The 72,089-nt window shown below is 35.3% G+C and overlaps 4 protein-coding genes and 1 pseudogene across 5 annotated transcripts; 2 read left to right on the top strand and 3 right to left on the bottom strand.

Annotated features, from left to right (window-relative positions):
- Positions 1-17,929: 17,929 nt before the first annotated feature.
- LOC118029138 (wall-associated receptor kinase-like 22) lies at positions 17,930-21,729 on the bottom strand. Its single transcript, XM_035032950.2, has 3 exons — positions 20,560-21,729; positions 20,288-20,401; positions 17,930-19,257 (listed from the first exon to the last, which is right to left on the bottom strand). The coding sequence occupies exons 1-3, from the start codon at positions 21,443-21,445 to the stop codon at positions 18,062-18,064; spliced, it is 2,196 nt and encodes a 731-aa protein (XP_034888841.1). The 5' UTR covers positions 21,446-21,729; the 3' UTR covers positions 17,930-18,061.
- An 18,713-nt stretch (positions 21,730-40,442) lies between these two features.
- Positions 40,443-41,321, top strand: LOC118029129 (probable CCR4-associated factor 1 homolog 11). The gene has a single exon (XM_035032944.1). It carries the CDS (start codon positions 40,443-40,445, stop codon positions 41,319-41,321), a length of 879 nt encoding a protein of 292 aa, XP_034888835.1.
- A 484-nt stretch (positions 41,322-41,805) lies between these two features.
- On the bottom strand, positions 41,806-43,841 carry LOC118029128 (wall-associated receptor kinase-like 3; annotated as a pseudogene).
- A 396-nt stretch (positions 43,842-44,237) lies between these two features.
- LOC118029137 (wall-associated receptor kinase-like 9) lies at positions 44,238-45,437 on the bottom strand. Its single transcript, XM_035032949.2, is given in 1 exon segment — positions 44,238-45,437. A coding segment is annotated over 1 exon segment (1,200 nt).
- A 1,379-nt stretch (positions 45,438-46,816) lies between these two features.
- LOC118029136 (uncharacterized) lies at positions 46,817-51,746 on the top strand. 2 transcript variants are annotated; one of them, XM_073407930.1, is made up of 3 exons: positions 46,817-48,795; positions 48,904-49,888; positions 50,477-51,746. In XM_073407930.1, the coding sequence occupies exons 1-3, from the start codon at positions 47,745-47,747 to the stop codon at positions 50,511-50,513; spliced, it is 2,073 nt and encodes a 690-aa protein (XP_073264031.1). In that variant the 5' UTR covers positions 46,817-47,744; the 3' UTR covers positions 50,514-51,746. The 2 variants fall into 2 exon arrangements, with proteins under 2 accessions (XP_073264031.1, XP_034888839.1); XM_035032948.2 differs by having other exon boundaries at positions 46,817-49,888; positions 50,477-51,745.
- Positions 51,747-72,089: the final 20,343 nt, after the last annotated feature.

Raw genomic sequence — 72,089 nt, 5'->3', positions numbered from 1 at the left:
CCCTTAAAAAAAAAAAAAAATATATTATATATATATATATATATATATATACTATATATATATATATATATATGAAAGTAAAATAACAACATTTTTTAGAGTTTTCAGAAATTTTTTATAAATATTTTATAGATATATAACATATACACACACATATATAATATAATAATATAATATAATTATATATATTAATTATTAAGGGGCTGGGCCGGCCCCAACTGACTGGGCCGGGCTCAGCCCCACAAGTCAGTGGGCCGGATCGACCCAAGAAAAAAAACTTTTGGTCTGGGCCGAACCCGGCCCAGACCGCCGGGTTGGGCCAGAATCCTTCTGGCCCACATACATGTTTCTGGGCCAGAAACAGTCTGGCCCAGAAGATAAAACAAAAAAGGGGGGAAATTAATTTCCCCCCCGTCCCCTGCATGCAGAACAATTCTGCATGCAGGAGACGAAACCTAAGAAGACGAAGAAGAAAAGAAAAACAATGCAGGGGGGGGGAAGATCGTACCTGGCGGGGCTGGAGACGGTGGTTTGCTGGCGGGGCTACGGTGGCGTGGCTCGTGGACGGCAGCTCTGGGCGGCGTTGCTGCTGATTCTAACAGTGAAAAATTCTTCTTCCTCCCTTCTCCTTCGTTTTTTTTTTTTCGTTCTCAGTGGCTGCTATTCTCGGTTCGGTTTTGGTTTTGTTTCGGTTTACTTCTTCTCGGTTTTTTCTGCTCTTCTCTCTCTTCAGGTCGCTCTCTCTCTCTTTCTCTCTTCGGTCTTTCACGGTTTTTTTTCTCTCTTTTTCTCTTCGGTTTTTCTTCTTTATTTATAGGGGCAGCACAGGTGGGGGGCAATGGTTAGTGCGCCTTCAATCACGCATGGCTGGTCGGCTCTTTCGGTGGTGGTGGGGGCGAGGAGAGAGACGCGGGAGAATTTTCGAATTTTTCGTCTCTGTTGCTGCTAAACCGGGGGGAGGAAGATGATGAACAGTGTCGTTCAAAACGACACCGTTCTGCTTTCCTTTTTTTTTTTGTATATGAAACGGCGTCGTTTTGAATAAAACGCGCCGTTTCATTTAAATGGCCAAACTTCAAATCAGTCCTCCAAATTCGGTCCCCGCCCTTCTTGTTGGCCGCCTTTTTCACTTGGTCCTTGGCCTTGATTTATGCAATTGAGCCCCTAAATTGATCAATAAACTTCCAATTTCTTCAATTAAGCCCCTGAAACGATTCCAAACAAGCCCCCTCTATCTTTGCGCCTTCTCCAAATTGGTCCCTGGTTTCGGATTTTCACAATTAAGTTCCCTAATTGGCCCTTAAACTTCAATATTTATGCAATTGAGCCCCTGATTTGACCCAATAAATTCCTAAAAAAAATATTTTTGGCCCCAGAACTTAAATTTCTCCAAATTAAAGCCCAAATTGACTTAAAAATTAATTTTTCTTGCAATCAAATCTTCTATAAATTCAAATTAAAAATCCAATTAAGTCCATAAAAAATCCAATTAAGTCCATTAAAAAATCCCCATTAAGTCCATAAAAATCCAAAATTTGGGCTTTTCTCCTCAAAATTCAAATTTTCCTTCTCAATAGGGCTTTCATACTCCAAGAATATACTTGTCAAAAATTCAATCCTTGTATTTTTAAATTCCTTGACCAAGTTTCTGACTATTTTCCGAGCGTTTCTGCCTCCTGTTATTTTTCTAACCTCTTTTGGCTATTTATTTTATTTTTCATGGGACCCAAAAATGGGTTACAACAGATGCCCCCCTCTTTATAATACTTACGGAGCATGGGTTTTGCGCAGTAAGTTTTATAAAGACAAACCCAAAACGGAACTCCCGAAACTGCTCTGGTCGAAGCTTGATTGATCTGAGACTTTGTCTTTTATAACAATCCTCCTTAGCCCCAAAAACCATGATCTAAACTTAGTCATCTCGAGATCCTTATCCAGCGATCCTCTGAATTCTTATTTTAGTTTGATCAACATGGAAATCCATCCGAGATCCTATCTAGTAATCTCCTTTAACCTGGAATCCCATCTGGCGATTCCTTTACTTATAATCAATACAAAAAATGTGTATGTGGTGTCATTATGATGGGTGACCTGCCCGAGTGGAAAAGAGAAAGAGTGGTCTCATTCTTTGGGTGACCTACCCAGGGGAAAGAATGGCCTCATTATTATGGGTGACCTACCCAGGTAAAAAAAATAGAGAATGGTCTCATTCTTATGGGTGACCTACCCAGAAAATATGGTCTCATTGTGATGGGTGACCTACCCAGAAAAAGGAAGAGTGGTCTCATTCTTTGGGTGACCTACCCAGGGGAAGGAATGGCCTCATTCTTATGGGTGACCTACCCAGATAAACAAAAAAATGGAGAATGGTCTCATTCTTATGGGTGACCTACCCAGAAAATATGGTCTCATTGTGATGGGTGACCTGCCCGAGGAAAAAGGAAGAGTGGTCTCATTCTTTGGGTGACCTACCGAGGGCAAGGAATGGCCTCATTCTTATGGGTGACCTACCCAGATAAACAAAAAAATGGAGAATGGTCTCATTCTTATGGGTGACCTACCCAAAAAAGTATGGTCTCATTGTGATGGGTGACCTACCCAAGAAAAAAATGTGAAGTGCGGTCTCATTGTAATGGGTGACCTACCTAGATAAAAATATGGAAACAAAATGGTCGCGTTGTAATGGGTGACCTACCCAGAAAAATGTTGGTGAGGGCTCAAAGGCGCACTCGAAAAGAGGTAGGGTTTAGAAAACGCACTACCCAAAAAGTGAGGGCTCAAACAGCGCACTCGAAAAGAGGTAGGGTTAGAAAACGCACTTCCTGAGAAATGATGATGAAATCCCGATCTGACAAATGTTGAAAGCAATATATTATGGTTAATATGCATGTATGTTTTTGTTACCTATCTTGGAAACATAGGTCCCCCTTTCGTCGTAAACCTCTTTGCTCTTGTTTCAAGCTTTTCTCATGAACCGAAATATCCTTCATGTCCTTTTAGCATATATGTATATATAGATGGCAATGCAATCGTATACATTAGACTTTTGGAAATAAAAAATAAAATAAAAAAAATGATTAAGTATAGGTAAGTGATAGCTCACATATAAAGAGCAGCAAGTCATCGCAAACAAGCTTTCTAAAGCCTGTTGATATTGTTTTCGTTTTTTTTTTTATCTTTTAATTTTTTTTTAAACTTCTGAAAAAAATAGTGGTTTTCAAAAGTCACAAGTCTTAATGTCGAGTTCAAAGCCTCAAAAATCGAGTCAAGACAGCATACGTATATAGCTTTAAGATGCTGGGTCAAGGTTAGGTCCTAACTATTTGAGATCGAGTTAGTGGCACCGAGTTTCAAGTCTAGGGATCAGTTCCAATAACTCCAAGTACATTTTCTAAATAAAAAATGAAAATAGAAACAGAATTGATATCGAAGAACCCTAAGCAAGTAAAAGAAAAAAGTATCTATGCTGATATAGTCAACGAAAAAACTCATGATCTACGTACTTGTGACCCAAGGCTGATGAATATTGCCTTGGCAATATTCTAAATGTGAATGAATGACAAACCTCAAAGATTTTAAATATTCTATTTGAGCGAATGACTCAAGATGCCAAGACTTTTCTTGAAATTGACAGGGATACAATTAAATTGATTGTTAAAATCAAAATTGCAATTAAGAACTCGATTAAACATATCACAAATTGAGGACTAATTTGTACTTTCACATAAGTTTAGCGCCGTTTTCATTTAAATGAAATGACACGCTTTGTCTAAAATAGCGTCGGTTTCATACACTGTTAAAAAAAAGAAGAAGCAAAAAAATGGTGTTGTTTTGAACAGCACTATAGCCTTTCTTCTTCCCCTGGACGCGCAGAAAACAGGGGAAGAAGAAGGTTTTGTTCCCCTATTTTCACCGACATCTCTCCTCTCCCTCTCTCTCCTAAAACTAAAAAAAGACACCGACCCAGTACCCCACTTGCCTGAATAATGATCGGTGCCTACCACGGACGAAAAAAAAAACAGAGTGGACAAGCCCAACTGGCACTCGTCCACCCTGCCCTCTCCCCTGACCGGACAGAGGCATGGCATTTTCACCTCCCTTCTCTACTTATAAATACAAAGGCAGAGAAGAGGCACATGGGGAGAGGCTCAAGAGACTGGAAAAAAAAAAAAAGACAGACGAGTGGAGGAGGGAGAGGACCAAAAGGAAAGAAAAAAAAAAAAAAGAGGGAAAATGGTCTGAAGATCGAAAGAAAAAAGAAGAGAAAAGTAGAGGCAAAAGAAAAAAATGAGCAGAAAGAGAAGAGAGAGAAAGAAAGAAAAATGAAGGGAGGGAGACAGAGTAGAGAAGAGAGAAAAGAGGAGGGAAAAAAAAAAGAGAAGAGAAGAAAAACCGAAAGAAGGCAGGGAGAGAAAGAACATAAAAATAAAGAAGAAGAGAGACAAAGGAGAAGAGAAAAAAATAAGAGCAGAAAACAGGGGAGAAGAAGAAGAAGAACCACCACCCCTGTTGCCTCCGCTGCCGCCAACAATCATCAACGTCACCGCCGCTTCAGGTTGTTGCGCCTCCCTCTTCCCTGTTTGTTATGCCTTACTTGCATTTGCATGCAGAACGTGAATAAATCACGTTCTGCAGCAAATGTAGAGGTGGCTGGTTACTGTGCTCAACCAGCTTAATTAGTGATGGGCTAGAACATTAGTCCAGCCCATAGTATATGGGTCGGGTCAGGCCTAGTCCAGAATGGTTGGGCCAGGTCCGACCCAGGTTTTTTTTTAAGAAAATTAAAAAATATTTTTCAGAATTTTACAAATTTTCCCATGTATGTTTTTTATGTTATTTTGATTAATATTGGTTAATATTTTTGTGTTGCTAAAAATATGAATATGGTATTAAAAAACCTAGTTTTCGTCAAAAACTTCCAAAATACAAAAAAAGTTGAAGAATGAAAAAATATTTTTGTGCATATGACCAAGTGTCTCAAAGCTAAAAAAAAATCATATTGTGTTTGTTATACACCAGAAAAAAATGTTTTAGCATGCATTTTGGCTTTAATAACCAGTTTATTAAAATCAAGAAAACATTGGCCAAAATTGCAAAAACAACAAAAATTTTATTTTGTTTGTCTTTTAGTATCTGGGGTATGACATTACACATAATATGTGTTCCAGATATTAAAATATTTTTTTGGACGCTAGAACGGTTAGGTTCTACCCCATTAAGATAAAAACTTCCTTATAAAGGAGGGCTTTTCTTGAACCTTAAACAAACCAACAATTAGAAAACACAATAAGACCTTAGATTTTATCAGACATTCAAACAATGCAGCTTACCTTAGGTAGGGCGTACTTGGAGTGCTAATACTTTTTCTTTACGCAACTTCTCTTTATACCCGATCTTTGAGACCAGTTAGGATTTCTAGTAACCATAATACTAGGTAACAACTTCCAGTCCATATTTTACTGATAAGAGACAAGAATTCCTTGTCTCACCACACATTAGGGCGCGTTACCGACGGATTTACCGATGGATAATTTAATATTAATATTTTTTAATTATTCCGTCGGAAATTCCGTCGGTAATATTTAATTTAAATTTTCAATTTCGTAAAAAGTTTTTCAGAAACCGCCAAAACTTACCGATGATTTTTCAATCCGTCGGTGATTCCGTCTGTAATATTTAAATGAAAATTTTAAATCAATTGAATTTTTTCAGAAAACCGCCAAAACACACCGACGAATTTTCAATCTGTCGGTGATTTTGTCCGTAAAGTAAAACAATTAACAGCGCAATTGGAAGATGAACAGTTCTGGAGCTCTCTGGAAAATACCGACGGAATTTTCCGTCGGTAATTCCCTTTGTAATTGACAAGATGAACAGTGTTCACATTTTACCGACGGATTTACTAGCGGAACAGACGCGTCGGTAAATTTTTTTTATTACCGACGGATTTACCAACGGATTTACAGACGGGAATTTCCGTCGGTAAATCCGTCGGTAATTATTTAAAAACATTTTTAAAAAAATTCATTTTTATAAAATTATAAAGTAATTAAATTAACATAAATCAACATTGTATAATATATACTCAAAATGCTTGGAAAAAAGAATAAGAAAAATCAACTCAAAAAAATAAAACAAAAAAAATTAATTCAACTAAAAAAATTCATATGAAAAAAATGAAGTTGCAATTGCTAAAAATTTAAAAATCCTATAAATAAATCAACTAAAAATTGATCTCATATGAAAAAAAAAAATCTCACAACAACATTTATACAATTATTATAAACAAAATCAATTAAAATTAAATTAAAAAAAATATAGTGAAAAAAAATCATGAAAAAATAAGAAAAAAGAAAAATCTTACCTTAATATACTTGCAAATGAAGCTAAGGAAAAAAAAAATTCGTAAAGCATATTAATTAAAAAAAAACTAAGAGGATAAAAGAAGAAAGAAGAAGAAGACATACCCGAGCATGGAGGAAAAGAGAAGGAGATGAGGAGAGAAAAGAAGAGAAAGAAATAGATATTGATGTTTTTACATATAGTGAAGAAGAAAGAAGAAGAAGAAGAAGAAGTAGAAGTAGAAGTAGTAGTAGAAGAAGAAGAAGAAGAAGAAGAAGCAGTAGAAGAAGAAAAAGAAATAATGAGTCTGTCTCTTGTGAAATAAGCGGATTCAGGTTTTTTATTAGGGCGCGTTACCGACGGATTTACCGATGGATAATTTAATATTAATATTTTTTAATTATTCCGTCAGAAATTCCGTCGGTAATATTTAATTTAAATTTTCAATTTCGTAAAAAGTTTTCAGAAACCGCCAAAACTTACCGATGATTTTTCAATCTGTCGGTGATTCCGTCTGTAATATTTAAATAAAAATTTTAAATCAATTGAATTTTTTCAGAAAACCGCCAAAACACACCGACGAATTTTCAATCCGTCGGTGATTTTGTCCGTAAAGTAAAACAATTAACAGCGCAATTGGAAGATGAACAGTTCTGGAGCTCTCTGGAAAATACCGACGGAATTTTCCGTCGGTAATTCCCTTTGTAATTGACATGATGAACAGTGTTCACATTTTACCGACGGATTTATTGGCGGAACAGACGCGTCAAATCACAGAATTCCCTTCTAATCTTGGCTATAGATTGACAACCTAAGCCATTGAAATAGCTCAACTTGCATTAGATCTTCAAATCACAACAGCGACAACGATGAATCAAATCACAACAGCGTCAACGATGAACAGCAGCAAACCAGTACATCTGCGCGAAGTCTGGGCAGACAACCTCGTATATGAGTTTTTTCTAATCAAGGAAGCGATCTCTCGCTTCCCCTTGGTTGCTTTGGACACAGAATTCCCTGGTACTCTCTTTCAATTAAATCGTGACAAAAGCTCGCTGTCTCATGCCACTCCCTATGAAAACTACTGTCTCATGAAGTGGAATGTTGATCTCTTGAAAATAATTCAACTTGGGATGACTCTTTCTGATTCACATGGAAATCTTCCAAGTTTCGGAACAGAATTCCACTATGCGTGGCAGTTTAATTTCCGGGATTTCAATATCGAGCACGATCATCACAATGAAGAGTCTATTGGGTTACTTGAACGCCAAGGTATTGATTTGAAGAAGAACAGAGAGAAGGGTATTGATTCCTCAGATTTTGGAAGGCTGATTTTGAGTTCTGGACTTGTTTCCAATAATTCTTCAATAACTTGGATTACTTTTCATGGTGCTTATGATTTTGGATTCTTGATCAAGATTTTAACTAGGCGAGAGTTGCCAAGTGATATGCGGTCTTTTTTGGGGATGATGAGGCTCTTCTTTGGGGTTGGAGTTTATGATACAAAATTCATGATGGGATGCATTAGGAGGTTCAAAAATGAAAAAGATTAAAATTTGACAGTATATATTTTACTGACAAGAGCTCTGGAGACAAGGAAAATTTAATTTTTTAAAGAAAAGAAAGAAAAGTTCAAAATCAGATGTTTATAAACTCAATTAAATTTTATTCAAGGTTTAATTGAATTTATAGAGAGTTTGATTGCAAGAAAAATTGATTTTTAAGTCAATTTAAGATTTTATTGGAAGAAATTAAAGTTCTAGGGTCCAATTATAGTTTTGAAATAGTTGATTTGGCCAAATTAGGAGTTTAATTGTATAATTATTAAAGTTTGATGGTCAATTAGGGATTTAATTGAAACAATCTAAGACCAAGGACTAAACTAGAAAAGGCGTTAACATTAGGGGATCCGGTTAGAATTTTGGCGGGGAATTAATTACAAAACTGCAAGCAATTCAATGGCTGAATCGAAAGAAACCAAGCGGCGCCGTTTCCACCATGTCATCGTCTGCAACAGCTGGTGCTCTGTGATAATTAAAGAAGGAGACGTTGGCAGCGATAATGGAGCCGTTTCCAAATCCAGAAGGGAGCGTATCGCGGCTGACAAACCTCACCACCGTGATGCACGCTGGCCTACCAAAAACACTCTCATCCTCTGGCTATAAAAGCCAGAAGAAGAACCAAACGCAGGGGACGGGAGGAGAGAGGGAGAGCAGACAGACAAGAGAGTTTATATTAAAGAGAAAGTAAGAGGGAAACAGAGAGGAGAACGTAAGAAATAGGAGAGAGAGCGGAGAAATATTGAGAAAACAAAAGGGAGAGCAGACGAATCGAACCGAACGGAATCCTGTATAACGAGATGATGCATGTTTAATATGTAAAAGAAGAAAAGAAAACGTGATGAAATCAACGCTGCAATCTCTGTTTTTTTTTTTTTTCTTCTTTTTATTTTGCTACTGTAAGCAGGATGATGAACAGTGCGAAGGTAAATTAATTGCCTTCGCACTGTTCATGCACGCGTAAAAAATATTACGCGTGCATGGGGGAGATGGGCTGGTCACTGGCATGGGCCAGTGACCTGGCTGGGCTGGCCAGGCCCAGCCCAGCTGCGAAAGTTAGTTGGGTCCAGCCCAGCCACATGGGCCGGGCTGGGCCCAGTCCCAAAAAAATAAAAAATAAAATACAAGTTTATTAAAGTCGATTTGTAATGACACGATTACGTTCTATTGTGAAGGTGCTTATGCTTGCTTTCTCATGACAGCCATTTTAAAATTACATGCAATCTAAATCATTTACAACGTAAAACATTTTTTGAAATGCTTAGTCGTTTGTCGATTGTGATTTTAGATTCCATAGACATTTTAGTAACTTTTGTGCATTCCATAGATTGGTTCTCTTTTCAGGAATTTTTGGTCTCTCCGGTGATATATTTGCTATAATCTGTTTGTCATCCGGTTGGCTCACCTGTGCATGTGGACATATCTTGAACAGGTTCTTACATGACAAGGTTAAGCCTCATGTTGTGCATCGGGATATTCGTGCTAGTAGTGTTCTGCTGGATGAAGAGTTCGGAGCCCATTTAATGGGGGTTGGTCTTTCCAAGTTTATGCCATGGGAAGTGATGCATGAGAGAACAATGATGGCAGGTGGCACATATGGGTACCTTGCTCCAGAATTTGTTTACAGAAATGAAATGACTACAAAGAGTGATGTCTACAGCTTTGGGGTGCTGCTTTTTGTTTTCTACTGTATTTTAATCAACATCGATTTGTATTTTTATACTGTAAAGATACAAGTTTAGTGTTAAAATACCCGTTTTTCGACAAAATTTTGTTTTTATGCATACGGCCAAGTCTCTCAAAAAATAAATCATATTGTATTTTCATAAATACACACACACACACAAAAAAATAAAAATTCAAAAATATGTATTAACATGCATTTTGGCTTTAATAACCAGTTTATTAAAGTCACGAGAACTAGGCCAATATTTCAAAAATTTCAAAAAAATTATTTTGTTTTCTTTTAATATCTGGGTTTACGACCTTATACGTAAGACGTAATCCGGATATTAAAATTCTTTTGTTGACGCTAGAATTACTCGATAAGATAAGGATCTCCTTATCGAGAAGGACTTTTCTTAAACCATAGATGAACCAACAATTAGAAAACACGACCAGACCTTAGATTTTATCAGACAATTAAAAAATGCAGCCTACCTTAGGTAGGGTGTATTTGGGGTGCTAAAACCTTCCCTTTACGCAACCAGTCCCCGTACCCGATCTCTGACCAGTTATGGTTCCAAGTGACCAAAATACTAGGTGGCGACTCCCACTCCAATTTTTCCACTAATAAAAGACAAGAATTCCTTGTCTCCCCACATTTTCCGTATGAGATAGATTTGAAGGGTGGATGTTTTCGTCATGACACCGCACACGTGCGACATCTACCATCAAAAGAATAAAATGAGTGGCTAAACTTCTCCTATCTTCCGGCCTTTCATAAGAAATTGGTTTTTACCCACTCAAGAGCTCTGCAAGAACAACACCAAAACTGTAGACGTCACTTTTCCGGTAAAATGTCTAGATTGGAAGTACTCTAGGTCCAAGTATCCAAAAGTACCTTAAACATGAGTGGTTAGATGAGTTTGATTAATGGCGATCGATCTTGAAGTTCCGAAATCTGATACTTTTGCTCTAAACTTCTCATCTAACATTATATTTGTAGACTTGATATCACGGTGATAAACCGGAATGGATGCTGCGGAATGAAGATAAGAAAGTGCCCTAGCAACTTGAGTAGCAATCCTTAGTCGCATTTCTTATGAAAACTCGAACCCCTCCTTCTGGTCATGAATATACTCAAAGAGATTTCCATTGGGAATGAATTCATAGACTAGCAGAGGAACCTCCGTCTCTAAACAACAACCTAGCAACTTACCACATTTCTGTGATTGAGTTGTGAAAGGATGACGACCTCATTGATAAATTCTTCCAACTTTTCTTCATCCACTATTTTGCATCGTGAAATAGAGCCACCATGGCCCTTTAGTAGGTGGCCCTAACATTCATTAACCTAAATATCATAACTTTGTAGGAAAATGTTCCCTATGATGTTGCAAATGTTGTCTTCTTCTTATCCTATTGTGCCATTTTCATCTGATTGTAGTTCGAAAATCCATCCATAAATGAATATATATATGGATCAATCAATACATCTATTTATGGTAGAGGAAAATTATCATTAGAGCTAGCTCGGTTTAAGTCCCTAAAGTCCAAACACTGATTTTATCTTCCTTTTTAGGCACGACAACTGTGTTGGACACCCATTGTGGATACTTGACTATTTTTAGAAAATCGACGTTCCACTGGTTTTCAATTTCTGCCTTTATTCGGATTGGTTCTTCTCAACCTTTGTTTAACTGATTTGCATCCTTTTACTAGTGGTACCATATACAAATCAAGCCTATCATTGTAGGACCAGGTAAAAACATCTACATAATCTCGGAGTAGTGCAATCAACTCTTCTCTTTCTTTAGGGGTGATCAAAGTCCCTATCTTCAACTCTCTCTTGATTTCTTCATTGCCTACATCTATGGTTTCAAGTTCCTCTCTAGCGTGTTTCCAAGCTTGTTCATGTTGTCCTATTAATTTTATGAATTCCCTAATGTTATTTTCATCCAATTCTTCCTCTTCTACATCTACTATATATTCTTTGAAGTTTGGCAATTCATTCTCAGTGTAAAGTGCAGGTATTGTTTTAGAAGATTTGCTTTCAAGATTCCTGAAAGTGGAAAGTGATGTGTAAATGCATTGTAAAAACATAAAGATGAACTTTTAAAAATGCATGATCTCACTAAAAGGAAAAGTTTGGCTAAAAAAACAAGGATAAAATCCAATTGACATTTGGAACCTCGATTTAAAAAAGTGAAAAAGGTAAACAACATAATATCATGATCAAACAAGCATTGTTGATTAAATTTTGAACACCAATAGAGCTTCTTGGGTCTCCCACTTCTGGAACATCTCTCCCTTGGCTAGCTTTTGAATGAAGGTCTTGAGATTCAAGATGCTTTGAGCTTAGGCTTGTTTGGATGCAAAAAGATATTATGGAGCATACATCCTAAGGATAGGTTCTAGTTCCTTTATGTGAGACATAGGGTAGGTTTACTACTTGGTCTCTAAAGAGGGTCTCTTGATGTCCCAGTGATCACCCTCGTAAAGGCAATATGGGGGTTCAGCAGATAGTGGAATGACATGTGTACCAATTACTATTGGTTTAAACACTCAGCAAAGAGTTGGGGTTTACACAAACTTAAACCCTGACTCAAGTCATAAGGCAAGCTGCTAATCCCCCATTTAACTTAAAGTTTAATGTATGTGCCCTCAAAAAGATAATAATAATAAAATGATGCATGACTATACCATGTATGACAGAATGTAAAGATGCATGCTAAAGCTTTTAAACAAAGTAAATCATTCATAGCAATCAGAGAACAACAAATACATAACATAAATGAACAAATTATCAAGCCTAGTCCAAAGGTCCCTAGTGGAGTCGCCATCCTGTCGCCCCCTCGAGGCGGAGCGCGGCAACCCTCAATTCATTTCAGGTTTTTTTTTTGTTTATTTGTGCATAAAGGAGTCGCTACCTAGTATTATGATCACTAGGAACCCTAATCAGTCTTTCAGAGATGCTAAGGCAAGGGATTGGTTGCATAAAGGGAAGGTATTAGCACCTCTAGTACGCCCTACCTAAAGTAAGTTGCATGGTGTTTGGTTTGCCCTATAATTGCTATGGTGTTGGTGTTCTCTTAAATAAGTTTCCTAGGATAGGTTTGCTATGATGAATGGATTTGGGTTCAAAGTCTAAAAGCAAAAACCCTTGGCCGATATGGATCATACCTTTAGATATGTCTACACAGTGCCTAGGAGAGCCAATGCAGATCTCTTGAAATCTGTGTTTGATTCAGACTAAATTTACTAAGATAGAAATCCAAGGAGATTCCATCTGCTTTAAAAGCTCATTTTTCCCTTAATATTTCAAGAGTTTTGCGACTTGTAAATCGCAAGGAGGGATAAAAAAATTAGAAATCTAAGGAAATTCAAGGCGCTTTAAAAGCCTATTTTTGCCTTAGTGTTTCATACTCTCACGACTTGTAAACGGGGGAGTCAGAAATTAAAATATCCTCAATTATAATCAAGGCTTCTTTCAAGGATGTGTGGTGACTTATTATTCCTAGAATTGTTTTTTGGATATTAACCACTTGGGGTTTCTTTATCCAAATATTAACAACGAATAATAAGAAGTTATTCCCAATAATATTTTGGATATTCTTCCCTTTTAGGATTTTTTTTATCCAAATATTAACAGTAAATAATAGATGAATTCCCCCCAAAATAAGATTTTTGTATTTTTTTGGAATATTGGCCAATACCCTTTGGAGTTTTACAAACATGTTTATACAAGAAAATAATTTTTGTTGTGTTTAAGAAATCCATGTGAAAACACATTTTCAAAACTTCAAATGTTTGCTTTTTTTAATAAAAAAAAACATTTAAAACATGTTAGGGTATTGGCCGTATGCAACACACAAAAACATTTTTTATATTTTCTTTGTCAAAAATACAAACATTACAGTTAATCACAATTAAAATCAACAAACCACATATTAGTCAAATTCTTAAGGCTTTAATAAATCAGTTATTAAATCCCAAAAAATATGTAAGAACATGTTCTTATATTTTCATGGGAAATACAACATGATTTTATTTGTCCCTAAAATACTTGATCATATGCAAATTAACACATTAATTTTTTTGTCTTTTTGATTTTATAATTCAATAACATACATAAACAAAAATACAAACACACACACATCCCTTTTTATTATGTTTTTTTTTCTCATACACCCATATGTACATGTTAAATAAATAACATAAATTAAACAAAACCACTAACAATAATTTAAATCCATATTCCAACATGTAAAAATTACAAAATAGACCCTAAAAAAATCCAAGAATTGCAGGGGAGGCCATCTGTACTGCAGGAACAGTGGCGACGCGTCTTCTCCACGTGCGGCCGTCACTGGTGGCGCGTGGGTTCACGCGCCGCCGGAAAAAAAACGACAGGGGAGATCTGCAACGACTTCCTCCCCTCTTCACTGCCCTCGCCGGCGGTGAAGATCATTGTTGTTGTAACCCATTTTTGGGTCCCCGCATAAAAAAATAATAATACAAAAAATACAAAAAATTCAATAAATAAATAAGAATAATAATAAAAAATAATATATTAAAAAAATATTTTAGTGAAAAGAGGATGCCAGAGTACAAAAAAAAGTGGTAAAAAATTGGTTAAGGAGGTTCAGAAATGCAAATATTGAAATTTGACAGCATATCATTGATCGGTGAGAGCCCTATTGATTAAGAAAATTTTATTTGAGGAAGAAAAGTACAAAATCAGATGGTTATGGACTCAATTGAATTTATTGATGGTTTAATTAAATTTATTGAGGGTTTGAATGCAAGAAATATTGATTCTAAAGTCAATTTAGGTTTTAATTAGAAGAAATTAAAGTGCTGGGGTCAAATTATAATTTTTTTAGAGTTGATTTTGTCAAATCGAGGGCTTAATTGCATACATATTGAAGTTTGATGGCCAATCGAGGACTTAATTGAAGAAATCTAAGACCAAGGACCAAGATGAAAAACGCACGTAAATTTAAATGAAACGGCACGTTTTAAGCAAAAACGCGTAAAACGACATCATTTCATGCATTTCCAAAACCAAAAAAAAAGAGAGAGAGAAAGAGACGAAATGGTGCTGTTTTGAGGCGTCACTGTTTCTTCTTCTTCTTTCCCTGGACATGCAGCAAGGGAAGATAAGTTTTTTGTTTTCTTCCTCTCCCTCTCACGTGCTCTGTTAGAACCAAAATCGGACGCCACCCGCCTCATGATGAGATGATAGAGAAGTCGTGCCCTGCAAGCGACGCCTCCATTGGCCACCTCGGCCGGTGCCGTGGCAGTGCAGGAGGCACGTGCGCCCCATGCATGGGCAGTAATGGGATGGGGCAGTGTCGACCTCGCTCCCCCTGCCCCTATAAATACTAACTCGAAAGGAAAAAAGGGGAGGAGAAAAAAAAGGGAGGAGACTGAGAGAGAGAGAGACATACAGTTTTTTGAGAGAGAAAGAAAAAAAAAGAGAAGGGGACCGAGAGAGAAACACAGAAGGATTTTTTTGAGAGAAAAGGGACTAGGACAGAGGAGAGAAGGGGAAGCCAGCGAAGAAGCGGGGAAGAACGGGAAGTGACAGAGGAAGAAATAAACGGAGAACAACCACAGCTGCCACCATGCCTCCTCTCCACCGCCGCAGCATACCACCTGACCATCGTTGATTGCCACGAAGAAATAGAGGAGAGGGCTGAGAAGATAAACAGAGGAGACAGAAAAGAAGGAAGGAAAACCGCCGCCGCTGCCACCACCACCTTCCACCACCGCTGACGACCGCAACCGTGCTTTCCCCCTCTAGGTAACTTTCTCCCCTCCCCGACTGTTTTTTTATTTGTTCATTTTCATTTGCATGCAGAACGTGAGCAATTCATGTTCTGCAGCAAATGAAACTTAATTATCTAGTTACTGTTATGTGCACAGTAACTAGCTATTTAAGTTTGTCTGGTTATTGTGCTGCACATAGTAACCAACCCTTTTGTCTTTTGGGTTGGAACATCAGCCCAGCCTGCGCGACTGGGCTGAGTCCATCCTTGTAGCTGGGCCAATACAGGCCCAGCCCATGCAATTGGGTCGGGTCCGGCCCAGTTCATTTTAAAGCTGGAACATCAACCTAGTCCACGCGGCTAGGTTGAGTCCAGCCTTGTAGCTGGGTCAATATAGGCCTGCCCCCACAATTGGGTTGGGTCCAGCTTAGTTCATTTCAATTTTTTTGTTTCAAAATTTTTTTTTTCAAAGAAATTGCGATTTCCCTGCTTATTTGTTTTATGCCATTTTGATTAATATTGGTCTGTATTTTTATATCATAAAGATACAAATTCAGTATTAAAATAACCGGGTTTTTTTTAAATATATTTTTATTTTCATGCGTACGACCTAGTCTCTCAAAGCTAAAAAAGAAAAAGAAATCATATGGTATTTTCATACAACAAAGAAAACTTCAATATATATATATATATATAATATATATATATATATATATAGAGCATGTATTTTGGCTTTAATAATCAGTTTATTAAAGTCACGAGAACTCGACCAATATTTCAAAAAAAAATCAAAAAATATTTTGTTTTGTTTTAATATATGGGATTATAAATTTATACGTAAAACATATTCTCTATATTAAAAAGGTAGTTCTTTTATAGACATTAGAACAGTTAGGTTTTACCCCATAAGATAAGAACCTCCTTACCGAAGAGGGCTTTTCTTGAACCATAGACGGACCAACATGATAAGACCTTAGATTTTTTATCAGACAATAAAACAATGCAGCTTACCTTAGGTAGAGCGTATTTGGGGTGCTAATACCTTCCCTTTACGCAACCAGTCTTTGTACCCGATCTCTGAGACCAGTTAGGATTCCTAGTGACCAGAATACTAGGTTGCGACTCCCATTCCATTTTTTCACCGTTAAGAGACAAAGAATTCTTTGTCTCCCCATACTTCCTAGAATACATAGAAATACCACACTTGATGATGAGAGGTGGTGGGTGATCGCCGTGACGCCACACACATGCGACAGAATGAGGACTCCACTGGGGACCTTGTGGACTAAGCATCAAGTCTATAAAATATTTTCAGCGTCGTCTTCTTTCTTTTTTTTTGCTTTAACTTTTTAATCCAAGTTCCTCGATTTTATGCTTATATTTTCCCCCTTGAGTAGCTCTATATTCTGATTTGTTTTGCATTAATTCAAGTTTGCATTCATAGGCACTCGACTTTTTTTTTGCTAAACTAATGGAAATCCAATTAAAGATATTCTTGACAAATTGATAATGATGACTTAAAATTAAAGACTAATAGATTTTGAATTTATGTGTTTTATGTAAATTAAGCAGCTAAAGCCTAGCCTATGTATCTGTTCTCTCTAATTTAGTACTTTTTATAGTTTTGAAATTTAAGAAAGAGAAAAATAAAATGAAAAGAAATTTAATTTATTTACATGTTACTAAATTAGTGTATTGTATTATCTCAAGATAAAAAAAGATGGATATGGTTGGGCCGGGATAGAAGAGACATGTTTCGTTTCTTTCTTGTATCAATCTCAACTGAGATTTTGTTTTTTTTACCACGAAAATCCAGCCATTCTCTCAAACCAAGGATAAAAAAATAAAACAAATGAAATTTAGGATTAAAACTGAATTTCATAAATTGTTAAGGATTGAAAGCTTATAATTTTAAAAGTTAGGGGACTAAAATATATGTTTTGCCCCAATTTTAGCAAAACATCTTTTTTTATTGTGTTTTTCATTTTAGTTATCTTTGAATCTTGCATTCCTTAATAAATATGTGCAATTAAAAAAAGAAGAAGAGGGATTAAAAAAATCATCACACTAATCCACAATGATTTGTTTCTTGATGACTAATGGTGTGGGAAATAATATTTTTTCTATACCTTTTAGAATATTACTTAATATACCTTTCATTACCGTTGTTTCCACTAAATATACAATTGGAATCCTTCACATAAGGAATTATTTGTTAATTCACAAATGATCAAGTGTTCTTTGACCTGATTTGAGGTCTAATTTTTAAAAAATACATATTATTGGATCCTTGATCAATTTTTTTTATAAATGATATTATTTCATTTTTTGTTTTTTTTTTTAAGAATACTTGGTGTTGATCTTGCCGAGTTAGATTGAACTTGACAGGATTAATATATATTTTTTTTTGTTTAAATTAAAGCCTGAGCCAAAATAGACCAAATTTAAAATCTATGACTGAATCTAAAATATAATCTTTCAACTTTCGGATTTAGAGCAACTTTTGTTGGGAGTACTGGGGTGAGATTGAGAAAATCAAAGGAGTGATAAAATCACAAGGAGAGATCATAAATAGTACAACCACAAGGCACAAAATACTAATTATTATACATGTTATTTTATTAGTTTAGGAACGTCTGATGAAGGGAAATACAACGAGAAAATTATAAAATTGTCTAAAACTCATGCAAATCAAATGAACATAAATGTCGTGGATGTCCTTAATCACCATGTTTCGTGAGAAATCAATGGCTGGACATCCAAAGATGGAGCCGTGCCATTTCTAAAATCGCCAATTGTTACCGAAGTAGGATGCCAATTGCCATCACGGATGTTTTCAAGTTCTTTACTACTTTGTTGGGCAGGAAGAGCTCCTTTTGACAGCCGAATCTGCTCCAACTCTATCGCGACTTCCCTCATTGTTGGCCGCTTCCTTCCATTCAAGTTCAAGCATCTTCTTGCAAGATTAGCGACTGCGACAACTTCTTCTTCACGGTCCTGCCCCATAAGTCGTTCATCAAGAATATCAAGTATCTTGTTCTCTTCCATCAAAAGAATAAAATGAGTGGCTAAACCTCTCCTCTCTTCCGACCTTTCATAAGAAATTGGTTTTTGCCCACTCAAGAGCTCTGCAAGAACAACACCAAAACTGTAGACGTCACTTTTTCCGGTAAACTGGCTAGATTGGAAGTACTCTGGGTCCAAGTATCCAAAAGTGCCTTGAACATGAGTGGTTAGATGAGTTTGATCAATGGCGATCGATCTTGAAGTTCCGAAATCTGATACTTTTGCTCTGAACTTCTCATTTAACATTATATTTGTAGACTTGATATCACGGTGATAAACCGGAATGGATGCTGCGGAATGAAGATAAGAAAGTGCCCTAGCAACTTCAGTAGCAATCCTTAGTCGCATTTCCCATGAAAACTCGAACTCCTCCTTCTGGTCATGAATATACTCAAAGAGATTTCCATTGGGAATGAATTCATAGACTAGCAGAGGAACCTCCGTCTCTAAACAACAACCTAGCAACTTGACCACATTTCTATGATTTACTTGTGAAAGGATGACGACCTCATTGATAAATTCTTCCAACTTTTCTTCATCCACCATTTTGGATTTTTTGACAGCAACGATCATTCCATCTGCTAGCATTCCTTTATAAACAGTTCCTTGGCCACCTTGACCAAGTATTCTATTATCATTAAAACGATCGGTTGCCTTTTCCAGCTCCTTGGAAGTAAATATTTTTGTTTTCTGAATGCTTCCATCACTTGAGGATAATTGTTGCTGCAGCAATAAACCACCATTTCGTTTGAAGAACTTCTTCTTCAGTTCAATGTTCTTCCGTTTTCTTACAAGTTTATATAACCGCCAAATACCAACAAGCAGCAGCAACAATCCAGTGGCCGCACCTAGAACTGCCATTGCTCGCAAGGGAAAAAAATAAATTGTTAGATACATACATATTACTATTGAACAACAATCCATGTCAACAAGGAAGTTAAATCTTTTTTTGGGTTATTTTAAATTCTGCCCCATATATATATATATATATATATATATATATATATATATATATTTTAAATTCTTATATTCTTATATGTTATTGTATATTCATATTTGTTTCCTCATATATCCTTTCACTAATTTGAACAAAAAAGCCACAACAACCTCCAAAAGAAAATTTAATTTTAAAAAGCCTAAAAACAATATTTACAAAACATAAAAAACATTAAAAAAATTGAAAAGTAAAAAAAAAATTCCTTGAATAATATATATATAAAAAATTCATGTCAACAAAATAAGTTTCACACGATATGGATTTTTCAAAAAATTTATTAGTTACCATTTTTTTTTTTAAATATCTATGGTCTATTTAAAATGTTTAATTTGGTACTCTCCAGGTCTTTTCATTTCTAGGTTATTTTTTAAAAAAAAAATTTAAATTTTTTTCTATTTTATTTGATTTTCATGTCTTGTCAAGTTTTCAAAAATTATTTTTTTTAACTTTGATTATTTTAAGACTTAATTTTTATGTTGGAGGTCTTAGGGGTATTTTCATCCAAACAGTAGCAAAAGAGTATATAAGAGAAAATATCTATGTATCCGTGCATAGCGAAGACTGAAAATCTCTTAAAATGAATTTTTTTAAAAAAAAATAACACATGGAAGAATAAATCCAATACATAAGGATAAATAAATCAATTAGCCTAAGTTTTTTAATTAACATACCACTTTTCTTTTTATTCCCACAAATAAAATCAATATTGTTTTTTACAAATAGTTTTTTTCTTCTTGAAGTGCAAATGGAGAACTTTCCAAGTCAAACATACCGAATCGATTAGTATTTAAAATTTTCCCACAAATAAAATCAATATTCAAACATGCCCAATGTTTCAGGTTCCTATAAATTACGAAGGAAAAAAGAATTAAGAGACAGGAAATTACTCAAGAAAGTGATCTTAGCTTTGTCAAGCTCGCACTTGAACCGCCCCGGCACATTCACACATTTTGTCATCCCCGAACACAAATTTACCTTTTGAATTTTGCACTCATCGATATCTGATTCAGGAAATCCAATGAGTGAGTATATTCTTGTGATTGGAGCCATTCAAAAGTACTAGAATGATATGCTTCAACTCTATTCTAAAGCTTCAGTACTCCATTATTTTTTCTTTTAAAAAATAGATTAAATCACATTAAGCGTGTTCGGATCATACCAGTGCATCCATCAGGAAGATACGGATTGCCATCATAGCCCCAGCTGCACCTACAAGTAGTTGAATTAAAATACAATGTTTCTGTCCTCAAACCCCACCTACCAGAACTTAAGTTCATTGAAATACAATACATTGCATCAGAATTCTTTGCATCAGAATACAATGTTACGCCTTCAGTACCATAATACATAAACCAACGCAGGATAACTGGAACATATTGCATAGAATGCACCTCCTCGGGACTTGATATATTGTTCCAGAACCATTCTTCCTCTACTATAAAAGCTACCTTGCATTGATTTCTGCCTTGATCATTAGGGTCCTCTGCGGTCCCCAAACTCGCGTTGAACACCTGGAGACTCAAGGGAATTGTGGTCTGGCAGCAATTGTTACCAGAACAGTAACTATTTTCTTTACCTTCTGTACTAGAACCGCAAGTTGACGTGCACCCAACAATTTCTGGCTGAATTCCGTTCAATGAAGCACGATTGTCGCAGCCCATTGCGATGAAGCTATTTGAGGAAGAGAAGGCGAAAGGACTTGCAGTCATATCAATGGATATGTTGGCACCTCTATCAGAACAGCCGGAGGAAATTATTGGACTGTTTACTCGTACCGTACTGTCCTCAAATAAAATCTCCAAGACCTCCATGTTGATGCTGCTTAAGAAAGCCCTGCTGGGAGAATCCGCAGTTGCTTCTTTGCAATCAACTGAGAACCACTCATTCTTGAAACAACCTGTTCCTATTCCAAATGGAAAAGGGATGCTAATGTTTCCACAAGTGTCTTTACAATTAGGCTTCGCCATAATTAGTGCTGATACAGTTGCTATTTCAGGGACTAGAAATAGCAGGAAAAAAATTAGAGAGACACTACGAGGAATCATGCCTTCCCTTCTATTGCAGATTTAGATGCTGCTGGAGATCAATAATGGAAGGGGAGAGAGAGAGAGAGGGGAAAGATCTTTCTTTGCTCCCTATATTTGTAAGGAAAAAAAAAATACTAATTGAGACAGAGAAGACTTCCTTAAGAGAGTACACACAATGAAAAGTTCTCAAATCATTTGAAGCAAATTGAATGAAAAGTTCTCTCTCAATCTATCTATATATATAATATGGTCGCCTTCCATATTTTTAATTCGAGTATTCGTAGGATTTAGAGCTAGGATGTTTCTTCCCAACTTCCAAGCTTTGATTAATAATGTATAAATTCCACAAGACTATAAATTAAGATTCTCAAATTGAGTGATGGTGACTTTCGTCTAACCAATTCAAAGACGAGAAGTCCAAAACTAAAGAGAATAGCGTGTAGACGACGATGCTATGAATAAAACAGGGGAAGTACAGGACAATTACTTAATAATTGTACAGATTTTTTTTATAGAAAATCTATATCATGGAGAAACTTAAACGAAATTTCCAACGTGAAATCTCAAACTTAGGTTATTGGACTGAGTGTTTCTGTGTGGACCCTAATCCTCCTATTTTTCTCACCTCCTTTATTACAGCAGAAGTTGACATCGAACGACATTATTCTATGACAAAATTAATTTAAAAACTATTGACTTGCAAAATCAGCATAATTCACACCCTCATGATAAAGCATATTACATGTTTATATGTTTAATTCACATCAAAATAGTAACAACAGAAACAACAGAGACAACAGGAAAAGAAAAACAGAGACACACATGTGTTTAATTTATAGCGATTCAGCAAACTTTATTTTTATTATACAATAACAGTAACAACAGGAAAAATAATCCCATTACTCCATTGTTATGCCTTCTTAAATCACCATGTTTCTTAAATCAACTTATTTTTCTAATTGATTTTTTTTCTCAATTTCATCCTTCAATATTATATTAATTGAGAATTGAGCTTAATAATTTATTTATTTATTTGCTTTCTAAAAGGCTATCAAGATCTCATGATTTGGGTTGAAGATTTGGCAAGTTAATATGAGTTAATCCAAGTAAATCCGAGCCGATTCAAGTAAATCCAAGTAGATTCAATACGTTGTCATCTCAAAAAAATTTAAAAAGATATCGTCTTGATTTGTTTTAGTCAAACTATATTTTTTACCGGTTGTTCGAGTTATATTTAGACTTGTAAAGTTAACTATGTCACATCGGGTTAACCTCCACATCACGTTTTTTTATTTAAAAAATATGTTAACAACACTTGAATATTTTCTTTTAAGTTCAACAAAAATTTATCTAATAAATCTCCGTCATTAAGTCTATTCAGTTAGTCTTTATCATCATGATCGACTATGAATTGAATCATTAAATCTCCATTATAACAGCCAACTTTAAATTTATCCAGTAAGTCTCCATCATTATAGCTCACTTAAAAATTGTATAAAAAGTCTCCATCATAACAATGAACTTTAATTTACTCAACAAGTTTTTGTTATTAAGATGAACTCTAAATTTATTTAATAAGTCTGTCATTATAACCGACTTTAAAATTATTCAAAATTTCCCATGAAACACTTTGAAGCTCATGACACACATACAAACATACACACATATATGAATCATTAAAGGAGTCGTTTAAATAACAATTCTTCAATTTTTAGAAGTAAGATGGTGGCATATACCTGACATTCCATTAGTGTGAGTTCCTTCAACTAAGATAGAAGTAATAAAGGAGTCGTTAAAGTGATTTGGGATACTAATTGGAGACGTTTCCTTTAAAATCAAGAATGATGCGGTTGATCATTGAAATACTTCAATTTATAAAAGTAAGATGGTGGCATATACTAATTGAAATTCTCATCATTCCCCACATCATTTTAAAATCTCAAAATCACATAATTTAATCAAGTTTCCACATTTACCCAAAATCCCTACCATGTCTGCCCGCTTATGGTCCCAAATTTTAAAAAATTAGTTTTTAATATGTTTAATTTAATCCTTAGCCACGTTATCTAACCCAAAATTAACCAATAACTACACTATGTCACCTTTCCAAATACAAACACACACTAACCCTAAATTTCTAAATTTAGGGTTTTTCAACCCCTATAAAAATTAACAAAAGTAAGTGCATTTAGAGTAACAGAAACATCTTGCCACAATCAATTAACCCAATTTGTTAATCCCTTTGCAAGAAACCCCAAGATGTTCTTTAGTACATGTCAAATCTTCTTCTTGTTCTTTAGTTTTATATCTTTGTTTTGTTATCCTTAAACTCCTACAACACAACTTTTTAATTCCAACAAAAAACACTAACATCAACTGAGTTACAATTTTTTATTTCCAATTCTTTCAAGTTTCTTTATTATTATTTTTTTACCGTTAATTTTTTTTCTTGTTTGGCTGCTACAGAAAGAAGAGAAGAAAGATTGTAAATCCATTGTTTAGAAGTCGAAAAAAAAAAAATTTCAGAATCATAGGAATTTAATACTTGAAGAAGGAGGTTATCGTTTTGAAATCGAATTCCTATTCCAAATGGAAAAGGGCTGCTAATATTTCCACAAGTTTCTGTAGGATTTGGAGTTGGGATGTTTCTTCCCAACTTCCCAAGCTTTGATTAATAATGTATAAATTCCACAAGACTATAAATTAAGATTCTCAAATTGAGTGATGGTGACTTTCGTCTAACCAATTCAAAGACGAGGAGTCCAAAACTAAAGAGAATAGCGTGTAGACGACGATGCTATGAATAAAACAGGGGAAGTACAGGACAATTACTTAATAATTTAACTATTGTATTATCATAGAATTTTAAATAATCTAAGAGGAAGCTACAATTTTTTTCTTCTGTTTTACTTTTCAGCAAAAAATAATTATAACTCTTAAATTAAAACTTATATATTTCAAGTTTTGTCCGTTGATTAAATCATTTTTATATAGAAATTCTATATCATGGAGAAACTTAACCGAAATTTCCAACGTGAAATCTCAAACTTAAGTTATTGAACTGAGTGTTTCTGTGTGGACCCTAATCCTCCTATTTTTCTCTCCTCCTTTATGACAGCAGAAATTGACATCGAACGACATTATTCTTTGACAAGGCAATGACTTGCAAAATCAGCATAATTTACACCCTCATGATAAATTAAGCATATTGCATGTTTATTTGTTTAATTCACATCAAAATAGTAACAGGGGAAAAGAAAAACAGAGACAGGCACACATGTGTTTAATTTATAGCGATTCAGCAAACTTTAGTTTTATTAATTATACAATAACAGTAACAACAGGAAAAATAATCCCATTACTCCATTGTTATGCCTTCTTAAATCACCATGTTTTAATATTTATCAGTGGTTCACATGACATGATGGAGTCCTGCCACTGTCAAATTCAAGCATCTTTTTGCAATATGAGCTACAAGATAACTTCTTCGTTTTGATAGCACCCTTAACTCTAACATCAAGAATATCAAAGAGTTTATTATCTTCTAATCTTCCATCAGCATAATAAAATGCATGGCTAGACTTCTGCTTTTTGTTTAGTGTTCAAATCCAGTCACAATTGCTTCTATTTTTTTAATTCAATTTAATTTCATTTTATTTTATCAAATAAAATATCAATTGAGATTTAGTTTAATTTCCTAACACCGTGAGCATTAAACCTGTCGCAGGGTGCACAAAATAGAAACATCTGCTGTGACGTTTCGCAAAACTGAGTATCAAATACTTTTCTTCAACATTATGGGATCCCATATAAAAGGAAAAAAAAATCAAGGGATCTAAAAAAACAAAAAGAGCTAAATCTCTTCCATGATTATGCAATTTAGTCCTTGATGTTTGCAAGAAAAGAGGCTCAACACTTGTCTAGTGTTCAAATCCAGTCCCAATAGCTTTAATATTTTTTAATTCAATTTAATTTCATTTTCTCTTTCTAAATGGAGCATCAACCAAGATTCAGTTTAATTTCCTGACGTCGTGAGCATCCAACACTAAGCCCTTTTAGGTTATACAACCCTATATTACAGAGAAACATGTAGGGAAGAATATGATATTTTTCTAAAAAAATCTGACATTCAATAATTTGATGGGAAAAAATAACACAATGATTAATGTTTATATAAAGATAAAAACTGACCAAACCAAAGAATCCAAATCTAAGTAGGAAAAATATTTAAAATTCTAAGTAAACTAGGAAAAATAATTAAAATAGCAAAAACATCTTCAATGTAATGATTCGACATTGAATAAATCATGTACGTTTAAAATAAGGAATCTTTTTATATATCCTCGGACAAAGTCTTCTATGTGCAGAGACTCTTCCACCCAACACATAAGTGCAATTTTCACATTATAAGGTTCCTTCTCAATCAAGGCATAACACACGTCCGCGCGCGCGCGCAAATATATATATATATATATATATATTCACACAAGAAACTTTCCATTCAAACAAATAATTTATTCAATTTAACAAAATTCCAGCAAAACCTGCCTACACGGGAGCTATATCTAAAATTTTATCCTATGTTAGTATTTGTATGCATACCGACAACTCAAACCATATTTGGTGCACACAACCAGTGAGAACATTATCTATAAAATAAAAACTTTGTGGATTTAAAAAAAATTATCAACCAAAGATTTTTCAGAATTAATATTTTATATATTTATAATTGATTTTAGTTATATTAATATTTCATGTTAAAATAGAGAACATTATCAAACAAAATATTAATTCAAAATGTGAGTGAATTCCATTTTTAATTTGATATTAACCATTTCAAAAACAAATTTGTCCAATAGAAAATAGATTAGCAAAGAAAGAAAGCATCGAATTATAATAAATAAATAACTTTCCAAGCAGCTTCTGGCAGTGATAACTTTTGCGCTGAATTTGTCACGAAGAGACAAATATCCCGTTTGACTTCTCTCTATGTATGTGATATGCATGGTAATAACCTTATTAGTTAATGATTATTCAGTCTTATCATTCCATTAATATATTTTTGACATGGGAAAAATCTTTAAATATTCTCCTGCAATTAAGTACTGTATCAATATTGAAGATCACAGGGGCGAGTATAAAAATCTAAAAACCGATTAAATCGAAAAAACCAGAATTTTTTTTTTGAAAAAACCAAACCATGAAAAAAAATGATTAAACGGATTAGAATTTTTAAAAAACAAACCGGTTTGATTCGGTTTTGGTTTTATAAGCCTGAAACTAAAAAAACTGAATTGAATCGAAACCAAAAAAAACTAAGCCAAACCAAACTGGTTTGAACTGTTTTTTGTTATAAAATAACCAAACAGAACCGAAACCGGTTAGTTTGAATCGGTTCCAGTTCGATTTTGGTTTTTTTTTAAAAAAACGGTTTGGTTACTTTTTTTGATAAAAACCGATTCGAACCGAAAATGATCACCCCTAGCAGATTATAGAGTCAAGGAACAAATTATTTAATTTTGATGTTCGAGGAAAACAGCTTTTTATAGTATCGAATCAATTGATGACCAATTCATAACGATGATACAACAAGATTTAAAAATTAAACAATTTCTTTAAACATTTTTGAAATATGAATTTTATGTTAAAAAATTATTTTAACAAAATAACTTAAATTATTAGATGAGATTTCAAAATATAATTTATATTATTTTTTAACACAGCTCACACTACCTTGCACTTAAAATTAAACAATTGTTTATTATTTTGAAAAATGAAGGTAGTAAGATTCAAATTTATAACCGTTTAGTCATAAAGCTTGAACACCATATCAAATAATCATCTCAACCCAACAACTTAAATTGTTATGTAAGATTCAAAGATATAATTTATATTATTCTCTAACGTTTCACATTTATTTTCCTTTTGAAGGGTCCTAGTTCATTGAAACCAACACTACTAGAAAATTAGAAAATACAAATTGACACACTGACATAAATATTTCGTTTGATAAATTGCGGTGGATTTTTCCGACCGATTCTGCCCTCACAGTAGTTATCGGTAAACACCGTTAGAAATATTATCTCAGTATATATCGAGAGAATTACAGTGGAAAAAGAAGGAATAAACCAAAAAGTACAATGACATGTCATTTTTATATACAGCTTTAAATCCATTGATTAAACCAGTCAGTAAATCTGTATGTAATATTTAATTTATGACCCAATAGGTGCCCCTCTCCATCATTAATTTCTTCTTCTTCCTCCATTTTTCTCTGCGACAAACACAACAACCCCACTAGTTTTTATCGCAAATCGACCTCCAACTATAAATCCAACCACCCCAAACACTAAGCTTGTCAGCATCCTTAATCTAATTCAAATTTTATTGAAAATTCTCGACTTCAAGTAAACAAAAATACTCATTTTTATTTGAACTCAATTTTAAAATATTAATATATATTATATGTTTTTGTAGTATATGTATTCTGTTTGGGTGTCTACTTATTTTATATTTTTTTCCATAGCCTTTTTCGACTGAATATGCCCTCACAATACTCATCTTTAAACACCGATGAAAATATTCTCTTGGTATATACCAAGAGAATTACAATGAGAAAAGAAGGAATGAAAAAAAATAAAAAGTATGATGGCGTGTCATTTTTATAGATAGAATTACTGACGAATTTAAATTCATCGATTAAATTTGCCAGTAACATTTAATTTATAACCTAATGAGTGACCTTTCTCTCTCCCTTTCCCATTAATTTCTTCTTCCCCTTCCTCCATTTTTGTACTAAAAAAGCACCACAACGCCCTTTCAAATTTTATCACAAATCAACCTCCCACTAAAAATCCAGCATGCACCCCTAACACTTAGTTTGTCAACATCCATGTTCTAATTCAAATTTTATTGAGGATTCTCCACTTCAAGTACGCAAAACTATCCATTTTTTATTTGAACTCAATTTTAAAATGTTAATTTTTATTGTATATTTTTGTAGTATATGCATTTTATTTGGGCGTTTACTTATTTTATAGCTTTTTCCTATAGATATTTGTTGTATGAATGCATGATTTGTACACGTTATAGTTTGTTTGAGATTTTGTAAAATTGTATTTGTTTGTAAATTGATGAAATTTACTTTTAATTTTTTACTTAGGTTTTTTGTGATGAAATAAATAATGATTTATTTAATGAGTCTTTTTTTATATTTTGTCAATTTTATTATTGAGTTGAAATTTTTAGTAAATGTATAAAAATTTGAATTTATGTAGATAATTGATAATGAACTAGTTGTGCTATTAAAATAGTTTGAATAAGTTTGAGTTATAACAATGTTATGTTATTGACTTAGTTTACATAATTAATTAATACATATTGTCATCAATATTTTATACAGGTTTGATATAAGTAATGAATGATCGTTCATGATGGCGGTTTGAAAGGATTTTAGACCTCCATACATCTTAGAGGCCAGCACGTGACGCCTAATCATTTTGTGTGATGATCATTCTCCGGTGTTTCAATCATTGGATGCTCGTAATCGATTCTAAGCACTCCAACTCTAGAGTTCAAGGTGATTTCAGACCAGCTAGTTAAAGATCGGACAACTCATCTTGCTGCTGATTATAAAAGAGTCGGTATTGATTAGATGTCCGAACTCCGCCGATTGGTGTTGAAGATGAGATCACAAATGGGTGGTACATGTGCTCCCTCTTATTCACTCCACATGCTAGGCAAAGACCCGTCTCCTCCTCCTCCAGTACCTCTATTTTAGATTAATTGTATTTGAACTTATAAATGTTTAAATTTGTAATAAATATTTGAATTTTATATTAATTTATTTTTTAATTAATTTATGTTTCTGTTTAATAGATTTTTTAAAAATATATATTTTTAAATTATTACTGATAGGGTTACCGATGGACTATGTCCGTCAGTATATTCTATGGAGCTACACAATAATAATTGCAAATGCCACAACCACTATTTACTCACCGATGAAATAATAGACGATCTGTTTAAAAGTATGATAGCTTTAATAACCAGTTTATTAAAATCAAGAGAACATTGGCCAAAATTGCAAAAACAACACAAATTTTATTTTGTTTGTCTTTTAGTATCTGGGGTATGACATTACATATAATACGTATTTCAAATATTAAATCTTTTTTTGGACGCTAGAACAGTTAGGTTCTACCCCATTAAGATAAAAACCTCATAAAGGAGGGATTTTCTTGAACCTTAGACAGACCAACAATTAAAAAACACAATAAGACCTTAGATTTTATCAGATATTCAAACAATGCAGTCTACCTTAGGTAGGGCGTAGTTGGGGTGCTAATACTTTTTCTTTATGCAACTTGTCTTCATACCAGATTTTTTAGACCAGTTAGGGTTCCTAGTAACCATAATACTAGGTGACGACTCCCTGTCCATATTTTACTGATAAGAGACAAGAATTCCTTGTCTCACCACACATACCAGAGATAGACCATTTACATTTTTTCCTTGAGGATGGACGATCGACGTGACGTTGCACACGTGCGAAAGTGTAGATGAAATGAAGCAGGTAAATTTTTTTTGGTGTGCTTTATCTGTTAGTAAATCCATCTGTAAAATTATTACCAATGGACTCACCTACATATGATAAATCACCAATATAATTTTTCTGATAAATTATTTATGTTCGTGATCATGTCAGCAAGATTCATGTTGATGGACTGTGTGTGTAAATACCGAAAGAAAATTATGTTGATAAATCTAAAATTATGGTAGTGCAATAAGTTCTTTTATATCAGCCGCTGAACAGATAAAGTGAGGATCAAACACTCCACTATTGACTTGGTAATTAAGCTATATATATATAGATGGACTTGGTAATTAAGCTAAGCTAATTACCAGATTGACTTGGATATATAGTAACTTAGCTTAATATATATAACTTAATTACCAAGTCAATCTATATATATATATATATATATATATATATATATATATAATCATATACATAAGACTTTTGGAAATAAAAAATAAAATAAAAAAGTGATTAAGAGCAGCAAGTCATATATATATATATATACCAAGTCAATCTAGCGGAAAGAAATGGCAATGCAATCGTATACATAAGACTTTTGGAAATAAAAAAATAAAATAAAAAAGTGATTAAGAGCAGCAAGTCATATATATATATATATACACCAAGTCAATCTAGCGGAAAGAAATGGCAATGCAATCGTATACATAAGACTTTTGGAAATAAAAAATAAAATAAAAAAGAGATTAAGAGCAGCAAGTCATCGCAAACTAGCTTTCAAAAGCCTGTTGGATATTGTTTTCGTTTTTTTTTTTAATCTTTTAATTTTATTTTCAAACTTCTGAAAAAAAAGTGGTTTTCAAAAGTCACAAGTCAAAATATCGAGTTCAAAGCCTCAAAACTCGAGTCAAGACAGCATACATATATAGCTTTAAGATGCTGGATCAAGGTTAGGTCCATAACTATTTGAGATCGAGTTAGTGGCACCAAGTTTCAAGTCTAGGGAGTTTAGGGATCAGTTCCAATAACTCAAAGTACATTTTCTAAATAAAAAAAATGAAAATAGAAACAGAAATGATATCGAACAACCCTAAGCAAGTAAAAGAAAAAAAGTTTCAATGCTAGTGTGCCAAGTCTTAATAAGCTGATACAGTCAACGAAAAAACTCATGATCTTATACTCCGTTTGTTTGCTAGAAAGTAGTTTCCTTTGGGGAAGTAAATTCCGGGGAAAACGAATTCCGAGAAATTATTTTTCGATGTTTGGTAGTGTAATGGAAAATGAGTTGGAAAACATTTTCCAGTGTTTGGTTATGTCATGGAAAATGAACTGGAAAATAACTTATTAATATTTTATTTTTCTCAAGTTTATTAAAATAATGAGGAACAAATCTTACAAATTAAAAAGTTGAATGAGAATGAAATTGAAAATAAAAATTTCATAAATTATCTCAAATAAAATAAATAATAATCAAAATAATAGAGATCAAATCTAAAAAATTAAAAAAAAATTAAAAATGAAGAAATTAAAATAATAATAATCAACATTTCATAAATTATTTCAAATACAATAAGTAACAATCAAAAGAATGAGGACAAAATTTAATAGATAAAACATTTCAATAAAAATATGATAAGGAAAAAACAAATAGTAATTATAAAAATAAGAACCAAAGTTAATATAAAAATAAAATTTTAAGAGATGAAATTGAGAAATAAATATTCAAAACAAAATATATATAGCAATCAAAAGTTTGAGGATTAAATTTGATATAATCAACAAATAATAACATTTCTAAATTTTTCACAACTTCTAAAAAGTGTTTTCCCCTCAAATTTTTCAGGAAAACACTTTCCTGAAAACCAAGCCAAATTTTCCTTTTACTGGAAAATGTTTTTCATTGATCAACTTTTCTACTGACAAACAAACACAAGAAAGTTTGAAAAGTGATTTCCCGGAAACCACTTTCCGGAAAACAAACACAACTAAAGGGAAAACACTTTCCTGAAAATTAAGTCAAATTTTCCATTGACTGAAAAGTGTTTTTCGTTGACCAACTTTCCTGGTGACAAACAAACACATGAAAGTTTTGTTTGTCACTAGGAAAGTTTGAAAAATGATTTTCCGGAAATTACTTTCCAGAAAACAAATATGGCCTACGTACTTGTGACCCAAGGCTGATGAATATTGCCTTGGCCATATTCTAATGTGAATGATGACAAACCTCAAGATTTTTAAATATTGTATTTGAGCGAAAGACTAGATGCCAAGACATTCTTGCTTTCAGACAAAGCGGGGTACGTATCTCCATACGTCAAGGGCACATTCATAATGTCGACTGTTTCTTGGGCAATGGAAGCCTAATTTGAAACAAATCGGAATCTGATGAAAGATGGGTGAAGATGTGGGGATGCTCCTGTTGAGTTAAAGACGCCTTGGGGCTTAGTTTCTATGCTAGGATGCTTCTAAGCTTCCTTGTGTAGTTTCTGTGGATGTTGAGGGCACTTAAATTTCTGATGAAGTAGAGTATTTGGGGAATTATGTATGCCATGCTACCTTTGTATATGGTTCCTATAACTCAAATGCTAGAAAAGATCTTTGTAGATGTTAATTTCTGTTTCTAAACAGTCCCTTTAAGCTTTGAAAGGTCCTGTAAGCAGTGAAACTCATGATATTATGGTGACATGACAGGAAGAGTAAAGAAAGCAAGGGCTGACTTAAGGCGAAGATTGTTTCATTCAAAGTAGTTTTCTGAAAATCAATTTCTAAATTTGTATGTGTTTGTTTATCGTTAAAAAAATTAGTCAATAAAAAATATTTTTTAATGAAAGAAAAATTTAGTTTGCATTTTCAAGAAAATATTTTTCTTTTATTTCAGGCGGAAAGCACTTTCCAGAAGTTGCAAAAAAATTAAAAATATCATGTTATTTATTGATTATATAAAATTTAGCCCTCGATCTTTTGATTTCTATATATTTTACTTTGGATTTTTTTAAAATTTCATCATTTAAAATTTGATTTAATTTAATTTTTATATCAAACTTATATAATCCTCATTCTTTTGATTGTTTGATTTTCTCTTGTTGTTACTCAATTTTGGACCCCACGTGTTAGAGACAGTGTATACTTCTTTTGAATTGAGTGTAGGAGTTTAGCTCATGTTTGCTAGAAGATTGAAAAAAATAGAAAAAGAAATATCTTTTTTCGAAACCTTGTTTGAGTTGTTTTCTGCTCTTTTTATCCTTCCGCTTTGCTACCAAAATCATTAGGTTTTCTTAGATTGATTAGGACTCTTCATAATGCTAAATTTGTTGCTTCTTTATCTGGTCTTTAAGGTTAGATAAATCCCTCAGAATTTGCACTTAAAAAAAATGGTTCTGCTGTTGTCGCAATTTTTTGTTACAACTTAGATTTTGATTCTGACTTGGTTTCGTACGATATTTAACCATCCTAGCTATATTTTGTCACTCATGACATGTTGAAAAATTGACCTGCACCTTTATTAGGTCCTAGGGATCATTGTTCTTAGGGCAGATTCTTAGTCAGATTTGGATGCTCAGCATTGTCAAATCAAGAAACTTTTTCACCAACTAGATTACTGCCAGATTCTGTTTTCTAAAAAAAATTTATCTCACTCCGATTCCTTCATCAAAGTTGTAGTTCTGGACATGTAGATAAATTTGAGCTTTTGAATCTCTTGATTTTTGATATCAGAAGCTCAAGATATTCTCGTTTAAATATCTAACGTGAAGGTAGAGAATTCTACCGCGAGAAGGATACCGACTCGAGTTTTGCACTAAAAACTCTATTTCCGTCACAAATTTTGTTGATTTGTTCTTAGATCATACTCTCATTCATATCATAATTCTCAGCATTATCAATTTATGAATTAGACTCGGAGATCCTTTTTGACCAACTAGATTACTGCCAGATTCTGTTCTCTAAAACAATTTTATCTCACTTCGACTCCTTCATAAAAGTTGTAGTCCTAAACGTATAGATAAATTTAGGCTTTTGAATCGCTTGATTTTGATATCAGAAGTTCAAGATATTCTCATTCGAATATCTAACATGAAGGTAGAGAATTCTACCGCGAGAAAGATCCTGACCCGAGTTTTGCACTAAAAACTCTATTTCTATCACAAATTTTGTTCTTAGATCATACTCTCAGTCATATCAGGATTCTTGGCATTATCAGTTTCTGAATTAGACCCGGAGATCCTTTTTGACCAACTAGATTACTACTAGATTATGTTCTCTAAAACGATTTTATCTCACTTCGACTCCATCAAAGTTGTAGTCCTGGATGCGTAGATAAATTTAGGCTTTTGAATAGTTTTATTTCGATATCAAAAGCTCAAGATATTCTTGTTTGAATATCTAACGTGAAGGTAGAGAATTCTACCGCGGGAAGGATCCTGACCCTAGTTTTGCAATAAAAACTCTATTTCCGTCACAAATTTTGTTGATTTGTTCTTAGATCACTCTCTCAGTCATCAGGATTCTCGGCATTGTCAGTTTCTGAATTAGACCCGGAGATCCTTTTTGACCAACTAGATTACTGCTAGATTATGTTCTCTAAAACGATTTTATCTCACTTCGACTCCTTTATCAAAGTTGTAGTCCTGGATGCGTAGATAAATTTGAGCTTTTGAATCACTTGATTTTGATATCACAAGCTCAAGATATTCCCATTTGAATGTGAAAGCAGAGAATCCTGCCACAAGAAGGGTTTAACCCAAGTTCATGGACTGATTTGAAGGATTTTTTTTGGACCAAGGACTGAATCGAAAAGTGCTAAAATGAGGGATTGAATTGAAGAAGGATATTTAAAGCTGGAGAGGAGGGGTGGATCATCATCGTAAGACTTTTCAGCATGCACCCTTACCCATCTGATTTCTTTCCTTTTTTTTTTCTTTGCAAATTTCTTATTGGTCTCCATGTTTGTCTTGTTGATTGGAGAGCTGCAGACCACGTTTTTTATTGACTCATTTCAAAGGAAACAGTTGGTGCCTCATGCTCCCAGCTATGGAAGGAAATAAAGGAGTTGTACCGCCCTTTAATCAATGGAAACTAACTACTCAAATCAGAATAGGAATTAGGATATTTCAATTTCCTTTTGTGTTTTTTTTATTGCAAATCAGCCGGGATTTGCATCTTAGAATTAATACATTGAATCTTTCCTAAATAGAGATATGTTTAGACTATATATAAGCCCTTCTAATGACCTAACAGGAGGAAAAAAAGCAAAAAAAAATAGCAAAAGAAAGATAAGAAAAACGCAAAAGAGGCAGGCAATTAAAAAAAACGCAAAAAACAGAGGGAGTTTCTTTCCTTCATCCTTGTGTTGCTGTGAGATCATGAGGGCAGGCAGTAGAAGAAGAGGAGAGAAAAAGAAAAAGAAGAAGAAGGGAAGTGGGACAGAAAAAAAGGAGAAAAAAAGGACAAGACGGAGAGGGATCTTCCACAGTAAAAAAAACCAATGAGACCTGCAAGTATTTGTTTTGATGTTTTAAAAAACTTGTTTTGTCTTCTGGCTTTGCACCTTTGTTTTCTATTTTTTTTTTCCATACAATGAATGCTTGTCTTCCGTTCTCTTCCATGACTTTGAGCTTAGATGTTTATTTACGTTCGAGTTTATGGGTTCCTTGCCTCTCTTTTTTTTCCCTTTCTTTGGTGCATGAGGAAACATAGGGGTGGTGGTTGTTATCAGCCCACTTTTCTGTTCGGGGGTTCCTTTTCTACTTTATAATCTGGGATTGGGTATCTTTGATAAAGTTTTAGTCCGGGTAAGGAAGTTGAAATTGCGGGGAAACCCCTTTTGCAATTGTAGTAAGATTTCAGGCAGATTCAGGGGGGGACGCATTATCCTTTTGGCTGTTGAATGAAAGCACTTGTGTTTCTATTCAAGTGAATTATAATTCACTTGAATAGTGACTGAGCTTGATTTTTGAGGTTTAAGAATGAACTGAATTTTATTTGAGAAAAGTTAGTTTTGAGGGGCTATCTTTGTTTTATTATATTTTATTTATTTTTGCAAAGTTTTTAGAACATATGTATATGCACATGGTTTGTCGTCTTTAATTGTGATTAACTGTGGTGCTTATGTTTCGATAAAAAAAAAAATTGTTTTCTTGTGTGTCGCATACGGCCAATACCCTAACATGTTTTGAACACTCTTTTTTACATAAAAAAAATATATTGGAAGTCGCATGGATTTCTTAAACACAACAAAAATCATTTTCTTGCATTTCATGATTTTACAACATGTTTGTAAAACTCCAAAGGGTATTGACCAATATTCCAAAAAATTAAAAAATCTTATCTTGGGGGGAATTCATATATTATTCACCGTTAATGTTTGGATAAAGAAATCCGAAAGGGATAAATATCCAAAATATTATTGGAAATAACTTGTTATTATTCACTGTTAATATTTGGATAAAGAAACCCTAAGTGGTAAATATCCAAAATAATTTTCTAGGAATAATAAGTCATCACACATCCTTGAAAGAAGCCTTGATTATAATCGAGGACATTTTAATTTTTTACTCCACGATTTATGAGCCGTGAGAGTATAAAACACTAACGCAAAAATAGGTTTTTAAAGCTCCCTAGATTTCTAAATTTTTGTCCCTCCTCCTTGCGATTTACGAGTCGCAAACTCTTGAAATACTATGGAAAAATGAGCTTTCAAAGCACATGAAATTTCTTTGGATTTCTATCTTAATAAATTTAGTTTGTATCAAACCTAGGAAAACTGATGAGATTAGAAAACACCAGCACCATAGCAATTATAAAGCAAACCAAACACCAAGCAGCTTACCTTAGGTAGGACGTACTAGGGGTCCTAATACCTTCCCTTTACGCAACCAGTTCCTTGCCTTAGAATCTCTAAAAGACCAGTTAGGTTTCCTAGTGACCATAATACTAGGTGGGGACTCCCTTTACACAACAAAAAAAACAAAAAAACCGAAATCAATTGAGGGTCGCCACAACGCCGCACTCCGCTGTGAGGGTGCGACATCTCTTATCATTTCTTAATTGAATTTTTTTTTATCAAATTTGGTCCATATTCTTTTGATTGTTATTTGCTTTTCTCTTATTATTTTCTTAATTGAAATTTCTTAACTATTAGATTTGGTCCATATTATTTTGATTGCTATTTATTTCATTTGAAATAATTTATGAAATTGTGATTTTTTCTAATTTTATCATCTTTCAACTTTTTTTATTTGTCAGATTTGGTCTCCATTAGTTTACTTGTTATTTATTTTATTTGAAATAATTTATGAATTAGATTTTTATCTAAAATAAAACACTTATAAAATTAAAAATCAATAAAATATCAAAGTGATTGGAAAGGAAATCAAATAAAAAAAAATTGCATTGCTCAAATATTAATCAACCAAAGGCCTCTACAAAAAGGTCTAGGCATGTGGGCCTAGACCAACCCAGGTGCTTGGGCATTTTTTTATTTTATTTTCTTAAGGGGTGCATAATAGGTCATCTGTCCTTTAATGATTTAAGATAAATAGAGGCGATGCATCGCCTGCGTCGTTGAGGTAGACAACACTTCGCCTCTACTACCTAGATTCCAAGTACCAAAGGTCCTTGGAAAATCAATGTGGTCTATTTCAGACCAAGAAAAAGTTATTTTTAACCATATTTTAACCTGAAAAAACCATAAAACACCTGTAAAACATATCTAGAGCCTCCATCAACCCAAAAATTATCTCTAAAATTGACAATCAACCCGAAACCAAGATTCTTTTCGGGTTCACATCCATCATTTCAGACAAGTTTAAGGGAAAAACAACACTATGTCTAAACTTTATTCAGCGAAAAGAACTCATTAAAATCAAAATCACCTATTTTCACAGTCAAAATCAGTCTCAACCGAAACTTTCTTTATCTACCATGGGAATCTAGTCACTCTCTCAAACCGGGGATCAAAAAAATAAGAAAAATGAAGTTTAGAATTGAAATTGAATTTCATAAATTGTTAAGGACTAAAAGCTTATAATCTTAAAAGTTGGGGGACTAAAGTATATGTCTAGCCACAATTCTAGCAAAACCATATCTTTTTGTTGTGTTTTTCATTTTAGTCTCCTCTTTTTGAATCTTGCCTTCCTTAATAAAAGTCCTATAATTGGTCATCAATTTGGGCTTATAAATGTGCAATAAAAAGAAGAAGAAAAGAAGAGGGACTAAAAAAAATCATCTAATTTAAAAAACGGTGCATATTATTGGATCACTAGATGAATTATTTCTTTATAAATAATATGATTTCATTCTTTGGTTTTTTTGTTAAATACTTAGTGTTCATCTTGCTGAGATAGATTAAATTTGACATAATTAATTTTTTTTTTATTTAAATTAAAATCCAAGCCAAATTAGACCAATTAAATTTAATAACTATTATTGAAACTAAAATATAATCTTTCAACTTTCGGATTTAGAGTAACTTTTGTTGGGAGTGGGTGAGATAGAGAAAATCAAAGGAGTGATAAAATCACAAGGAGAGATCATAAATAGTACTACTACAAGGCACCAAATACTAATTATTATACATGTTATTTTATTAGTTTCGGAACGTCTGATGAAGGGAAATACAATGAGAAAATTATAAAATTATCTAAAACTCATGCAAATCAAACGAACATAAGTGTTTCAGTGTGGACATATAATTTGGACCCAAAGATCACAATTCTATCATTAACCATGTATGCTTTCGGTTCCTTATTTAGAGATTAGCACCCGTGAACAGTAGCATGAGCACCGGTGATACCAGCAGCAACAATAACAAGTTCAGTAATTGCTCCTTATTTGGATAATGGATATCCGAAACTCAATTAGGTATTCAAGGTTTAGGGGGATAATATGACTCCTTAATTGCATAGGCGGGACTCTCTGGCCCTTGGTGGATCTATGTTGCCCGCAAAGAGAAATCACCTACGATTAGTTGGGCTTCCGGCCCCTTATATTTAAACAGTGGTGAGCTCACAGCCATCTGGCCCATTTAGGCTTTGTCCAAAGAGATAAGTGTGGAGTTGAAACCGGGTTTACTTTACCCGACTCAAATGTCTCCATCATAGATTTTTTATCATCTGTCCATACCTCCAATCTAGTGAAGTCGGGTTACATGGATGACTTTCTCGTATCCATCAAAAACCCGATCTGGTCTAGGTGTTTTTTTTAATAAAAAAATTAATTTTATCAAAAAAATAATCTATTTTTATAAAACAAACCGAATCATAAAATAAAATAATTTTTTTTATATAAAAAACATTTAAAATATCATTAAAGTATCTTAAATAAAAATTCTAATTAATTTTTTTCTATTTATATAGATTGTTGGGTTTGATGATCAGATCCAAAATACTTGTTTATTATAAACATTCTTGACTTGATGAACAATAAAATAAATCATAAAAAAAAACCCAAATAACCAAAATAAAACAAAAGGATTGTAAAATTATTATTATTACAATTTACAGTAAAATATATTGAATATCATTGATTGATATTTATTGACGGGATCTTATATTTATAACAAAATATCTTAAATATCTCATCACAGGTGTAATTTTTTTATTGGCTACAAAATATATAAAGACTCATTTATTTTTCATGTTATTTATTTAAATTTTATTTTATTCTTCTTTTAAAAAATAAAATAATACATGACAAAATTTAATTAATAGAAAATTTATGTTTTCTAGATATAGTTTATCTGTGTTGTAAGTTTTTTGATGAATGAAATCATTATTCAATGAACGAGAAGCAGGATCGACCTGCTACAAAGCTATAATTTGTTTTCTTGATTTAGCAAAATCATAGTTTGTCACAGAAAACCGCTCCCTCTATTTCAAAGATATTGTTCACCTTTCAGTCCTAAAATTATAATCCATGATCATTAAAAAAATTAAGCAATTAATTACTTGATTTTACTATATATTATACCTCTAATTATAATTTATTTTAATTCTTCCACTCAAGATTCTCTCTTATTTACTTTCAAATGATGAATAAAATACTGTGAAATAAGATACGTAAATAATTGCTGAAAAGTTAAATGAAATAATATCTTTGAAACAGATGGATTGAACAATACATGCAATTTGTTTTTTTAATCCCTCCCTGATTGGATATTAAGTGTCTTATTCGTTGAGGACTCCTTTGATTATACAAAGAGGTTGTAATTATAAACCGAATTAATTTAAGACACTGAGAGTAGAACTCCATTAGGACAGTCCTTCTCACGGCAGGAAACCTAGGAATGATCTCCTTTTTTAATTGCGAGATGGGAAACCAGAAGAAACAAGGATTCCATACACTCCTCATCAACTTCGGACTACCCCTTCTGATCTTGGCTATAGATTGACAACCTAAGCCATTGAAATAGCTCAACTTGCATTAGATCTTCAAATCACAACAGCGACAACGATGAATCAAATCACAACAGCGTCAACGATGAACAGCAGCAAACCAGTACATCTGCGCGAAGTCTGGGCAGACAACCTCGTATATGAGTTTTTTCTAATCAAGGAAGCGATCTCTCGCTTCCCCTTGGTTGCTTTGGACACAGAATTTCCTGGTACTATCTTTCAATTAAATCGTGACAAGAGCTCGCTGTCTCATGCCACTCCCTACGAAAACTACTGTCTCATGAAGTGGAATGTTGATCTCTTGAAAATAATTCAACTTGGGATGACTCTTTCTGATTCACATGGAAATCTTCCAAGTTTCGGAACAGAATTCCACTATGCGTGGCAGTTTAATTTCCGGGATTTCAATATCAAGCACGATCATCACAATGAAGAGTCTATTGAGTTACTTGAACGCCAAGGTATTGATTTGAAGAAGAACAGAGAGAAGGGTATTGATTCCTTAGATTTTGGAAGGCTGATTTTGAGTTCTGGACTTGTTTCCAATAATTCTTCAATAACTTGGATTACTTTTCATGGCGCTTATGATTTTGGATTCTTGATCAAGATTTTAACTAAACGAGAGTTGCCGAGTGATATGCGGTCTTTTTTGGGGATGATGAGGTTCTTCTTTGGGGTTCGAGTTTATGATACAAAATTCGTGATGGGATGCATTAGTGGCTTGCACGGTGGATTGGAGAGGGTGGCTTTGTTACTTGGTGTTGAACGAATAAGGGGAAGAAGGCACCAGGCAGGATCTGATAGCTTGTTAACTCTTCAGACATTCGTGAGATTTAAGGAGTCGTGTGCTAAAATTGATCTCGAGAAATTGAATTGCTATGAGGGAATGATGTTTGGACTCTGTGAAGGCTGGTTAGGGTTCACTTACGCACCTGATACATTCATGGGCAGCACTCTAGTTTGAAGGAATATCAATGGAGTTATACTCACAGGTCTAGAAAATATTCAGTGTCATCGTCATCTCTCTTTTTTTTTGCTTAAACTTTTTAATCCAAGTTCCTTGATTAGCTATATTTTCTGATTTGTTTTGCATTAATTCAAGTTTGCCTTAAAGCCAGATCTCGCATTGATTTGTCAGAAAGAGTAATGAGAAAGCCTGTAACAGCAATAGTCATAGCAACTAGCTAGGGACTTGAGCTACAGTAGCTTTGCTTAGATATACCTGCAGGCAAAAAAATGTATAATTAATTGTTATAACGTAGATGTTCATAATGCATCGATTATCACCAGCAGTACGTAGAGGTTATATGAAATTGACCAAATAAGAAGTGGTTGAGGAATGGGTACAGTAAGGAAATTATAACTCAGGCATGGGTACGCATTGTTTTGGCATGCCATGTAAACAAACGGTATCAAATCAAGAGCTAAAAGCAACATAAAGTCTTTTCTTAAACAGTAACTTTACCGACGCACCCAAGGTTAGGGTTGCCCTTATAACCATTCCGGCAAAGAACATTCCTATGCATGGCAGAGCCAGAAAGTTTTTCTGTCCTAGATTATTAAATAAATATATAATTTTTTTTTATAAATTTTTATTAGGATAAATTATTATCTTATGTACATGAATTTTTAAAGCTAACAGTAAAGTTTTAATTCAAATATACAATCCAAAATATTAAAAAATAAATTTAAAAATACATAAAATTAAAGTGAAATTAAAAATAAATAAGCTATTGAAGTTATATCCTTCGATGTTTTGCAGAATATAATTTATCTATGATCGAATCTGAATCGATATTGTAACAACCCCTCAACTGGAATAAAATAACAATCTCATATCAATTGGAAAACAATTTAATTAAAATTTTTTCCTCTCTCAATTCCTCCTTTCTTTATTTGATTCTTTCTTAGATTAGTGTTTTATAAGTTGGACTTTGTAAATTTACAAGGTTAGTTTTTCAGTTTTCTTATTTTTTTTCCTTGGGTTTTTTTTTCCATTACTTTTCTCCTTTTCTCTCTCGCCTTTTTTTTTTTATTATTTTTCTATTATGCTTCTGCCCAGTTGGCAATATATAAAAGGAAGGAAGAGCTGATTTGTTTTATTTTTTAATGATAAATAATTATTTTACCCTTAATGAGTCGTTTTGTTTTTATTTGATGGTCTTTTTTTGTTACCACTACCAAGCCTCGTTAATTCATCCTAAAATTTTAAGAAAAATTTATTCAATATAGTTTAAGATCCCTCATAAAATTTAAGCTTAATCCGATGGTCTGATTGAGAATTACACCCAATAACGTAAAAAACTTGTTAAATTGTGATTTTTCTTCAAATTTCTAAATTTCTTTAAAAATTTTGAAATTTTAACCCAAGTTAAAATATCATATTAGAAGACTCCATGTAAATTTTTATCGAGAATTATTAATTTTTTCATATATAAAACTTGTAAAAAAATATTGATAGAATCTTAACCAAGAAGCCCACCCAAACCTTTACATGCCTTAACCGGCCCCTGGTTGTAGTGCTATCAAATGGTGCATTTTATGCACCTTGATAAGCTTAGGCTGCCGTATAATATCAGTCAGGTAGTCGGTCTCCAGAGATCAAAACATACATGGTTTGGCGAGGTCCTAGCATGATGAGTGAGGTGGTAAAGGGCTTAGGCATCATCACCAACAATTGAGAACATATGGTTGGCTATGGCGAAGAAAAGTAACTGAGTGGCTGCAACATTGATGACTCGGAAGAGGTTTGACTCACCAGAGTTTTTTTTTTTAATCCTACCTGGGCTACAGCCCAACGGAGCCTTGTGAAAGGCCCCGCCCTTGTCCGTATGCTAAAGTCAAAGAGTGCTGAAGAAGGAAATATTTGCAACTCGTGGTCTTGGGGTCATATTTCCAAAGCTTGTAATCCATCACCCAAGCCAGCACCACCGGAACATATTCCCGATCATGAAACACTTGCAGATTGTTTATATCGGAGAACGCAACCCATTCTTGGTCTGCTAGGAAAGTAAGCTTGCATCCACTGCTGTCTTGACTCTCATTTTTAGTTTCTAGACTTGGATTAAACCTGCATCCTGAAAGGAGCTCTGGCTACGCAGCAATGCTTACCAGAACAGAGACTATTAATTTCTTGCCCAAAAATAATGGTTGTATGATTATAGCAGGGAACGCATGTTGAGTCGCATCCACTGACTTGGGGCCCAATCTCTGTCAATAGAGCACGGATGATGCAGCCGACTGCAATGAACAGATTACTGAAGGAGAAAAAGAAAGGACTTCCCTCCAAGTTCACAGGTGGACCGGATTGCCTACCGGAACAACTGGAGGACATAATTGGACCTTTGACAACGGCAGCACCATCTCCAATATTCAGAAAAAAATTTAATTCAGTAACACGTTGCTAAAATAGCGGTTGATACTTGATACTATCTCAAGATACAAAAATGATGGACATAGTTTGGATAAAAGAGACATGTTTCATGTTTTTCTTGAATCGATTTTAATCGAGATTTTTTTTCTTTACCATGAGAATTTAGCCATTCTTTTAAACTGGGACCAATAAATAAAGAAAATGAAGTTTATGGCTGAAATTGAATTTTATAAATTATTAAGAACTAAAAGTTTATAATTTAAAAAATTAAGAACTAAAATAGACAAAATTTAATAACTATTATTGAAACTAAAATATAATCTTTCAACTTTCGGATTTAGAGTAACTTTTGCTGGGAGTAGGCACAAAATATATACTAATTATACATATATGTTGTTCGATTAGTTTAGGAACGTCTGATGAAGGGAGATACAGCGAGAAAATTCTAAAATTGTCTAAAACTCAGGCAAATCAAATGAACATAAATGTCATGCATGTACTTAATCATCATGTTTCGTGAGAAATCAATGGCTGGACATCCAAAGATGGAGCCTTGCCATTTCTAAAATCGCCAATTGTTACTGAAGTAGGAGGCCCAGCAATTTCCCATACGCTGGGAACTTCATCCCTGATGTTTTCAAGTTCTTTACTACTTTTTGACAGCCCAATCTGCTCCAACTCTATCGCGACTTCTCTCATTGTTGGTCGTTTCCTTCCATTCAAGTTCAAGCATCTTCTTGCAAGCTTAGCGACTGCGATAACTTCTTCTTCACGGTCCTGCCCCATAAGTCGTTCGTCAAGAATATCAAATATCTTGTTCTCTTCCATCGAAAGAATAAAATGAGTGGATAAACTTCTCCTGTCTTCCGGCCTTTCATAAGAAATTGGTTTTTGCCCACTCAAGAGCTCTGCAAGAACAACACCAAAACTTTAGACGTCACTTTTTCCGGTAAACTGGCTAGACTGGAAGTACTCTGGGTCCAAGTATCCAAAAGTGCCTTGAACATGAGTGGTTAGATGAGTTTGATCAATGGCGATTGATCTTGAAGTTCCGAAATCTGATACTTTTGCTCTGAACTTCTCATCTAACATTATATTTGTAGACTTGACATCACGGTGGTAAACCGGAATGGATGCTGCGGAATGAAGATAAGAAAGTGCCCTAGCAACTTCTGTAGCAATCCTTAGTCGCATTTCCCATGAAAACTCGAACTCCTCCTTCTGGTCATGAATATACTCAAAGAGATTTCCATTGGGAATGAATTCATAGACTAGCAGAGGAACCTCCGTCTCTAAACAACAACCTAGCAACTTGACCACATTTCTATGATTGACTTGTGAAAGGATGACGACCTCATTGATAAATTCTTCCAACTTTTCTTCATCCACCATTTTGGATTTTTTAACAGCAACGATCATTCCATCTGCTAGCATTCCTTTATAAACAGTTCCTTGGCCACCCTGACCAAGTATTCTATTATCATTAAAACGATCGGTTGCCTTTTCCAGCTCCTTGGAAGGAAATATTTTTGTTTTCTGAATGCTTCCATCACTTGATGATAATTGTTGCTGCAGCAATAAACCACCATTTCGTTTGAAGAACTTCTTCTTCAGTTCAATGTTCTTCTTTTTTTTTACAAGTTTATATAACCGCCAAATACCAACAAGCAGCAGCAACAATCCAGTGGCCGCACCTAGAACTGTCATTGCTCGCAAGGGAAAAAAAATAAAAATTGTTAGATACATATATTATTATTGAACAACAATCTATGTCAACATGGTGGTTAAATCTTTTGTGGGTTGAGGTAACCTTCTACCGCATATTTGTTATGTACTTTTTTTTTAATAAAAATTCTCGTATGTTATCGTATATTCATATGTTTTTCCTTATATATCCTTTCTCACTATTTTGAACAAAAAAACCACAACAACCTCCCAAAGAAAATTTAATTTTAAAAAGCCTAAAACAATTACAAAAATGAAGAAAAAAAGCATGGAAAGCCTCACATGAATTAAAAACAAATTAAAAATTTTATGAGTTACCATTTTTTTAAAAATAAAAAAATTGAAAAGTGAAAAAAAAAACTTGAATAATATAGAAAATAAAAAAAATTCAAGTCAACAAAGCCTCACAACTAGAAATTATATCTATGGCAACAAAATAAGTATTACAGGTTTTTTTTTCCCTTCATATTTTACAGTTTTGTTGAATATTTGGCTCCTTTTGAGACAGTCCAATTATCCCATTCAAGGTCGACTTTTCCCATTCAAATTCAAGCATCTTTTTGCAATATGAGCAACAAAGATAACTTCTGCGTTTTGATAGCACTCCTTAACTCTAACATCAAGAATATCAAACAGTTTATTATCTTCCATCAACATAATCAAATGCATGGCTAGACTTCTACTTTCTGTTAAGGACTTGCACAAAATAGATAGATCTGCTGTGACGTTTCTAATGCAGCCGAAAGAGGCCGCTTGCATCGATATAGCGCCACGGTCTCATCCTGCAACCGCTGCCAAGTTACCCCGCCCGTCTTTTTTGGTCCCTGATTTTTTTAAAAAAAATTGATCTCTCGAGCCTTAATTAATTGTTAATTTTACATCAATGAAATTGTTTTTTTTTCCCGCAAAACAGAATATCAAATTCTTTTCCTCAACATTATGGGATCCCATATAAAAGGAAAAAAAATCAAGGGATCTAAAAAAACAAAAAGAGCTAAATCTCTTCCATGATTATGCAATTTAGTCCTTGATGTTTGCAAGAAAAGAGGCTCAACACTTGTCTAGTGTTCAAATCCAGTCCCAATAGCTTTAAAGTTTTTAATTCAATTCAATTTCGTTTTATTTTTCTAAATGGAGCATCAACCAAGATTCAGTTTAATTTCCTGACGTCGTGAGCATCCAACACTAAGCCCTTTTAGGTTATTCAACCCTATATTACAGAGAAACATGTAGGGAAGAATATGATATTTTTCTAAAAAATCTGATATTCCATAATTTGATGGGAAAAAATAACACAATGATCGTCAATGAAATGATATATATATATATATATATATATATATTTCACGCAAGTTTGAAATTTTGTTCATTTGGGAATTGATTTGGAGATTAAAACCTACTCTTCGGAAACACTCAAAGATATATCTCAAAGCCCCGGCAGAAATCATCAGTTAGTTTCCAGGTGCTGAAGATCTTTCCACAACCCAGATCCAATCATCAAAACCTGATCTACTTATTGAAGAACACAGAGAGAAAAGCAGAGGCGCAAGGTGAAACAGAGAAGAACGACTAGAAATAACCCAACAAAAAACAGAAGTGGAGGGGAAGTTTTGGCCAGCCACCACACCTTCGTCATCGTCCAGACCAGAAGTGGAGGGGAAGTTTTGGCCAGCCACCACCTTCGTCATCGTCCAGACCAGATCTGTCACTGTCGTCGGCCGATCTCTCATTCTTCTACCGTTGGATCAACTTGATTTTTGGGTATGTTATGTGTCTCTATAGTTCCTACATCTAGACCGGAGGGATCGTTCATATCTGCTGCCGTTTAAGAAATCTAATTGTTTGAAGATTTCTGGACAAACCACTCTCGGAACAGTCAATTTTGGTCTAACTCCGATCTAGGGAGATCCAACCGTTAACTTGAGCTGATATTTGGATATATGCTGCATAAGATGTGTGTTATCTTTGTACCGTTGGGATTTGATATTGATTGAATTGTTAGTGAGTAATTGATGTTTGAAGCTCTGTCCGAAATCTGTCATGACTTTCAATCTGTAACCCAAAACACCCAAAGCTAACATCACCCCCTCAACCACTAAACATTCCACAAACCAACACCAAAACACAGCCTCCCCATCGCAGGTTTGATTTCCAAAATCCCACAAACCAACAAACAATCAAAAATCCCTTTCCAACAACCACCTCGGCCCAAAACAACAACCACCCTCTAAACACAATTGCAGTATTCCTAGCCCAAAGAACAACGATACAATAACAAGATCTCCCAAAATGCTCCCACCCAAAAAGCCTTCGCTCACCCCTGCAAACCAGACCGTAGCAATGTTACTCAAACCTCACATGAATAATACAACCTCTCAAACACCTTCAAACACAACCTTCCCGACCTTTACCCCTTCTAAGTTCTTTATTGAACATTTCCCATCATGGTTAGATTATCATGACCTCAAAAAGACGCTTGCAAAGATTGGTCCTGTTACCAATCTTTTTGTCTCCAGGAAAAAAACATCACGAGGGAGAAAGTTTGGGTTTGTTTCCTTCCTCTCCACCTTAAAAGAATCAGACATTTGTGACAACTTGAACCTTATCTGGTTCGATTCATACAAAATTCATGCAAACCTGGTCAGATTTCAGAAACCTCTAGACAAAAAACCAGACCTTGTTATAAAACCACAACCAAAAACCATGCCCAAACTCACCTTCAGGGACACCCGGACCTTCGTTGAAGCTCTTTCTGTCACAAAGCATCCAAAGAAAACGGTGATGTATGAGTCTATCCCCGATGACAAGGAATGGCTTCAGAGAAGTTTAGTGGGATTCATAGCCACAGACGTGGACTATGCTTACCTTGAGCATATGGTGCTAAAAAATGTCAAGCAGACAGTTGGGTTTCGTTTTTTGGGAGCAAGCCAAGCAGTCATCACCTTTACAAATAGAGAATCTATGGAGAAAGAGCTGGTAAATGGATCCTCTGTTTTGGAAACATCATTCTTTCATCTGAAACCATGGGAAAAAGGAGCTAAAGCCATAGACAGATTTGTGTGGGTGTCCAAATTAGGATTACCTTTGATAGGATGGAATCGCAGATGTATTGAATCCATTATTGAGAAAGCAGGGAAAATGCTTGGATATGACATTACCAGCGTGAGCCAAGGATCCCTCACAGGAGTTAAAGTGCTGCTGAGCACAACCTCATTTGAGATGCTAAATGAACATGTTTTGCTGGTTCTAGATGGCGACGAATTCGAAATCTCAATCATGGAAATGAAACCGGATTTTAGTCCCCTGCTGTCTACAATCAAACATTCAATGGGTGCAACAGGTATTCAAACATTAGATGAAGAGTTATGCAGTGAATTTGCAGCTTCAGATGAGGTTACGGCAGCGGGCACAAAGATTACTGACACTGACGGTGATCATTGTGCAACAGACATTATTTTAACACAGCAACAAAAGGCGGATACGGATAGTGATTTCTCTCTCATTCTCTATCAATGGTACATTGGACCAACAAACAACTTGGATCATACTGACACAAGTTCAAAAATTGTCTGCCTTTTTCCTGAAACAAAAGAAACACGTGATGAAGGGGCAACCGACAGTGATAGCAACACAGATGTCTCAGCACATTCAGTTACAAGAGTGGGCCTTGTAAAAAACAGAATCACAGGCCAGGTGAAAGGAACAAGGCTAATCAACAAGGCAATAAACTCATGTAACTCATTCTCTGATTTCATACGTGACCTGGCAGAGCCCCAAGAAGTAGTGGAAATGGAACTACAGGAAAAAAAAAGGAAAAAGCTTAAACGAACCAGAAGACTTGGCCCTAAATATACATACGGAAAAGGGAAGAAGGGGAAGAAAAACAGGCATGCTTTGGCTCTTAATGACACATCAGATATTGTTCCTGACTCATTCAGAAACACATCTCAAAAAGAAAACGGCTCACCCCCTGCTATTAAGTCATCTTCTGATCAATATGAAGATATTACCTCTAATCATGCATCCATAGATACAGAGACCAGTGATACACAGGCTCATCTACCAACCCTTTTGAACTCTCAGTGCAGCCAAGAGGCCTCCTCAGAAGCGATCAACGAAAACAACAGGAATGCTAGAAGCAAATCCAGGAAAATAAAATTGTTGCAAGCTAGTGGTAGTGTAGCTAACACTACTGAGAAATGTGTCTCTTCTGATTCCCTCAATTCGGGAATTAAGCAAGGCAATGTCCGGTTCCAGACAACCTGTGAGAATAATCAAGTTGATGGTTTTGATATAGATAAGGAAACCCAGGAAATGTTACATGATGCAGCGGCTCTAGGCTTGGGAACATTCCAAGATCTTATAGGGTATGAAGAGGGAGTTCGGGGGAACATTGACAGAGAAGTAGATGAGTGGAAATCAGTCAATCAGTTGTAAGTTTCTTAACTTGCTAAGTTTTGTTCTGTCATGGTTTTGATCTACCTATGAATATTTTTGCTTGGAATAGTTGTGGGTTGGGTATGTTGAACAAACGCCATTCCATCCGGAATAGGTTGCTCAACAGTAATGTTGATATCTGCTTTCTATTAGAAACAAAAAAAGATAATTGTTGCGATTCATACATCAGGAATTTATGGAATGTGGTAACTGTTAAATGGGCTTTGCTAGAGTCTGTAGGCAAATCAGGAGGGATACTTGTGATGTGGGATAGTTCTATCTTTGAGGTTAATTCCATAGAATTTGGGGGGCAGTGGATCAGCCTATGCGGTAAACATGTTCATTCTTCCTTTAACTGCATGGTAGTTGGTGTATATGCTGCATCTTCTGTGCAAGATCATGCTAAGCTGTGGGAAGACATCACTACTCTGAAGTTTGCCTTTGAATTACCAATGGTGGTGATAGGTGATTTCAATGAAACTCTTCAAGCTAATGAGAGAAGTAGTGGCTACATTAATCATTCAGGGTCAGCTGCTCTCTGTAATTTCCTGTCTGATTGTGCTCTGATTGAATTCAAACTGCAGGGCAACCGTTTCACTTGGTTTAGGGGGGGTTCTATGAGCTGTATTGACAGGGCTTTCGCATCTCCAGAGTTCCACCTCCAGTTTCCATTCTTATCACTCTACCGCTATCCTAGGGGGATGTCTGATCACTGTCAATTGCTTCTTCAGGCACCAAAGGTAGATTGGGGATGGAAGCCTTTCCGCTTCATAAATAGTTGGTTGTCACACCCTACATTCTCAGCTGATTTTGAGATCTTCTGGTTTGATAGTTGCAAGGAATTTCCCGGTGACTATAGATTGGTAAAGAAACTAGGAACTTTAGGGAAAAGATTGAGACAATGGAACAAATCCACCTTCGGTAATCACAATTCAAAACTTGCAGACATTCAGAACTCCATCACAACCATCGAAGACTTAAGCGAGGTACGCCTCTTGTCTGAGACTGAAAAAACAAAGCTCAAGAATCTGAACTCAGAGCTTTGGGAGGTTAGTAGGAATGTCGAGGGCATTTGGAGGCAGAAATCCCGCCAAAACTGGTGCAAAATGGGGGATAAAAACACTCGGTTCTTCCATCTTTCGGCAAGTTTGAGGAATGGTCGGAACCACATTAGCAAGATTGAGCAGAATGGCAGATTTTTAGACTCTCCAAATGACATCAAAGAGGGTGCTGTCAACTTCTTCTCAACTCTGTTTGCCAAGCCACAATGCAGAAGAATTGAAATGGGAGACTCAGGGTTCTCTAAAATTTCAGAAGAAAGATCAGTTTGGTTAGAAAGACTACCTTCATTGGAGGAAGTGAAGCAAGCCGTATGGGATTGTGATGGTTCAAAAGCCCCCGGTCCTGACGGGTTCACCTTCTCCTTCTATAAAAAGGAATGGAATCTTTTCAGCCCTGACATCTTTGTGATGGTCACATAATTTTTCAGAACAGGTAAATTACCAAAGGGGATCGGCTCGTCCTTCGTGACTTTGATTCCAAAGACCAAGAGGCCGAGCACTTTCTCCCAATTTCAACCAATTAGTTTGATTCATGGGTTATATAAAATAGTGGCAAAGCTCTTGTCCACTAGGCTCCGAAGCATTCTACCAGATGTGATAAGTGTAAACCAGTCTGCTTTCATTGCCGGGCGTCAGATTCTAGATGGGTTCATGATAGCAAACGAGGTTGTCCATAGTATTCGTAGCAAAAAGGACCACGGGTTTTTGCTAAAGGTAGATTTTCATAAAGCCTTCGACTCGATTTTATGGGAGCATATCGATTCTACCATGGGTTATATGGGTTTTGGATCCCACTGAGGGAAACTGATCTTTGAATGCATGTCCACTTCTAAATTGGCCATCCTGATTAACGGCTCACCAAGCAGAGAATTCAGTATGGAGAGGGGTCTCAGGCAAGGGGACCCCCTCTCTCCTTTCCTTTTTGACATAGCAGTTCAGGGGCTAACAGTTCTATTCAACAGGGCATCAGATTCAGGTTACTTTAAAGGTTTGCAGACTTCGCAAGGACATCACATAACCCATTTGCAATATGCAGATGACACTCTGATTTTCCTGCCGAATGATTATACCTCTCTACTGCATGTCAAAAGGATCCTCCGCTGGTTTGAGATCATTTCAGGACTGAAAGTTAATTTCTATAAAAGCTCACTTATAGGAATTAATTTGGATAACGAATACACTTCAGGTCTGGCTAACACAATTTTCTGTCGCAGTGACTCCTTCCCAGTCAGATACCTTGGGTTGCCTCTTGGTGCTAACCCAAATAGGCTCTCCACTTGGAAACCGGTATTGTCCACAATCAGAGCAAAGTTAAGCAAATGGAAAGGGAAGTTTTTGAGCATGGCCGGAAGGATATGTCTTATTAAATCTGTCTTAAACTCTCTACCTCTATACTATATGTCGGTCTTTACTATGCCAAAGGGCATTGCAAAAGAAAAATCCTCAATCAACCGTTGTTTTCTCTGGAAGGGCTCCTCAAATTCACATGGTATTTGTAAGGTTGCTTGGCATAAGGTAATTAAGAGTAAGCCACTTGGACGTCTCGGGCTTGGTTCTATTCACAGTAAAAATCTGGCTCTGATGTTTAAATGGCTTTGGAACCTTGACAAAGGAGTGGCAGGAGGTTGGCAAGAACTCATCTTACAAAAGTACCGGCCACATTTTACAAATGGCCTTCCTATGTTTGCAGGTTCTTTATCTCCAACTTGGCGTGGCATGGTATCTGCAATTTCCTTAAATCACAGCATAGCCGCTCCCATCCAATCCAATGTTGGGTTTAAGGTGGGTGATGGGAGAAACATCAGGTTTTGGTCTGATTCTTGGCTAGGCTATGCAGCCCCTCTCCAGTTCATGTTCCCTACGCTCTACAACCTCTCCCTCCAGCAATCTTTAAGTGTTGCAGAAGTTCATAACCCAACAGATAACTCAATCAATCTTTCTTGGAGAAGACCCCTTCGATCCCGAGAACTCTGCATGTGTGAAAGCTTGATAGCAGAAGTGGAACATGGCCTAGTCTTCTCTGATGGTGAAGACAACAAGATTTGGAAACACCATAGCTCCAACAATTACACAGTCTCCTCTGGGTGCCATCTCTTTGACGGTTTAAATGTTTCAGGACATCTTCACTACCCTGCTTTGCTTTGGAAAGGGTTTGCGCCTCTAAAAATAGATGTGTTCATATGGCTTCTTTTCAATGGCAGTGTCTGCACAAAGGGTTTCTTAGCTGAGAGGAGAATCATCAATTATGAGGAAGCTCTTTGTCCTTTCTGCTGCAAGGAGATTGAGACTACACATCATCTCTTCCATCTTTGTCCAAAATCATGGTCTCTTTGGGGCAGACTATTTAGTTGGTTTGGGTGTGTAGGTTGTCTACCAAAAAAACCATATCATAACCTTCAGGAATGGTCCAACATGGTAAAAGGAAAATTCCAGCATCAGGCAATTACCCTTCTCTGTAAAGGATTATACTGGTCAATTTGGATAGCGCGCAACCACATGATCTTTGACAACAAAACTCCAGACTGGGATGTGATTTTTTACCTCACCTTTCATCGGTTGCCCTTTTGGTTGAAGTCCTTTGTTAAAAATTTCAGCTATACAGGCTCTGATCTTTATAGGAATCCTGAATGTATTATGAACTGGACTAACTAGTCAGGTCTTTAGATTCCTTGTTTTCTTAATGTATTTTTAATTTCCCATGTAATCTTCCTTAGCAGCCCTCATCTCCTTAATGGGGGCGTATTATTTATAATATTCTCGATTACTATCAAAAATATATATATATATATATATATATATATATATATATTTTTGATAGTAATCGAGAATATATATATAAATAATACGCCCCCATATGTATATATATATATATATATATATATATATATATATATATATATATATATTTCACATGCATGTCAAATCACACAAGGAACTTTCCATTCAAACAAATAATTTATTCAATTTAACAAAATTCCAGCAAGTCTGTCCTACACGGGAGCTCTATGCTTAGGCAAATTCAGTCTTACTACTAAAAGAACTTCAATCACAATTAATCTCCACATTCATGTAAAGTAGAATTCATAATATTTCTTGAGATTTATATCATTAATTTATTTTTACATAATTAACATTTCATTGTAGCAATTAACAATGAAATGATTTGGCCTTTTACAAGATTTGGCCTCTTTTTTTTTTTTTTTGCTTTAACTTTTTTAGTCCAAGTTCCTCGATTTTATGCTTATATTTTCCCCCTTGAGTAGCTCTATATTCTGATTTGTTTTGCATTAATTCAAGTTTGCATTCATAAGCACTCGACTTTTTTCCGCTAAACTAATGGAAATCCAATTAAAGATATTCTTGACAAATTGATAATGATGACTTAAAATTAAAGACTAATAAATTTTGAATTTATGTGTTTTATGTAAATTAAGCAGCTAAAGCCTAGCCTATGTATCTGTTCTCTCTAATTTAGTACTTTTTTATAGTTTTGAAATTTAAGAAAGAGAAAAAATAAAATGAAAAGAAATTTAATTTATTAACATGTTACTAAATTAGTGTATGGTATTATCTCAAGATAAAAAAAAAAAAAAAAGATGGATATGGTTGGGCCGGGATAGAAGAGACATGTTTCATGTCTTTCTTGTATCAATCTCAATTGAGATTTTCTTTTTTTATCATGAAAATCCAGTCATTCTCTCATTCTCTCAAACTAGGGATGAAAAAATAAAACAAATGAAATTTAGGATTCTCTTAGAAGTTTGGGGACTAAAATATATGTTTAGCCCCAATTTTAGCAAAACCATCTCCTTTTATTGTGTTTTTTCATTTTAGTTACCTATTTTTGAATCTTGCATTCCTTAATAAATGTGCTATAATTGGTTATCAATTTGGGTCTATAAGAGTGTAGTTAAAAAAATAAAAAAAAGAAAAGAAGAGGAATTAAAAAAAATCATCGCAGCAATCCACAATGATTTGTTTCTTGATGAATAATGGTGTGGGAAACAATATTTTTTCCATACCTTTTAGAATATTACTCAATATACCTTTCAATACCGTTGTTTCCACTAAATATACAATTGGAATCCTTCACATAAGGAATTATTTGTTAATTCACAAATGATCAAGTGTTCTTTAACCTGATTTGAGGTCTAATTTTTTTTAAAAATACATATTATTGGATCCTTGATCAATTTTTTTTTTTTTTTATAAATGATATTATTTCATTTTTTGTTTTTTTTTTTAAATACTTGGTGTTGATCTTGCCGAGTTAGATTGAACTTGACATGATTAATTTTTTTTTTTTTGTTTTAAATTAAAACCTGAGCTAAAATTGACCAAATTTAATAACTATAATTGAAACTAAAATATAATCTTTCAACTTTCGGATTTAGAGTAACTTTTGCTGGGAGTGGGGTGAGATAGAGAAAATCAAAGGAGTGATAAAATCACACGGAGAGATCAAAAAATAGTACTACCACAAGGCACAAAATACTAATTATTATACATGTTATTTTATTAGTTTCGGAACGTCTGATGAAGGGAAATACAACGAGAAAATTATAAAATTGTCTAAAACTCATGCAAATCAAATGAACATAAATTTCATGCAAATGAAATTAAGTCGTTCATCAAGAATATCAAGTATCTTGTTCTCTTCCATCAAAAGAATAAAATGAGTGGCTAAACTTCTCCTGTCTTCCGGCCTTTCATAAGAAATTGGTTTTTTCCCACTCAAGAGCTCTAGATCTGCAAGAACAACACCAAAACTGTAGACGTCACTTTTTCCGGTAAACTGGCTAGACTGGAAGTACTCTGGGTCCAAGTATCCAAAAGTGCCTTGAACATGAGTGGTTAGATGAGTTTGATCAATGGCGATCGATCTTGAAGTTCCGAAATCTGATACTTTTGCTCTGAACTTCTCATCTAACATTATATTTGTAGACTTGATATCACGGTGGTAAACCGGAATGGATGCTGCGGAATGAAGATAAGAAAGTGCCCTAGCAACTTCTGTAGCAATCCTTAGTCGCATTTCCCATGAAAACTCGAACTCCTCCTTCTGGTCATGAATATGCTCAAAGAGATTTCCATTGGGAATGAATTCATAGACTAGCAGAGGAACCACCGTCTCTAAACAACAACCTAGCAACTTGACCACATTTCTGTGATTTACTTGTGAAAGGATGACGACCTCATTGATAAATTCTTCCAACTTTTCTTCATCCACCATTTTGGATTTTTTAACAGCAACGATCATTCCATCTGCTAGCATTCCTTTATAAACAGTTCCTCGGCCACCTTGACCAAGTATTCTATTATCATTAAAACGATCGGTTGCCTTTTCCAGCTCCTTGGAAGGAAATATTTTTGTTTTCTGAATGCTTCCATCACTTGATGATAATTGCTGCTGCAGCAATAAACCACCATTTCGTTTGAAGAACTTCTTCTTCAGTTCAATGTTCTTCTTTTTTTTTACAAGTTTGTATAACCGCCAAATACCAACAAGCAGCAGCAACAATCAGAGAAAAATTGCAGAGGATAGGTATATTAAAAGGTTTCTCTGTTTCTTAAGAAAACAATGTCAATATACAGCAATGCATTCTGCAGGGGCTGCTGGTTATTATATAGCAATAAAAGTTGCTTAAATTGGATACATTAAATAGCCTAATTCTCAGCTAATTTACTTCCATAATCAGCCAACGTCTATTTCTGTTTCTATCTTGTCCTCCAACGTAACCTTCCTTGTTGCTCTAGTTGATTTGTTTCTATAATCAACCAATGTCTCAACGTATGTTTCTGTTTTTGTTTTGTTACCATTAATATCCTCCCTCAAACTAGGTCGGGGTTGGAGGCATAGTTTGTTCTTGAAGTAAGCCAGTGCAGTTTTTGACATAGGTTTTGTGAAGATGTCAGCTATTTGGTCATGAGCAGAGATGTGTTGAGTAATGAGAAGTCTAAGGGCAACACGTTCACATACGAAATGGTAATCCAGCTCAATGTGTTTGCTTCAAGCATGAAACACAGGATTGACAGTCATGTGCAATGCGCTAAGATTATCACAGTAAAGGATAGGCGGAGAAGTATGTGAGATGTGAAGATTTTGTAGGATGAAGGTGAGCCATGTAAGCTCTGTCGTTGTGTGTGCCATAACTCTGTATTCGGCTTTAGTGCTGGAACGTGAGATAGTGGGTTTTTTCTTGGCACACCATGAAATGAAATTGCTGCCAAGGAATGTGTAGTATCCGGTTATGGAGTGTCGTGTTGTAGAGCAACCTACCCAATCTGCATCGAAGAAGGCACAAAGATCAAGTGTAAAGTAGGAAGTAAAGTTTAAACCAGTATCAATTGTGCCTTTGATATATCTTAAGATACGATGAACCATTTTGAAGTGTATAATAGTTGGAGCATGCATGAATTGGGAGACAAAATTAACACTGTATGAAATATCAGGTCTGGTGAGTGTTAGATATTGTAAGGCACCAACAAGCCCATGAAAAACCTGTGGATCTTGTAATAATATATCAGTTGTTGCAGTCTTAGTCTTGGCTTCTAGTGGTGTGCTCATTGGTTTACAATCCACCATACCAGCTCGTTCAAGGATCGTCAATGCATAGTGTGATTGAGAGAGGTGAAGTCCTTCAGGTGTATGAGTGATTTCAATACCTAGAAAGTGATGAATCAAGCCTAGATCTTTCATTGCAAATTCTGAACTTAGCAGTTGAATAAGGTTTGTCAATAGAGGAGTAGAGGATCCTATGAGGAGTATATCATCAACATAAAGAAGAAGAATTAATGTATCAGAGTTAGAGTGAAAAATAAAAAGAGATGGATTGGCAAGACTGCAAAAGAAACCATATTGAAGAAGAAATATACTAAACCGGTCAAACCAAGCATGAGGTGCTTCTTTGAGACCATAAAGAGCCTTTCTTAGCTTGCACACATGAGATGGGTATCGTGAATCAGCTATTCCTGGTGGTTGTTCCATGTATATATCTTCTGATACAAAACCATGTAGGATAGCATTTTTAACATCAAGTTGTCGTATGGACCATTTATGAACTAGTGCTTAGGAGATAACCATGCGAATAGTTCCTAGTTTAATAACTGGAGAATAGGTCTCAGTATAATCCAATCCATCAATTTAGTGATACCATTTGCTACTAATCGAGCTTTTAAGCGATCTAGTGAACCATCGGGTTTGAGTTTTGTTTTTAATACCTATTTAGAGCCAATAACATGCATGCTTTTGTGCAAGGGACAAGCTCCCAAGTATGATTTCTATGAAGAGCTTCCAATTCCCCTTCCATTTCAGCTTTCCAACTAGGGTGAGCTAAAGCAGACCGAAAGTTTGAAGGCTCACGTGGGATAGTTGTTGAGGACTTAAAGGATGTTAGCGCATATTTTGGATTAGGCTTAAGGATCCCTCTCAGTGATCTTGTTACCATGGTATATGAGAGAGGAGGATCATATGGAGAAAGCAAAAGCTGCGTGTCTGATTCCAATAAAGCAGGATTGGATGATGAGAGAGATAGATGTTGCAGTTGTGTGTCATCTTCATTGTCAGATTCTACTAGTTGTATTTCAATTGTGTTACCATTATTAACATGTTGCTCTGTAGTTACAATAGTAAAAACAGAAAGGTTGTTAGATGTGTTGTCAGTGATACGAGGCATTGATGTAGACTCTGATTGGGAGGGAGGAAGTGGAGTTCTACCATTCCATTGTCATTGTTATGTTCAATTAGTTGTGTTCCAGTCACATTATCAGCACTAACATGTTTTGTAATTGTATTAGTAATAGCATAATCATCATGTAAAGGAAGAGAAGATGATAGGGTATGTTGTAATGAGCTTAAGCATGGTGGAGGAGACATTATAGGTTGTATGTCTATAGCAGACTTAGAGATAATAGGTGGTAACCATGAATCAAAGATGCTTGTAACATGTGTAGGGGACGGGGTTATGTAATTCTGAAGTTTTTGCTTATAATGAAAAGATGACTCATCGAAGACTGCATGATGAGAAATAAGCATTTTTTTATTAGGAGGATGAAAGCATTTGTATCCTTTATGTTTGTCACTATATCCTAAAAAAATGCATAGAGCTGTTTTAGGGTCAAATTTGTTTTGTTTTGTATCCCAGGTGTAGGGAAAACATTTGGACCTAAAGACTCTAAGGGATGAGTATGTAGGATGATTGCCATGCAACATGAAATACGAAGATTCAAAGTTAAGTGTTGATGAGGGCAATCTATTCATAAGATAATTGTGACTGGTCATCTTCCCTTTGGAGAAAGGTCAGATTCTGGCTCAAGCTTTACAGCAATATGGCTTCCTTAAGTAAAGCCACCAGGGTTCTACAAAACAACAAAAAAGGGCTTCAGCCGAGAATGAGAAGAGTATCCCTTGCTATGCTTGTGTATTTGATTTGGGAGGAAAGAAACAAGCGAATTTTTGAAAGCACTAGTAAATCAGTTGAGGCTGTTTTCAGAAAATTTCAGATACTATTTTACACTATATTGTATTTTCATGAAAAAAATCACCTGGCTTACAATGTTGCATTCTGATTGGATTGAATGGGGTACATTAACGTGCATGCATGTTTATCCTGTCCCCACATGGTCTAGCTTCTGTTCCTCGTTCACTCATGGGGTTTAAGAAGTAAGTAGCCGATGTTCTCATTGTATGATTGTTGTTCTGCCTTATGGATTTGATATTTGTTCGAGGGAGTCTGTTCCCTTTGATTCTAGGTTGATACAGGGAGTCTGTTCCCTTAGTTTTTGCTTCTATTTAGTAAGCTTGTCTTGATTATGGTTTGTACAAGGGAGTTTGTTCCCTTTTGCCTTCTAGCCAGCAAGCTTGTCTTGCTTTTGTTTTAGAAAAGGGACTTCGTTCCCTTTTCCTTGTATTGCTGGTCTCCAGCTTCTTTTTGATCTATACAATTCTTACATTTGATCGAAAAAAAAAAAAGGAGCATTACTAGGCTGGGGTTGTGAGTGAGCCTCCTCTCCAGCTAGATCTTCTTATGCATTGCATGGAATTTGTTTCCGGGTGGGTCGATTCTAGGATTTGATCCTCCTAGTGGATCACAACTCCTAGTTATTGTTTCTGTTTTTCTGTTTGTTCATTGCCTGTTAGCTTTGATATTTGTTCAAGGGAGCGTGTTCCCTCTGCTTTTCTTGTTTTTTTCAAGGGAGTTTGTTTCCTTTTTCCTGGAGATATAAATCTCCTTGTACTGCTGGTTTCCAGCTTGTATTGCAAGCTTGTCTTGCTCTTTTTGATCTATCCAATTCTTACATTTGATAAAAAAAAAAAAGAAGGAGCATTACTATGAAAAATCATAGTCATACCTAGTTCCAGTATTACTTAATGTCTGCGTTCTACTATACCTATTTGTTCTGGTGTATAAGAACATGATATTTGGTGAATCACTCCTGTTGAGAGAAAGTGTGATGATAGTTTGGAATTTATAAATTCTCCTCCTCCATTAGAGTGAAAGACCTTGATATGTTTGTTAAATTGCCTAGTAACATAATGTTCAAAAGCAAGATAAGCATATGCAAAATCAAACTTATATAGTAAAGGGATTATCCAAGTATATTTAGAAAAATCATCGACTAAACAAGCATAATATCTGAATTTTCCTATTGATAAAACAGAAGTAGGTCCCCATAAATCACAATGAATTTTTTCAAAAATACCAAAACTTGAGTGTTCAGAATGAAAAACAGGTAATTGACTAAGTTTTCCAAATTGACAACTATCACAAACATGTTCATGCTTTATAGTTCCTTTAACATCTATCAAGCTTTTATTGTGCAATAATTGTAAAGCAGAGAGGTGCGGATTTTCTAAACATTGATTCCAGATATCTGCTGGTCCTGATCTAAATCGATTAGAGAAGTAGAGCTCAGGCATGGTGGAAAGAGTATAGAGATCACCCTTGCGACATCCTGTGATCACGGGTTGTCCTATCTGTTGTTCCTTAATATAGAAATCAACGTCCACTACCAGAAATTCGCTTAATAGCAACGGATTTACCGACGGAATATTTCTGTCGGTAATTTGAGGTTGAAATTACCAACAGAATTTATCCGTCCATAATTCAGTCGGCAACTACCGACGAATAGTTTTCGTCGGTAGTTACCGACCGAATTACGGACTGAAAGTTTAGAATTATAAAAAGGCGAGTCGCTGACGTGGAGGTTTTGGCGCGGAGGTTTTTTCAGACAGAATCACCGACGGATTCAAAATGATAGACCCGTACAGTGATGACCGAGGGGTTTGAAAAGGCGGATATGTACGGTGACGTGTCTATTTTTGCCAACAGAAAAGCCGATGGACACACCGACGGAAATATCCGTCGGTGAAACCATCAGAAAAAGTTAATATAATTCCCTGTTGCCGACCCTCTCCTCCACTATTTCTCCTTTTCTTCCTAATCTCAACTCTCCCCATCTGCAAACAGCCAACACCCAAACAAAAATCTCCCTCATCTTAGCACAACAAGTTATATTTCTTGAAGTTTTGTGGTCACAACATCCGTGTTTTGATTTTTCGACGGATTTTATCAATTTTTGTAAGTAATTCTATTTTTAAAAATTTTAACATTTAAATGTCAATTTTGTTGTTTATTTTAGTATATGTATTTTATTAGTAGATGTACATGTTTTATTGTTATATCTCAAACAAACTTGTAGTATATGAATGTATAATTTTATACCTGTTATGTTTTTTTTTAGATTTTATAAGATTGTATTTGTTTGTAAATCGTTAAAACTTTATGGAATTACCAAATTACATGTGTTGTTTTGAAATAATTAATAGCTTGCTTAATGGGTCCATTTTAAGTTTTATCAATGGTATTGCAGTGTGGTAATTTCTGTAAATTTATATATATTAATATGTACGCATGGACGTTAAATAAATGATCATAATGAATATTTAATATTTATGAGAAGCTGTGATTGGTTTTTTGGATAATCTCGAGGTAAAGTAATATTTTTGCAAGTTTATTTACCTACTTAGTTAATTAATACATGATGTCATCATAATTTTGTAGAGGTTCAATATATATAAGTCATGGATGATCGTTCATAGATGTATCGAGATTCATACCAAGGATTGCGGAGGATGGATTATTGTAACGGGGTTTAGGGTTTTATTAATTTCGCAACATCTATTCCCAGAAATTTTACTGAAGGCGGTATTAGGTGTCCATGCAAAAAGTGTCAAAATAAAAAGTATCTGCATCCAGATGTTGTAATGATGCATCTTCTACACAAAGGGTTTATGGAGAATTACCAATGTTGGTATGCACATGGAGAAGTATTTGTTAGTAAGAGGAGAATGAGAGAAACGATGGTTGGGTCAACTTCTAGTGCTAGCAACTGCATGAAGTGGCAAATGACAACACTAATCCTTATAAAAATATGGTTATGGATGCAATGGGAATGAATCAAGGTAATGCCAGTCCATGTCCAATCATAGAAGAAGAACCTAATGCAAATGCAGCTAGGCTTTTTTATATGTTGAAAGATTCTGACAAACCATTATGGAATGGCTGCACAAACCATAGTAAATTATCGGTCATGGCATAGGTGTTCACCATCAATTCAGATCACAGGTTGAGTGAGGTCGGGTATGAAAAAATTATTGAATGGACGAGAAGCATTTTACCTAAAGGGAATAGGCTGAAAGATAATTTTTATGGAGAAGTATTTGTTAGTAAGAGGAGAATGGGAGAAACGATGGTTGGGTGAACTTCTAGTGCTAGCAACTGCATGAAGTGGCAAATGACAACACTAATCCTTACAAAAATATGGTTATGGATGCAATGGGAATGAATCAAGGTAATGTCAATCCATGTCCAATCATAGAAGAAGAACCTAATGTAGATACAGCTAGGTTTTTTTATTTGTTAAAAGATTCTGACGAACCATTATGGAATGCCTGCACAAACCACAGTAAATTATCGGCCATGGCATAGGTGTTCACCATCAAGTCAGATCACAGGTTGAGTGAGGTCGGGTATGAAAAAATTATTGAATGGGCGAGAAGCATTTTACCTAAAGGGAACAGGTTGAAAGATAACTTTTATGCTGCAAAGTCCATGATGAAACCCCTCGGTTTAGGATACCAGAAAATTAACATGTGCCTTAACTTTTGCATGTTATACTACCTTGAAAATGTTAAAATGACCGAGTGCATGACATGCGGGCATTCCCGTTACAAACCCAAAACTGGCATGGGAAAGACTCTAGTAGCATATAAAAAACTTAAATACTTCTCGATCATACCTAGACTGCAGAGGTTATTCATGTCACCAAGGACTGCTAAGCACATGACATGGCACCAAACACATGATGTGGTTGATGGTGTGATGGTGCATCCTTCTAACGGTGACGTGTGGAAATGCTTTAACAGTGTGCATCCTGACTTTTTAGCTGAATCAAGGAATGTGCGTCTTGGGTTGTGTACAGAGGGATTCAACCCATTTAGGTCATTTGCTGCTCCCTATTCTTATTGGCCAGTCATACTCACAGTTTATAACTTGCCACCGAGAATGTGTATGAGGTCGGAGTTCTTGTTTTTTTTATCTACTGTCATATACCCGGTCCAAGCAGCCCGGGGCGGAATATAGATATTTGTCTTCGACCGTTGATTGATAAGTTGGTACAAGATGTGGTCCTCTAGAGCTCTGACTTATGATATAATATATAGTCAAGGAAACAAAATTTCCTTAATGAGGGGCGACTTTGATGTGGATTGTTGCTACCCAATTTTTGACCCATGTTTCGATAAACTTTGAGAAAAAAATCCAAAAATAGAGAAAAACATCAAAAATCCAAAAAAATACTTTTTTAATATATTTGCATTGTTTTTTAGCATTTTCAGAGTCATCTAAAAAGAATTTAAATTTTCAAGGTCTTTTAAAGGCGTTCGACTTTTCACGCGTCATTTTTTAAATCATTGATTGTCCTCATCAAGTCGACGTTGATATTGCTCGTTTTTAAAAAATACAAAAAAATTAAGAAAAACCAAATTTACAAAAAGAAAGAAATTGAGGGACCAATTTGAAAACCTAGCAATATTTCCACCTATAAATACTGGTTTCCTCAACAACATTCAAGGGGGGGTAATTTTGAAAGATCAGAAAAATAACAAAAAAAAGAAATACCCTAACCCTAAACCCATCTTTTTCCAAGGAGGCGGCGCCCCCTTCCCTCTCCTTGACACATTCTCCACAGCCGTCCAACATTTTCCTCTCTTCTCTCCCCTGCCCTCAGCCGGCCACATTTCCCCTGCTGAACGCCATTTCCCCTCAAACCACAACCCAAACACAAGCCTTCCCTTGCTTTTGCTTGAAATTTCCTTCCCCCGTCTTCTCCAGCCACCCACATCGTCTCTGCCTCTTTGCTCAACAACTGTTCCATCTCAACAGGCAGCTTCTCCGCCCACAGACATCCACTTTCCCCCAGCCGATAGCCCAAGACAAAACCATTTCCCTTCGTCATCTCCTCCGATCGGCAGTAAACCTAGCTCACTGCCTCCAGCAGCGTCGTTCCTCACCGTAGATCTGTCGCTACCACCGACAGGAGGAAGACCAGCCAGCGGCACGCCCACAGACCCCGATCTGTTCGCTCCACCTCAACATCGACAGCCATCCCCTTTCCATGGCAGCTCCACAGGCAGCCATCACAGACCGAAACCGGCCACCAAGTAGCTGCATACCGCCGACAGCCCCTTGGTCACACATCCCACCGCCTGAAAAACAGAGAAGAAAGGGGAAAATAAAAAGAAAACACTGAGCTGCATATAAAACCGAATCCGAGAACGGATCTGGACCAAAAGAAAAACTTAAAATCAACTGTTGTTTGTGCGTTGTTTCCCTTGTTGCAGGTGACGGTGACCTTCACCGCCGGCTTGGGAAGACAAAGGGGAAAAAGGCATTCAAGATCCCCTGGTTTTTGGGAGTTTCCAGCGGCGGCGCGTGAGCCCACGCGCCACCACTGTTTTCTGCTCCAGAAGCCTTCCAACATTGTTCCCGTGCACTGTTCCAGAAGCCCTAGGATGTTTTAGGGGTTGTTTTTTTGTAATTTTAAATTGGTTGTTGTAATTTTTTTGTTTAGTATTGAATTTTTATTTGTATGTTGTAAATGTGGATGTAATAAAAAAAAGGAAAAGAAAAGAAAAGAAAAAATATAGTAAAAGTGAATGTGGGAGTTTGTATTTGTTTTATTTTTTATAATATTTTTTTATGATAAATTGCAAGGATTAAAGAAGAAATTTAATATTTTGATGTGGATCACGGTCAAGAATTATTAACTTTATACGTAAGTTGTATTTCTAATATCCGATGAAAAGACAATTATTAAAACTTCTTTAACACATCAAATTCGCGAAGCAGCTTACCTCCGGTAGGGTGCGTTAGTGGTGCTAAATACCTTTCCTAACCATAACCAATCCCTTATCCGTGAATCTCTAACAAGACCAGTACATCCGGTTTCCTAGTAGCCTTCAATAAATTACTAGGTGCCGACTCCAACGAACCAATTCAAGCAAACACAACAACGAGAAAAATCGCCAGCCGATGCTGCACAGATTTTCCGACGTGCGACAGAATGGCGACTCCACTAGAGAAGGTACTGTTTCTGACATTATTGGACTAAGCTTTGTGTATTTGATGTGTTTAAGTTTTTGCTTTTTTGCCTATTTCTTGTTATCATATTTTCCATGCATTTTATAGTAATTGTTTCATGCATCACCTGTTCTTATTTTTGAAAGCACACACAAGCTTCTAGGCTAGGTGGGGAACTAGCGATCTGCCCTAAGACTATTGGTCAGGGTTCAGATGCGTGAAATACCCAACTCATATCTGAGTGCCTGCTTGGTAATTGTGGGTACACCGTGCCTTAACTAATCCATGCAACGCCCCCCCGCACTGTTTTTTACGAAGAAACGTCACTGGGCAGATATGAAACCCTTTTGAGAACGCAGATAGAAAACCTACCCATGTTCACATATATGAATAGAACCTGTCCTTAGGTTGTATGTGCTATCGTTATTTGCATCAGGGCAAACCCTTCTTAAAGCATCTTGAATTCAAGACTTGTGGGTGACACAATGGTCGTCACTCCAAAAATTTCATTGTAGAGTTTGGGCAAAAATCACGATTCTTGTTCCATCATACAAGAGTTATGACCATATTGTCACCCCTCGAAGGGCGAGTTCATCATATAGATTACATGTTCATACATTTATCATGCATGTACCGGGGTTGAACGGTAGGTCCCTGTACAAGCTATGTTTGCACGTGATTGAAGAAAGATGAGGGAAGTGAAACAAAAGGAGTCAGATAGAGGCTCATTATCAGATTTTAAGGTTGAGAGCATCAAAGGTGAAGTAGGCTAGACTCAGATCTACTCGAACAAGTGTTGAGCATCAAATGGAAAGAGAATGTCTGCACAGTCTTCTGTGGGAACATTGCTTGTTCATGTCCAATTGAAGTTGTACCTCTCCTTTTTAGTCATGAACAACAGCAACAATGCCTTCAATCATCAACTAATGACAACTCTGGTTTTTGTCCAGTTGCAATGTTAAAGTGTTCATCGCCTCCACATCATCTAATGGAACCAAACGACTACTAGCCTCTTGTACATGGTGTATCAGTCTTTGAAGTTACCCCAATTATGAGCTCAATTCCAGTTCAGCAGCACAAGATGTTGGTCTGAAAAACATGATTAAAACACTGAACTTTACATGGTAGAGCTCTCTTTGTAGAGAATTTATTTGTGGATCTGCCATATATGAATGGGAAATGCAAAAGGAGGATGTTATTAATTTAGCGCATGCTTTGAAATTTTTTCCACCAGTGGCATGAGCAAAACATTGTAGTAGGTAGAGGAGTCAGGCTTGGTCTGAAAATATAAGTAGTCGTCGAACTTCAACATGGCAGAGCTCTCTCTACAAAAAACCTGTTTATGATGCTGCAAGTTTTTTTTTTAGAGAGTGCAAGAGGGGATTTACTAATTGCATATACTACAAATATTTCTCTCATCAGTTTCAGCACGAAGACACTGTAGTAGGTTGAAGAGCCAGACTTGGTTTGAAAAACATGAGCAGACATCAAACTTCAACGTAGCAGAGATCTCTCGGCAGAATCTATTTGTGGATATGCAAATGGGACATAAATAATAAAAAAAAAAAAATCCAAGAAGGGATGCAGTGGTTTCAGATTGTCCAAATTGTTTCCTTTCCAAATATCAGCATTAAAACAACAAAAGTGGTTTGTTTGCTGCACCATCAGTGAGGAATCAAAGAGGAAATAGAAGATGTTGTAGATTTATCGGGTTCTCTTCCAATTTGGACAAATGTGTGATTCCACACGCTTTTGTTTTTTGTGCGCTGCAGTATTACCTAGATATTGAGAGGTTTCCAACTACAATATTGGGAAATTGACCGGAAGTTGTGTGGATTGCCAAAAAAATTTTGAACAAGCTATCAAGATGGGAAAGATTGAAGGTTCTGCCAAGGATTCCAGAACAATGATGAGAGATGAATCCAAAGAAGACTCTGACGGTGGGAAACCTTAATTATGTGGTCTAGCAAAGTGTCGTTGTATCATCGGCTACTCCAATGTCTTTGCCAAAGATAGACATTCTTTTGCCATGTGGGTTTATTTACCAGAATTTGCCAGATTTTAGACTTTTGCTAGACGCCAACAAATCCCATGCAACCACCAATTTCTAGGTGGTATAATCTAGATAAGAGATGTGATGTCATGGTGGGGTCCTTAACCATTTCAAGTGAACAGTTTCAAAGAATTGGCAAGAATTGAGTTCAAAGTTGTGTGAGCAAGAGACAAGTGGAGTCGATGAAGGAGGGTGTCATTGGCTATATTGTCCCTCGAACATCTTCAGAATGACATGTTGATCGAAAGTGCTTGACAAAAACACAGATATTGTTTAGAAAGCTGATTCAAGAATGGTGATGAAATGTCAATCATATTGGTTATGGAATTCTGCATTTTGTTTTGGGATCACATCTCATCCTTTACCAAAACATGTCTTGCTTTTGTCTCTTTGTTGTTTTTGAAATCAACAGAAGTTTAACATTTTATTTCTGACAAAATGTGTTTTGATCAACTCCAACATGCGATAAAGGTTAATCAATCCTGAAGATTAAAAGTGTTTTGATTATAGAAATGACTCGATTCTTGTTGAAATGACATGAGGTGACCGAACAAATTTTGAGCTCACACATAAAATTGAACCACCCACCATGTAGCTAAGTTTTAACAGTATGCATAATGACATGTAGTGGTTTCAGTAGCTATGGACTCGTGAATCATTGACTCTTACAAGTCCAAATCATCACACTAGATGGGGTCAAAATTTATCGGTTCTAACCGACCTTGCTTGAAATGAGAAAAGGTCATCTTTGATATCCCTTCACTTTCTAAAAATTATATCTTTGTAGTCCCATATTTGAGCTGGATAGAAATTATTTTTTTTTCATAAAAACCCTGACTAGGATCACACCCCACGCTGGGGGAAAATGAGAGATATTTTAAAGGCATTGATATAATTAATGGATAAAGGGGAAGGCTTAGAAAAAAAGTCCAATGATTGAGAGAGGGCTAAAAGAAAACACATAGACTGGGGGCATATAAGAAAATTTCGAGGAAGGCTATGAGTTAAAACTGCCTTCACTTAAAGACAAGTTAAAGATAAATGGAGGAGAACACTTATCAAGTCTATAAAAAGCAAAAGAAATTTCAATCAATAAAAAAAAAGAGACTAAGTTATAAACGTGACTTTTGGTATCCATTACAAAGCCTCTGATGTTATCAGATGATTAAGGTTGGTTATTCATCATGGAAATGTGGATTTGCATTATAACTTATGTTAATAGAAGTTTGATCTTTAAGGTTAACAAGTTTCTATGTCGTTTCCTCTACAAAGACAACAATAGAAAACGAGTTGATGAATAATTGATGTTGATCCTAGGTTTTTGAAACCCTCAAACACCTTTTAAGCCTTTGAAATTCTTTTCTTTCATAGCCATGAACCATAGCCTGCATTACGTGCTTTTAAAAGCCCTTTTTAATCAAGCAAGCAAGCAACTTGAACCGATAAATGGCGCTCTCAAAACTTGAAGAGCTTTTCCATAAGGGTCGTGACTTCATGAATTAAGCTACTAGTTATTATGCATGCTGATAAAATAAATACTGAGAAAGGAAACAACCTTTTTTTATCAAGCCTGAGCATCTAGTCATTTGAAGTTCACAAAAATATCACCTCATCACAAACCATCAAAAAAAAAGATATACCCAAAATCAGAGTTTAAAGTGGACACAAAGAACCATGGAAAAGACCATTTAAATCTTACAATGGGTCAATTTCTGTTTTCAAAATACAGGACAATCGAAGGACTGCATTAAATAACGTGTGTTGGGTCTGACCAAAGAAGCTTGATTTATGAAAGGACCTTAAAAAAAAAAACCAACATCTTTGATTTCGTCTCAACAACTAGACTTTGAATAAACATGATCTTTGAAATATGGGATTTGATTCCAGAATAAGAAAGATTTTCAAACAAGAACATCAATTGAGTTTGCAAAATCCTTGACAAAAATGACATCAATTTCCCGACACTCCTTGAAATGTTGACCACCTGGGGGCCATATAGTGGACCCTTAGAAGAAAAACAAACAACATTCTAATCAGCTGGGATCAAAGAAAGAATCAGATGATGAGTCATCAAAGTTCATCAAAGTTATGTTTAACATCTGACAATGACAAAGAAAAACCTTCTTGAGTATAAACCGATGAACAAACCTTTAGATCATATTGGGGGCAATGTTGTTCAAAGACAATCCATGATCTAGTGCACTTCAGCAGCAATTGATGAGCAACGCTGCACTAGAAGGATATTTTCATATCTTCATCTTGGTTTATCATTTTCAACATGGTTATGACTTTTGATCGATGTTATCACATAGTTGCATGTGCATGAATGTTGGAAGGATGCACCCACCAAGACTGACTGTGGGACCATTTGTTTTGAAGCTCAAATGTACACTTCACCGCATAAATATGGGTGATAAAATGGATCATTGATGATGCCAACACATTTATTTTCACGATCTGATTTGACAAACTGAAAGGAATCCATAGAGAAGAACATTGAACTTACAATGATAAGCTTTTTACTGCAATGCATGATATCCATGTCTAGATGACTTGGCTGTTCCATGAAGGTTGGTGACCACATATACTTGAATGGTGTTTCAGCCGAAGGCAAGTTCATGACCGATTAACAATCTTGATGGGGTGTTGGCATGATGCACACAATTAATCAAAGGATAATTCTCAGAAGAATCCAAGAGAGAAAATCCTTCATAATGAATCAAGCAGTACCACACTTGGGGGCAGGGTCAAGCTTGATGAACGATGCGAGCAGTAATTATCAAAGACAGCCCGGGATGGGCACTGCATTTACAGCTGAGTGGATGGCTAACATATGAATGAGCCACTACATCGAAAGAACAAGGAAAGCTTTGGAATGCAAACAAAGACACCTTATGACGATGGAGCATCAAAGAGGGGGGGACCTATATTTCAAATCAGGTAAGGATGCATGCATATCATCTAACCTCAAAAAAAAAAAAAACCATTTGCACATATTTTTGAATTGTTACAGGAAAATCCTTAATGAGGTCCAGCAAGATGGTGGAAAAAGAAAGAAGCATTGTGGTGATGATAATAAAGAATCGGTTTTGATCATGGAATAAAAGGACGATGGGATGAACCCTACCATTAGGAAAATCCCAAAGAAATGAATAGATCAACTTCACATCTTCCACTTGGGTTGGTCACCCCTTTACAATGAGACCACACTTCATATTGTTTCCATCTGGGTAGGTCACCTATGACAATGAGACCGCACTTCTTCATATTTTTTCCATCTAGGTAGGTCACCCATTACAACATGACCAATTCTCCGTGTTTTTTTACCTGGGTAGGTCACCCATTACAATGAGGGCATTCTTCCACTTGGGTAGGTCACCCATTATAATGAGACCACTCTTTCTTTTTTCTTTGGGTAGGTCACCCATCATAATGAGACCGTTTTTTTTCACATTTTTCCACTTGGGTAGGTCACCCATTACAATAAGACCACTCTTTCCTTTTTCTTTGGGTAGGTCACCCATTACAATGAGACCACGCTTCATATTCTTTCCATCTGGGTAGGTCACCCATCATAATAAGACCGTTTTTCACATTTTTTTCATCTGAGTAGGTCACCCATTACAATGAGACCACACTTCATTATTTTTTTCTATTTTTGGGTAGGTCACCCATTACAATGAGACCGCACTTCACATGTTTCCATATGGGTCGGTCACCCATCACAACGAGACCGCTTTTCATATTCTTTCCACATGAGTAGGTCACCCATTATAATGAGACCACACTTCATATTTTTTCCATCTGAGTAGGTCACCCATTATAATGAGATCGTTTTTCATATTCTTTCCACCTGGGTAGGTCACCCATTACAATGAGACCGTTTTTTTTACACATTCTTTTGTTTTGGTTAAATGAGGTCGCCAGATGGGATCTCATGTAGCTTTGGTTAAAGGGAATCGCCATATGGGATTTTAGGTTGACCGAGCTACATATATTTTTTAGTTCCAGTTGAATGAGGTCACCAGATGGGATCTCATGTAGCTTTGGTTAAAGGGAATCGCCAGATGGGATTTCAGGTTGACCGAGCTACACACAGTTTTTAGTTCTAGTTGAATGAGGTCGCCAGATGGGATCTCATGTAGCTTTGGTTAAAGGGAATCACCAGATGGAATTTCAGGTTAACCGAGTTACACATATTTTCGTTCCAGTTGAATGAGGTCACTAGATGGGATCTTATGTAGCTTTGGTTAAAGGGAATCACCAGATGGGATTTCAGGTTGACCGAGCTACACACAGTTTTTAGTTCCAGTAATGAGGTCGCCAGATGGGATCTCATGTAGCTTTGGTTAAAGGGAATCGCCAAATGGGATTTCAGGTTAACTGAGTTACACATACTTTTTGGTTTTGGTTTAATGAGGTCGCCAGATGGGATCTCATG

This window comes from Populus alba, chromosome 1, assembly GCF_005239225.2.
Source record: "Populus alba chromosome 1, ASM523922v2, whole genome shotgun sequence".
Taxonomy (NCBI): Eukaryota; Viridiplantae; Streptophyta; class Magnoliopsida; order Malpighiales; family Salicaceae; genus Populus; species Populus alba.
Note: the sequence above shows the minus strand (reverse complement) of the source record. Positions and strands in the feature narration are given on the sequence as shown.

Excerpts from the sequence above, each read along its gene's own strand:
- LOC118029138 (XM_035032950.2), bottom strand. The coding sequence starts at position 21,445 with ATGATTCCTCGTAGTGTCTCTCTAATTTTTTTCCTGCTATTTCTAGTC. Across the intron at positions 20,402-20,559 it reads TCTTCCTGATGGATGCACTG|ATATCGATGAGTGCAAAATT; the intron begins GTATGATCCGAA and ends TTCCTGAATCAG. Across the intron at positions 19,258-20,287 it reads AGCTAAGATCACTTTCTTGA|TTCTAGGTGCGGCCACTGGA; the intron begins GTAATTTCCTGT and ends GAGCAATGGCAG.
- LOC118029129 (XM_035032944.1), top strand. The coding sequence starts at position 40,443 with ATGAACAGCAGCAAACCAGTACATCTGCGCGAAGTCTGGGCAGACAAC.
- LOC118029136 (XM_035032948.2), top strand. The coding sequence starts at position 47,745 with ATGCTCCCACCCAAAAAGCCTTCGCTCACCCCTGCAAACCAGACCGTA. Across the intron at positions 49,889-50,476 it reads TGGAAATCAGTCAATCAGTT|GGCAACCGTTTCACTTGGTT; the intron begins GTAAGTTTCTTA and ends TTCAAACTGCAG.